Genomic DNA, 68,620 nt, shown 5'->3' with positions numbered 1-68,620 from the left:
TGGTGCCGTTCAGATCACTGGTAAGTTCTGAAGCTCACCCTCTGGCAGAGGATCTTTGTAGGGAAGCTGGGGTCTGACATGGTTTGGTTCCTACCATTGGTATGTACCTTGGACTGATGGGAGCGAAGGGAGCACTGGGGCGCCTGTGCCTTCAGCTGCTCACCTGCAGCCCAGTCCTGCCATGACAGCTCACAGCTGCTCTGCTGTGTGCTGTGGTTTCCACCTACCTGGAATGGTTGGGCTCAGCTAGTAAAGACAGAGGTGTTTTTTCACAAATGGGAGCTATGGAGAGCCTGTGTGGCTTACTGAAAAGTTTTCCTGTGCTTCATTCTTTTGGCTTTGACTAAAATTATTATTACTTTTTTTTTTCTCTACAAAAAAATCACTTACAGAGCTTTCTTTTTGTTTGTTTGTTTCTCTGCCTCTTCTTGTCCTGAAAGTGTACTCAGTGAAACCTACTAGATTGACAATGGCAGAGAACAAAGTTCTGAGCAGGGATTGTGTGTCTGAACATCTCAGGAGACAGGCAAGGAGGTTCAGGTGAATAGGCTTAGTCTGAGGGCAGTACAGGACAGCCGCGAGTACATCCTGCTGTACGGATGAATTGGCCCAGGTCTGTGCCATCTTGGTGATACGCTTCACAAAGCAGACCTGTCCAAAATGTGGTTTTGTTGTTACTTGAGAACTCTGTTACAAAGCAGACTTGAATTTTCAGACTGGAATCTCCCTTGTTCTCAGCTGATGTTTCTGTTGACCATTTCTGAATCACCCAACTCACCACTAATAAATCAATGGACGCTGCACTAAAAGGTGTTGATTTTGGCAATCAAGATGTTTTAAAAACAAAAGGGATGTTCGTAAAAGGTGCCCCATCATGTCTTGTCAAGAATGACTTGGAAGCATTGGTGGGAGTTACCTACAGTTTCTTCAAAGCAGATCCATGTGGTGATCCACACCACACCTTTTAAACATCCTTAGCTTTGCTCAAACATTTGCACCGTGGAGGGAGAATTTTGGGGCTATTTTAAAGTTTACCTAATATTTTCTGTTGGAAAAGTCTACTTACCAAATCACCAAAGCTGGCTGTTTGCTTGCTTCAGGCTGATCAGGCTGATCCAGGCATTACTGTCTTATAAATATATATATTATATAAATTATATATAAAAATATAATGAAGGGATGTTTTGAAGTGTTTTCTGAACTTTGAGTTTTACGTGTTCTCATATAATCCCTTCCGAAAGATCCGAAGTCAATGTAATTTTTGATTTTTGGTGTGTTTCTGCTTTTTTTTTTTTTTTAGAGGTGATGCAGCGTGTAACAGGTGAGGAGAGCCTCCATCTCAGTCCAGCCTCCTGCTGTGGGGCTGCTGAGCAGAGAGAGCTCACAGGGGTCTGAGCACTGCTCGATGTGCTCTCTTTGTTTTCTAAATACACCATATCAAATGTTTACTGCAGTGCTCAGTGCATAAGATGTGGCTAAATGCACTCTGGCCCTCTGTCCATTACCCTTCCATGATATGTTATCACCTCTGGTAAATACATTATATCCCAAGTTAGGGGGAACGTCTTGTCATTTTAATATTAGCAGATGGATGTTGAGAGGCTTTCTAGAACAACGAAGACATTTCTTTATTCTTCAAAATCTTTATTATTTATTTTCAGTGTGTCCTTACTGATACATTGATATATTTTTGTAGCCATATTGTGAAATTTATTATTAAAAATATGGAAAAGAAGCCCTCTGATAAAAGTTAGCTTTGTGATTTGGGCATCTAAAATGTTCTTTAAAATGTATCACAGGTCAGGTTAATTGCATTACTAATGCTTACCCTGGACATGTTGTTTGTCACAGTAGTAACTCGTGCTGCTGGACAGTTAAATCCTTGAAAAAATGGAGTGACCTCTTTTCATTGGGTCATATATATTACCTTTATAAGAAAAAGCATCATTGTTTGTTAAAAGTTGAAGTTAAAAGTGAGAAAATTGCACATGCATCAAAGAAACTTTTCAAGTGGGGGAAGATCTTAGGAGTGTCATAGCACATTTACAGTAAAATCAGTTAAATATGAAGTCTTTTTAACCATACCAAGGCAAAATATGGTATCCAACAAAAAGGCATTTGTCTGAAACCTCCACCGTGCACAACAAGAAGTAAGAGCTGTGGTGTAAGTGTTTATGAAGCAATCTTGGAGAAGAGCTGTGCTGAGCATGTAGAGGGCAAGTTGGTATGGCTGAGCTGGAGCAATTGGTTGGGCTTTCCATCTTCTGCCAAACTCTGTGTTTTTCTGGTTTAAGTATTAAATGTGAAGCTCTTAATTTCAGAGTAGTTCTTCGCTTATTATATGCAAGACCCTTTCTTCTGCCACACTTTGCAGAGCAGTAGCGTAACAGAGAACAAGTTTTCTCTGTGGGGTACAAAACAAAGAAGACATAAAGTCCTAGCTATTTTCTTGTTTTGTTTTGTTTATTTTTACCCATTTTGCTAGGTTGCCCCCAAAGTCTAGTAAGGGTAGGTACCCTATGAAACCCATGCCCCAAGAAAAAATCATTTTATTTGGATGCAGTTCCTCTGTATGCTGGAGCAAACCCTCAGCTCTCTTTTATAAACCACATAAAAAATACAAAACCCAAACCCTCAAACAACCCCCCCCCAAAAAAACAATAAATATATGTTTTCCTTCTCAGAACAGCGTCTGTTATTTAGCAACATCTGAATTTCCATAAATAATCCCAGATTTCCCCTGTGCAAAGATGTAAACGACTGTTGTGCACTCAAGGCTCCCCCAGTTTCGCTGCCTTTCTGTGTGAGGAGAGTGGGAGAGGAGGCGCCGGGGGGTCTGTAATGGGGTCCGCACTGGGGTAGGGGTGGGTTGGGGTACGGGTGGCTGCTGGGCTCCCGACGGGTGGTAAAACTCTTTGGCCTTCTGGACGCCGTCCACCAGATGGGACTTTTGAGATTGCTGGGTGTTTTGAGCAGCTAGACTGCTATGTGTACTGGTGATCCTGCCCGGCTTGGCTCTGGGCTGGGGAAGGTAATGCTGGGGTGGGGACAGGGACGGGGACAGGGATGGAGACTGTAGGATGCCACCCTCCCTCTGACTGGAAACATGAGGCTGATGGCTCTGGTGGGGTCCACCACAAAGCTGCTCAGGACTGGAGGCCTCCCACCAGCCCAATCTCTGGGTTTCTTTAATTTACTATTTCTGCAGGAGGAGGCAGAGGGGAAACTAAAACCTCTTGGGGTAATTATTATTTGTTGCTTAATTACTAGTATTTTTTAATGGCACAAATAGAAATGAGAGGCACCAGCTGCTTCATAAACCCATGAAGTTCACAAAATCCTGCTTTGTGATGCCTGCTGTAATGACACTTTATTCTTAACACATGAACTTACCACGTGAGAAACAATTTTCTTTAAGGTTTGTTTGTTCCTCTTGTCAGAATATATTCAATTTTTTTTTTTTCTGCTGGGCTAAAATTACCAGCAAATTAAACCATGCTTTCAGCCAGCTTAATCCCCCACCCTCCCCATTAACATTTTATTAAACTGTAAAATGTCAAGATGGTTAAATTTCTTCAACAATTCAGTAAACAGGGACACCGCTTTTTCTGTTAGGGTCTTGGAATGGCTATTTAACACATCTTACACATATATGAAAAAATCAGTTTAGCTGGATCAACATGCCATTTCACAGTAAAGTTTTTTCTTCTTTGCATTGACCTTGTCCTATGGTTATTTCTCTTCCATTCTGCCATATGTGATTGGTCCAGACGTTTTTTCTATGCTTTGAAAATCTTGCAAAAATCACCTCCGCTATTAGTCTATTAGTTCCTCCGCTATTAGTTCCAACATAATTCCTTGATTCTTCAGTGGGTCTGTTGCATGCTGACAGCTCTGCTGGGTCTCTCTTTGGAGCTGAAATACCGATCTTACCTCTTACTGCCACTGAGGGTGAGTTATCATGCACTGAATACACAGGGAAAATCTTGTTGTTGGAGCCCCAGCCCTGTGTAGGGGAAATGTGTACAGACAGTGACACTAGCTTTGCATCCTGACGCGGTAGAGCAATGTCATCCTGCTGTCACCTGCTGAAGTTGATTTGATTTGAATTCAACATAATCTCAGAAATGCTTTTACGCTGCTGCTTGGATATTTTTGTACCACATTAAAAGAACTTCGCATACTGACTCCTTATTGTTTCTTTTCCTTTGCAGTTTCATGACAATGAAGTAATTGACTGCGATAAGCAAAAAGAAAGCAAGAATAATTTAAACGCAGAAGTTTATCCCCTTTGAATACTCTCTATCTGCTTTTAAAACTGTGGTATCCATACATAAATTAAATAACAATTATAAATCCATGTAAATTAAAGTTACCCAAACTCAGCAAGGAAGTTTTGACTTTCTGTACTAGCCTTTGTTCTTGCCAATGTGACTGACTGCTCAGGAAAACTAATTATTTTGCACTGCTACCTGGGATGCATCTGTGAATAGGACCCCCTAGTCTCCTGTAAGCCAGAGTAGCTTTTTATCTTCTGGGTCCTGCTGCTTCTCTAAATATTTCTCTTTAATTTGAAGAACTTGTTTTCCTAGAAGAAGAGATTTCTGGGGATGGCACCAGGAGTTACTGGTGTTCAGATGCACTCTGAGCTCCTGCAGTGTGCAAGAGTCCATGACCAGCAGCAGTGGCTGAGAGCTCCCTGATGCTGTGAGTTAGGATGGGAGATAAAGATTATGAATGCCTTCCCTTCTGTAAGGCACTGAGCATCAATACTTCCTATCATGAGTGTGGTGGAAAGCTCACCAAGAAGCAATACACTAAGAAACATATTGTACCTCTGAAAAAAAAAAAGATATATCGTTAAAAATAATATTTTAAAACATCATCTACCTTCATTTTTGCTTGATTCCTGCCTTTTTCCCCTGCCTTCAGCCCAAGAAGTGAATATGATCTTAAATGTGATCACTGTTTATCTTTAAGAAGACCTGCGGGTTCAGGCTGCGCATTTGGATTTTTGCATGACATCACTTGCTGAGATTCTGGTGTGCCTTATCAAATTATGAAATGAAATTCAAGGTTTTGGCTTGGCCATGTGAATAGCTGAATGGCATGAGATCTAACCATCAGGGAGATTACCCTTTTCCCCTCCATGATGGTGCTGCTGTGGGAACTGGCAGAGATGACAAAGCAAGCATCCTCTCCACAGAGGGGAAGTCTTCTAGATGTTTGTGATCTTTCCCCCCCTAGATTTATCACCTTCATGGTGCACTTCAAAGTTTTTTCTTTCTCAGGGCCCTGCAGAGGAGGGTGGCTTGCTGTTGGCCTTCAGACTGGGAACTGTACCCTACCCAGGGCTTTCTTCTTGAGTGTCTTGGTCGTCCATGGTGGTGAAAGGCATGACACTTTTTTGTGATGCAAAAGGTGTATTGGTGCAGTCTGCATCAAACATCCAGTGTCCAGTGTCTAAAGCAGCAGGGTGGTAGAGGCAGCTAACGTGTGCTCCTGAACAACTGATGTGTACACATGTACGTGTGCTGGCATCTTCCTCCGAATGTCCTGCAAATGGGGGATGAATCAGAGTTGTACAAATATACAATTTTGGGGTGATTCTTGGTCGAGAAAGTTCCCTATTAGAGGGAAAGAGAAAAGAGAAGTGGAGAGCAGCCCATGCTCACCCTGGCATTGCTAGTTTTTCCAGATGGCTGAGCTTCGGTGAGCTGTGGTGGCTGACCAGTTTGCTAAAAGGTAAATTCCAGCACATGCACTGGTACAGGATAAATGCTCATATCAGCATATGAGCATATCAGCATGATATCAGCAGCCTGTACATTATAAGAGTTTGAGCACTCATCTACCTCTGCTGCTGGCAGTGGCGGGGCTCTCGTGTAGTGCATCCCATCAGGGCACCAAACGTGCCCCAGTCATGTGCTAGCACTGGTGCTACCTTGGGGCACAAAAGCTGCCCACGAGCTCTCACTGTGCAGCCAGTGCCATCACCTGTGCCTCTTAGGGCACAGGTACGGGAGTAAAAGCCCCTGGAGCTGGAGGGCAGTAAGGGATTGTGTTAAGGAAGGGTCATGGCACGGCTGGCAGGGAGGAGCTGTAATGCAGAAGGAAGGGATGGAGGTGGATTATAGCACTGAACCACACGGAGCTCAAGTCCTCCAGCACAGGCGTGGCTGTAGCGAAGATGTATCTTAATCTTTGTCCAATACTAGAGCCCACCCAGAATAGGCTCCTTCATGAGGTTTGAAAATGTTCTGCCGCTTTGAAGGAAAAAAATGAAAAAGAAAAAAAATGAAGAAAATGTTCCACCCATGAATGAAAAAAGCGCTGTTCCTCTCAAACAGTTCTTCTTCTTACACGGCATATATGCTATTAATTTATGCTTATTGAGGGAAAATATTTGCATATTTTGCTATGTAAACAAATGCCGAGATTGTATGATAGCAGTTCTTCTTGTAGCCATGACTTTCCAATTGAAAACTGAAATTGTGGTAATCTTTCTGGGAGAACCTTTTCTGAAAAGCCTCACATTTATATTTTCTTTTCCATGCCTTCCCCACAACAAAGCCACATGGACTTGATATGCTCAAATTCAGCCCAGATTTTGGTTTTTCTAGCATTTACATGAATTTTGTGCTTGTGAGCTTCATTCACACAGCTGAAGAGCCTTGAGGAGGGATGGAGGGATACACCCATCGACTGTTCAGCTACTGAACACCTGAACAGATAATAATTTATGGCATTTAGGTTGGAAACATTATGATACTCATGCAATCTATTGCGCTTATATAGCTAAACTCCTACTGTTTCTGCACCCTGTATAACAGCCTACTCCTGAGAAGAAAATTAATGCGAGAGGAAAAAGCGATGGGGTAGGAGAGCATCGTGTCAAACCTGATCAGTTTGTGCAGCGGGAGGCCGGGAGACAGCATGGGCTGCAGGTGAGAAGAGGGTCCTGTTCAGTTGGCTTAGCTGCATCTGCAGGTCTTCAGCAGGAGACTGAGGTCATGGGGGGTTTCTGAGAGTCTCAATCTCAGAGCCTGGGGCAATATTTTATATATTTATTTGTCAATACAATGTTTTTTAGATTTTGCTGTCTTGGAAATCATTTGGTCTCATGGTTTCTTTTCTGTAACACTACCACTCTCTTTTGTATTGCCTTTTCAAGATCCTCAGACAAAGGCTTCATTAAGAAGAAGGAGGTTTCAGCAGTTCGGACAGACCCCCAAGTGCTGTGCGCTGAATGCAATACTTGCAAATTGGGATTTTTTTCTCACAGGTAGGGTTTTCTCTGCTCTGCTGACTGGCTGTAGTTGGTGTGCAGTTGCACAGCCTAAGCTGGTGCTGTCTCGTGCCGTGGAGTCAGAAGTATGTAAGACATCTGTGTAAATAAAACACACCAACAGGAATTCTTCCATGGCTGCTGGTGACTGAAGTGACACCAGCAAAAATCACAGCCAGATCAGGACAGATGAGTGGGACTGTGCCAAATGGGGTCTGATCTGCCTCAGCCCTGTTCTTGGTGGATGCAAATACTGCAGTAGCCTCACTGAGTTTGTTAGTGCAAATATTTAGAAATAGAGTTGCTTTAAGCTCCCTGAGGTGCTACTAAATCTCGTATTGCAGATGTTTGCTGTTTACCAGAAACCTGAATGACTTTAAGGCTCCCAGGAGTTCTCTCGCCTCTTCTGCAATGAAGACCTTTCCAGGCAGAGGTGCCCAGAGAATTGCTGCCAAGATCAACTTTCCTACCTCCAGTACGTGCATGGCAGGGAGGAGAGAGCACCTGGAGCGCTGGTGCTCCTGCCTCTGGCTGAGGTACCGGCAGGGTTGTGCTGCTGTATCGCTATGTGGACAGCAGGGAAGGGGAACATCTGAGGCTCCTCTGTGTGAGCCCTAATTGCCCTTAGGTAAATAATACAACCAAGGGGGGATAAATCTTCCTTTCCTCATAGGCAGTGCCCCATTTCCACGTAACCTACCTCCTGCACATCCACTGACCTCCTCCTTCCAGGATGGTGGTGAGACCTTGTGGCCTGGTTCTGGAGCAGAGTTTGCCATTTGAAAGGCCTCGTTCTACCCCCTGGGGCTCTGGGAAGCCCCCCCCCTCAGGTGCCATCCATGCGTGATGTTGAGCCTCATCATCCTGGGCTTTGCTCAGTGGGAAAAAGGCGTGGATAATCACTCACAGGTGCTCGGAGCTGGTGCTGCTGCTGAGACCAGCTCCTTGTGGCAGGTCAGGCAGGTCTGGGCAGCTCGTGCTATGGAACATGACTGAAGTCTCAGAACAAGGCTTTGGCTGTAACACAAGGAGACTCAGCTTGTGCTGGCTCTCGGGTGAGGACGGCTGCATGGGTAGCGTCCTGGGCTTTGTAGAGCTCAAAAGGTCAATTTATTTTTCTTTCTACTTACATGGAGTTCATTTTCCAGAGGAAGTTTCTGATTCTGTCCTGCAGCATTGGTGCAGTTGTTAGGAGCCAGTGTATTCACTGTTCCACTGTTGTCATCCCCAAATCTTCGCAGTCCACAGCAGTGTGAGGGCCTTCAGCAGCAAACACGGAGGCTACAAGTGAAAGGCAGTGAGGGGATGAGCTGCCCTTTGCTAACTCTTGTGGCTACCACAAGTCTGTGTGATAACAGTGCAGTGAACTAGTACAGGAAGATGAAGTTTTGGGCTTTCTCAGACCTCACAAGAACATTTGCTGTCTGCAATGGCCATGTTTTTGAACATATTGCAGCTTGTTGCACTTCCTGTGAAAAAAAGAAAAGTCTGTGCCTAATTATTGCAGTGCCATTCCTAAATGTTAGAGATGCTTCAGTTTGGCAACCACACAACTAGTGATAGTAAGGCTCCTTCAAAATGACGTGCAAGAAAATAAAGAACCATACACAGTTTGCTGTCTTTTTGTACAGAGTTGAGAGAGCTGCTGAGCATCTTCTCCTGCTTCTCCACATAATGCAGCTCAAAGCTGAGACCCATCACTCAACCCAAGGAGAGCTAATGCGTGGGTTACAGCCTTCCTGCCTCAGTCTTCCAGGCATGCTGGTGCTTGATCCCTCACGTAGGAGCTCCTTGGCCAGTCTGATGTCTACCTGCTGCATCCCTGGCTTTTGCAATATAACCCAACAGCCTGTGATACTGGAAGCATTTCGTAGCTATTTTGTACCCTGTACTGTTTGCACCTGTGCAAAATGGATTTATAGAGCTGACAGGCAGATTTGGTGCCATCTGAGCACCCTGTGGATGACTGCACAGAGAGGAAATCCTGGCAGAGAACAGGGCCTGATCTAGGCATCTCTTGCCTTGAATTCCACGAATTGTCACAGCACAAGAGAAGAAATTAAGCCTTGATTTGGCTACATTTAGGCACTGGGTTTGGAGATGGATTAAGACCTTTCAAAACTCATCTAGTCTATCCCATCCCCTCCTACCTCCTTTTCTAAGTAAACGTGGCGATCCCGTATACCGATAACGCTCCCTCAGATCTGGGATATCTTTTGGCTGTATCTTTCGCCCCGCTGGAAATCTCTCCCTTTCTGCCCTCCCTCCGCTCCACCCCACTCAAATTCTTCAGCTGCAGCAGGGCAAGCAGCCAACCTCATTTCTAAGCGCCTCTTGTCTGAGGCTCTATCCAGATGCTTTCGGAGAGAGGCCTGATCAAAGCAGACAGTGCTGCGATTGAATCTGGTTGCAGGGAGCTGTGAAATGATCGTGGGCTCCCAGGAAAACCCCACAGCTCCCTGCCAGGATTGTCTGGTGAGGCTTATCACCAGCAGTGCGGTTGTCCCCAGCATCCAGGATGGCACAAAGGGCAGAAAGAGATGAACATCAGCATTCGGTTGGCAACGTGAGCGGGTGGAAGGATTTTGTTTTCTCTGTGGCAAGGCTGATTTTTGAGTCCTTTCTGTGATGTAATTTACCCTTCCCTCTTTTTTTTTTTTTTTTTCTAACTGTGACAAGCTGACTAGCTTACTCAGAATTTCCTTGCTGAACAATACGTATAATTTGATGATGAGTATGACAGCAATAGTAATTATGATCTCTGTATCTACAGAAGGAGTTGCTTTTACAATGGAAAGTTTTTCCAGCTTGTGTTCAGTAAAGGTTATGTTCACCACATAATGTCATGGTGTATATCACAGCCTATAAACTCTGGAGCATTTTGAACTGTTATCCGCACACAGTGTTGACAGTTTTCTGAAAGACTTAATACAAAGCTGTTCAGCCAGCTGAAGTAAGGTGCACTTGTCCATGCTGTAACCCATGGCACACTGATGACCCAAAGGTGGAGTTATCATAAAACATGAAGTGTTTTCCTCATCAGTTGGAAAAAAAAAAGCTGGAAGAAATCATTTTGAAATTTTTCATCAAAAATGAAAACGAAATTCAAGACCCAGTTGTGGTTATTTTCTTTCCCTTCTAGCATTCTGTTATGAAACACGTTTACTATTTGTGAGCTGCTCTGGTAAGAGGGCAAGTCATGTAATTCCCAGAGAAGGATGATCTCAGGATATGAAAGAATCTAAAGTGAAGCCAGATGAAAAATGGGGATTTGGGGGATTTCCTTTTATATTTCTCCCCAGCTTGCCAGTGTTTGTGGAATATGCCTAGGTGATTTTACGCCTGTGTATTTTTCAAACTGAGGATGCAGCGGAAGCAGCAAATGGACAACATAAACTTATAAACTTTGTCTAAACAGATCGTTGATTACATGACACATTAGAATTTGTAAGGCAAATTCTGAGCCTTCCTTATGTCCAATACTTTCTTCCTCTGTTTTTTTATTTTATTTTATTTTATTTTATTTTATTTTATTTTATTTTATTTTATTTTATTTTATTTTATTTTATTTTATTTTATTTTATTTTATTTTATTTTATTTTATTTATTTTATTTTATTTTATTTTTATTTTTTTTTAAATTTTTATTATTACCACAACCTGATTAAAAATGCCAAGGTGACAAAATGATGGTCTGCGAGTTGCACCACCCACCGCTAGCACTTCAGCTCATTCTGCGTTTTGTTAAGTATTGGGAAATGCACTGCTACTTCCCTGACTGAGGGACTTTGTTCATATCTTTGTGTGCATGTCAGATGGATATATCTGAATACAGCCTGTGAGATGTATCCCATAGTAGGTCTCTTGACTTAAGACTGGTCTCCTGGTAACTTTGAAGAACCTGTGGACCACACTGCTGTCCCTCTTGTTGATGGAAGTGTTAGATCATTGGAAAGTTGAGATGTTCCTACATTCCCAAAATCAACAGTTTTTTTCATTTGTGTGACTTCATAGGGGACCTGTGCTGGAGCAGTTTGCTCCTGGGGGATGGACCCCGTGGTATGGAGCCGTGTGGGAGCAGTTCTTGAAGAGCTGCTGCCTGTGGGCAGCCCCCGCAGGATCAGTTTTTAGTTTGCTTTTAGTTTCTCACTGCTCTAGTCTGTTAACAATGGGCAATAAATTACATTAATCTCCCTATGCTGAGTCTGTTTTGCACATGAAGATAATTGCTGAGTGATCTCCCTGTCCTTATCTCAACCCTTGAGCCTTTTTTTCACTGTATTTCTGCCCTGTTCTTTTGAGGAGAGGGAACAAGAAAGCAGTGTGGTGGGGCTTACCTACCTACTGGTGTGAACCCACCACATCATCTCAGGCCTTTTCACTCTTCCAGCCATGCATCTCATGGCTTTAAAATCACTGAGGGGTTTTGGAGGGAGGTGAGGGGGCAGAGGAGTGAGGGGGCGCCCAGGGGAGGGCTAGGAAGCGCAATGAGCTCCTCTCCAGCTGCGGTGTTGCAGCAGCAGCTCTGCCTCCCTTTGACAGGGGTGATTATTTCTGTTTGCCAGCACTCGGCTGTGGCTTTTAGGGTTTCAGGGCTACCTCACTGGGAGGCAGATGTGTAAAGAGTTGGTGCTGTCCCTCTGAGAGATGCAGTTTGGGCTGAGCATGAAGAGACACTTGTGGGCCGCTGGGGGCTGGGAGCAGAAAGCTGGCACCCATGGTCTGCAAACAAGCAGCATGAGAACTGGTGTCTCCTCTTACTGTATCTTCTGCTTGATGTCTCACCCAGAAGAAGTCCTCCATCCGTGAAATAACTTGCTGTGGGAGAACAGGACCTTGCTGCAGGTGCCTGCTGGGTGCTAGCAAATGGGCACAGGTTACAGGGAGCAGCTCCTGAAAGCTGTTTCTCCCCTCAGCCTGCTGATCCAGACTTGCTCTGATGGCCTGTGAGGGATTGAGAGGAGAATCAAAAGCAAAGAAGGGAGATGCAGGCACCAGAAAAACACGGGAAACCCATTCCAATTTGCTTACTGCTAGTGTGAGGAGTGAGCCGTGTCAGGGAGAGGGGAGCAGGAGGGCACGAACAGCAGCAGTATGGTATTTAGCAGGTGTCAGGGAGAGCAGGATCTAATGAGAATCATAGAAACACTTGAAAGCTTTTTAACTCCATCCAGGATTTGCAGGAGCTGTTGATAGGAAACAGTAGTGACCCAACTGACAGTTGAAGAGATGAAAGGAAGCCCTTCGGATTAAATAAGATTTAGGAAATAAAAGGATTAGCGATACACAAAAGCTAGATTTAGGGGTTTATTTAGCCAGTGCAGTGTGGCATGATGGGATGTGGGGCATCAGAAAGGAGATGAAAGACAAAGTAAAAAGACGAATGCGGGAGGTAGTAGGGAGGCGAGGAATCAGCACAACATCTCCAAAAACCCTTCACAAATCTTCTTATAATTGAAAATGGCACAAAAAACTAGTTTTCATTAGCAATCCTGGCTTCTTTACATAGTAACAAGCAGTGTTACAATGACAAGAAACCTTCTGTGATGTGACTGTCAGCTCAAATCCGTGCCACATGAGAGGAGAGCCCACATTGTCAGCCCATCCACAGTTACAGGTCAGATGTCTGAAGAGGTAAAATCAGATTTATGTAAAAACATACTCTATTAGATTCATAATTAACTGTGCGTTCAAGTAGGGGCTGCTGAAGGACTCTTCTTGTTTAAGAGATCTCCATTTGCAGGTCTCTAGTGAATTTGGTGTTAGGCACAGAAATGAGAGGTGAGCACGTGTCGGTGGAGCCAAGAGGACAGAGCGCCTCCAGCAAGCAGCTGCCATGGGACTACTTCATTCTGTAGCTGAAGAAATGGGACTGATGCAAAACCAGTGCAAAACCGCTGGAATTCCAGCTGAATCGTCAACAGAAGACCATTTGTACTGTTAGAGAAGTATAGAAAAAAGGATGCGGTAAAGTATTTGACTGAACGGTTGTTCACCTAAGGACTACTCCAAAGAGCACTGAAGACAGTGGAGTGGCTACCAGGGGATTTTGGCTCAGACCTTAAGACACTGTAGTCAGGTAACTGACTACAGGTTGGTACTCTTGGTTTCTTTCAAGTGCTATGTGGAGAAAACACCACCTCCTCTGTTTCAAAGATGCTCTTACTCCAAATCTCCAGGATAGTTATGGCTTGCCTAGTCTATGAGAGGCTATCAGGGACAATAACGAATTCCACCCCCCTCCGTGTAAAGATTTTTTTTTACAATCATAGATAGTTATGACTAGATTAGAAAGGTTTATAAAGTCTGTGGGATGTTGAAATTGAAGTAATCCAGATTTTTCCTGCGAGGGTTACTGGAAGTACATTAGTGTAGAAATGTTTCTTCAGACAATATTTACTTTTCATTTGTTCTGTAATCTTACAGGAATGCTAATAGGGTTACAAAAGGATTCAAAAATTAGGGAAAGACATTATTTAGGTTTCCTGGGCATCTTTTGTTTGGCCTTGTTTTGCTATGGTACTTGATGGTTTAATCCCTTGAATGTCCCAGAGTAGTTTTTTCAGTAAACTCTGACCTGAGTAAGAAATCAAGATATAAATAACAGTTTTAAATTTTATTTACGATTGCTTTGCATCTTTTGTACTGCTCTCTGTAAAGAGATCTGCATTCCAGTTGGTTGGCTCTGGATTGAAGTGGAAGCTTGACTGAAAATTCATACAGAGTGCATAAGAGGCATTCTATTTGTTCAGTAAAATGCCCTTTGTAAAAAAATCTTTGTAAAATATTTTTTTTTGCACCTAAATGAGTCCTAATTTTATGACTGTTTCAATCCAGTTGAACTTTCTTTTCCTAATAAGCTACTCATCACATTATTAATACATAAGCAATATGGTCCCCATGCAGATACAATTTTCAAATGTGCTTAGATGTCTGCTTGGATTTTCCAAAAATCCTAACTGGATGAAGTGTCTAGTTGTCTCTGACTCATGATGCCACAGAGCATGTCAGCATCTGCAAGTGCTCAGGTGCCCCTGAAATTGGGTTTTTCAAAGTTTGCCTCAGAAAACTTTCCTGGGACTCGTGGGGAACCTCCGGGGCACAGGCAATGGCAAAATCTGCCTCTCCGGAGCTGACTCACTTTTTGTCTTCCTCGCAGTCCCAGGCTCCTTGAGCACGTATTCCCACTCCCATGCAGGTGCAGCCAAGTCCAACCAGGAGGACTGTCACTCCTTGGACCACTCCAAGGGGGCACAAGCCCCTCCAGGCCTCTGAGCTCTTCAGCCTTCATTGTGCCCTTGCTTGTGAGGGCTTGAATTTACAGCCTGCACAAATGTCCTATAACAGTAAGGCTTTGTTCATACACCCGAGGAGGAGGTTAGATCTGGTTGATTTTTTCCTTCTTTTTAAAATCACAATGAATAATCAATCACCAAATGCTGTTGCAGGTGCTCAGTGATGCTTTCAGACTCTTACCCCCAGCCCCTCCTTTCCCAGAGTGGATAACCTGGCTAAGTTTAAGTACATGGGTGATTGCTTTAACCTTTATTGCAGAACATCCTGGGACACTAATTTTTACATAAGCGCATGGTTATGATTATCATTAATTCCAAACTTACTTATACTTTCTTTTTTTGTATATCATTACTGAATTGTGCATCATTACTGTATTGTGCATCATTACTGAATTTTAAAATTATATTTAATTTGATTATGCTTCTGCACTGCTGTCTTCTGTCTACGTTGCCTCTCTTCCAATTAGAGTGGATGACATGCTGAAATACTGTTGTGGTAGACTTGAAATTCCTAAAGCAGAACATACCAGAGATTTCAGAAGAACAACCCCCCTCTTTTGTTCTACAGCAGATTTTTCTGTTGTCCAAATGCGTCCCTGGTGACAGCCTTCACAAGTAAACAATTTTTTGGTCACCAGCAGCAGTGGCTTACCCAGCAGTTCCTGCTTTGTGTCATACCAGTTCTCCTGCCCCAACTGCTGCTGCTGATCTAAGTGCACTGAATTGAAGAGCAAGGAGCTAACACCCCTCTCAGACACTATCCAGGATCTTTCTTTCAGCCCCCAAAATGAAACTGGCAGAGCAAGCAACAGACATTTCCATGCTAATCCCATATTATAAATAGCCACAAAGTAAGACGGCTAAGGAAATTGCATATGTTTTTTTCTTATCTCTGGCTTATTCATTCTCTAAACACACTTTTTCTCCAGGTGATACATGTGGTTTAAGCTTAGAAAACCTTACTTCACTTCTGCTGACTGGTTTTGTTAGTAGATATTATATTTGTTTTTTTTTCCCCTTCCCTTCCCTTCCCTTCCCTTCCCTTCCCTTCCCTTCCCTTCCCTTCCCTTCCCTTCCCTTCCCTTCCCTTCCCTTCCCTTCCCTTCCCTTCCCTTCCCTTCCCTTCCCTTCCCTTCCCTTCCCTTCCCTTCCCTTCCCTTCCCTTCCCTTCCCTTCCCTTCCCTTCCCTTCCCTTCCCTTCCCTTCCCTTCCCTTCCCTTCCCTTCCCTTCCCTTCCCTTCCCTTCCCTTCCCTTCCCTTCCCTTCCCTTCCCTTCCCTTCCCTTCCCTTCCCTTCCCTTCCCTTCCCTTCCCTTCCCTTCCCTTCCCTTCCCTTCCCTTCCCTTCCCTTCCCTTCCCTTCCCTTCCCTTCCCTTCCCTTCCCTTCCCTTCCCTTCCCTTCCCTTCCCTTCCCTTCCCTTCCCTTCCCTTCCCTTCCCTTCCCTTCCCTTCCCTTCCCTTCCCTTCCCTTCCCTCTTTTCCTTTTTTTTTTCTTTTTTTTTTTTTTTTTTCCCCACTATGGTGAGCAGCAGTGAGGTGGGATGCTGAAATCACAGCTCAGATCAGCTGGTTCCCCGTGTAAAGGCATCAAGATGAAGCGTGTTGAACTCAGACTCTCTCTTACATGAGGTCATTGTGTTGGTCGTCTCAGCCCTGTGTTCAGCTCTGATGTGAGCTGCAATATTTCTATGACCTCAGCCTGGGGATAAGCTAGTGGCCCCGGACTCAGCAGTGGTTCAACATGAATATAAACAAAGTGGAGATTTGCTTTATGCCAGACGAGGTTACTTTCAAGCATACCCACAAACTCGTAGAAAATTGATATATTTGGTTTATTGAAAATAAGTAATGGTACCAAAAGAAACAGTATTTCAGGCAAAATAATATTTAATGCTTACCAGCTCATGTACCTTGACCCTGTGATTTCAGGCTGTGGAAGAGATCAGCCTGTATCTCGGTAAATATGTATTGCCAGTTTCATTTTTTACAGATTAAAGGGTTTCTGTACTACCTATTACTGCCATTCATTTTCAACTTTTTTCCTTAAGTCACAGAGCCAGCTTTATGGGGAATTAGATCATGTGTCAAATGCATGTATAAAACTTTGGATAGATGTATTGTTATTTTTTTTTGTCCTTGAGGGTATTTATTTTGAAGTAAGTTATATATAAACTGTCAACTGTTCTTAAATGACTAAAGCATTTAACTGCTGCATTTTGGAGAATAGATGGTTTGTCTGCAACTACTGAAGGATGGTATCCTATATTTTATATTTTCAAGCCAAAGGCAAGAGAAAATGTAAGCTTACTTAAAAGATGGTGGCATGGAAGGGACTGTTTAAATGTTCCCAACTACTATTACTAGTAGATTATGCCAAACTGGGCACATCAAAGGGAGCATAGGAAGCTTCTGTGGTGGTGCAGAGGCAAGAGGAAGGATTTTTGTGTAGACAGAGATACACATGACCTGCTTTAGTAGTCAGCTCAACTCCTAGGTCTAAGTCTAAGCTGAACGTAAAGCCATAATCTTTGGAGGAAGCTCTGGCTTACTTCTCTGTGTGTCTGCATGCTGGGGGAAGCTGAGCAACATGTTCTAGAACTGCTTTGATGCTTAGCAATTGGGTTTAATTTTAGCATTTTGGTTAAGCTTCACAAAGTTATGAAGACATCCTTTGGGACTGCAGTTGTTGAAGAGTAAACTTAAAAGGCAGCTATGGAGTAGTATTAGCCTGAAAACTTCTCAATGTTCCCTATGCATCCACTGTAAGACAAAAGACCTTTTTGGGAACAATTCTTTCAAATAATAATGAAAAGCTATGAAGCTGTCAGTGCAACCCTTAAAATCAAGGTTGTTTTGAAATGGTAATGTGTTCATTGTAACAGGTAATGGGAACATTACATCTGGCCTTCTTCAGGATGAGTCACACGCTTTTCCTCTTCTCAGAGACTTGGCACCTCTGTGTGATGAAATCCAAATACTGGCTGTGCTTACAGGGCTGAGCAAAACACAGAGCAGATGAAGAGATACAGGTCAATATGTACATCTATAGCTGTTTGCCAAGATGACACGGATCCAGAGGAATGTTTGAATATCATCCAGAAATTGTCATTCCTGAATATACATCCTCTGAGATGACCCTAGAGAATACACACCTGGTTTTCACGTAACCAATTGCAGAAGAGATACCAGCTGAAGAGCACGGGAACACTGGAAGGTTTTCAAACAGATCAATGCTGTTGCTAAAATAACCTGGAATTGGGGTACACTGGTCCGTATTGTTTCTTTTGCTAAAAAAAAAAAAGACACTGCCCTAAGAAATAGGACAGTACAAAATGACTTCATCTTTGCCATTTCAATGAACAGGTCTGTTCTTATTTTTTTTCCGCTTGCTTGCTTTTGTTTTTATCTTACATAAGCAATAGATAATTTTTAGCAGTGAATTCTGCAATGAATGATATTTCCTGCAACCAGCAGTCCCTTATCTGGAAGATGATGCTTATGCATAGAAACTCTGGCAGTTTCTGAGGTTAACAGTGCAAGATTCTGTCTTCCATATGGACTGACTTTAAATCGGGAGGATAAAACAATGTTTACTAAGCAAAGGTATTTCTGTTCAGGTCCTTGGGAATATTCCACTGCCTAGGACCTGCTATGGTAAAAAGTATTTGATGTTTAGTCTAAGTTTTGCTTTTCTCAGAGTTGTCATTATTTCTAGTTGTTGCTCTTTTACTATCCTAACTTGTTATTCTTCTGCTAGCTGTTTATTTCTAACAGCTGCTTATAGCCAGTTAACATATGTGCCCTCAGCCATTGCTTAGCTAAGCCGTACACACAGCAACTACTCCTTTCATTTTTCCCCCCATTTGAACCCCCTCCTTAACATTTTCTTCGGTTTCTCATGGCTTCTAATATGTCTACAGAGCTGACTGAAGTATCCTGGGACTGGCAATTTGGTTTTGAAAATATAAATAAATAAATACAAATACAATCTTTTTTTAATTAAAGCTATTTATTATTTGCAGGGCTGTAGCTCGCGGGGCCTCATTGTTTGGGAATGCTGCGTAACAAAGAGAAAGGCTGTGCACTGAGGAGCTTCTGCGAGAAATCTCTTCAAAACCGAACCGAACTGAACCGAACCGAACCAAACCAAACCAAACCAAACCAAACCAAACCAAACCAAACCACACCAAACCAAACCACACCAAACCAAACCAAACCAATCCAAACCAACAACTTACTCTGCAGCCAGGAATAGCCACTGCCAAAAATTGACTTGGTACCTGGCATCATTCAACAGGTGCGATACTTCTCTCTCTGCTTGCCTGTTTTCCTATCCCCTCTGCTGTCGTTGCCGAGTGTGATTTGTATGACTTAATTCAGCAGCTGTAGGTAGACTTGGGCTTGCCTGAGTGTGGCTGTGGCTTTATTTTGTGTTGGGAGCCTCTGCTTCTTTTCAAGCTGGCGGTAGCTGGCAGCTTGTGGTTAAAAGCAGCTGACAATGAATGCTGCTGTGCTTGAGGCGCTGCATGTGCAGAGGCAGATGAGCCCCGGATTTCTAGGCCAGCAAGCTCTGGTCTCATGCCTGGAAGGCTTCCTTTGTTGCTCCAAGGAAGACGGGGTGTCACCATACAAAGAGCAGTGGGCACCTTGTTCCAGTGAGACTTGGAGCCTGGGGATGGCTCCTCTTCTTGTGGATGGGGATGAGAATGGTGGCTGCTGTTTTGGGATGGCAGCAGTCCCTGCAGGAGATGCCTCCCTAAGTGGCTGGTGTCCATCCTGTGAGTTGAGGAAAAACAGACTGCAGATGAAAGCAAGAGTATGGTTTAAAGGGCCTTTGAAAAGAAGTATGAATAAACATCCAGAGTAGTGGAAAACACTAACCAAGGTGAGATGCTTTCCACGAACAAATTAGGGATGATTTATTCTGTCACTGACATCAGTTACATGTATGTACAGATGGATCATAGTCAGCAACAGCTCAAAGGCTTACTGTGATCCACAGGGCCACTGGAGAGACCAAGCTCTTAGGTTACATTTCCAAGCAGTCAGCTCTTGTTCTCCAAACACACCTAGGCTAAGGATCTGTGATCCTACAAATGCAGGAACCGGGCAGTCTGCATGTATAACATTTTTCCAAGAGTTTAAATGTTGCCATTGAGCAGCTCGTGTTACCTGTAATTGTTTCCTCCAATGGGAAGAACAAGGTGGGCATTCGCACCCAAGTAACACCGCTTTTCCAGCACTAAGTTGGGAAAGGAACAGGAGAATATTGAGAAGCAAAGCCGCAATTTTCTCCAGCATTTTGCTGTCTCCCTTCATTGCATGTCTGGGAGAAGCAAACAAGGTATGATGAGTTTCTGTTGGTAACAGTTTGGCAAAATTGGGATCCTTCAGCTGCAAGTGCTGGATGTAGACATGATTCTCCACATTTTGGGTCTACTGCATACACAGGGCTCTCTCTGCCTTCAGTTCCAGCACTGCTTCAGCCCTCAGTTCATTAGGTTCACTTTGTTCAGCCTGCAGCAATGTGGCTCCCAGATGTGTTTTCCGGTATTTCGTTTATAACTGTGAGGAATCTACAGCATCCAGTCACCCCTGTGTCTGCCTTTTTTTTCCTGGCATTGAAGTTCTTTGAACAGGACATTCCTATTAACATCAACAGTCAAAAATGAAATAAAACTAAAAAAACCCTGTCAGGTTTTCATTCTCACCAGTAAGATCTTTAAGGTAGAACTTCAACAAGCACTCCGGTAGAAATATTTGCTTGTATGGCTTTGAATTTTCCTCACCACTATGCTAAAACAGTTTTCAGCTAACAAGTTATATGCATTGTGTCTTTAAACTCTTCAGCTTTGTGAGTATCAGTTTCAGTGTTGGGACGTAAATGGTTTATTTATTATACCAACTTATGTAGCTGGGGAAAAAAAAAAAAAAGAGCTGGAGGAAGGCTTGTATGCCTGGAAACTTGTCTGTTTCTTCCAGCTATATGGACTTGAAAGATGTTATCTCTCTTACAAATCTTGCCTTCCTTTGTAAGCATGTGGTTGGATAATTATCTTCCACTATTGCTTGGATAAATGGTTTCTAAAGAATTTGGGCACACAAAGTCATTTTTGCCAAACTGTCTAAAGATGATTTCTTAAAAGAAGTGATTTTCTCTCTAAGTTTATTTCACAGGCACACAAAAATGCTTTTTGCCATATGTATTTCTAGGCCTGTTTTTAAAGCATCCCGAATGATTTGTTATAAATTTTCACAGACATAGCAAAAAAATGCAGGCAATTGTTTTTGTCTAAGTCATTTTGAGAAGGTGTCACTATGTCTGACTTCAAAGCGCCTGGTAAATTTAGATCAGAGAGGCAATCAATTTGAAATATTAAATCATGCATAGCACAGAGCATTGGGCAAAATTAAAAAGGGAGGCTGATTAAAAGATCAGAAAAACATAGCTCAAGCAGGACTGTGGGAGTTTGATTTACTTTCTTTTTTAAACTGATTTTGCTTCACAGGATCTTCCTGTGCCTCCTGCCACCATGAGAAAAGAGCTTCAACACACTTTGCTTTTGCACTTTGCACTTGCAGACTCTCCAGCTGGCTCCTGAAGGAGATTCATGAACTCTGCATCATGCAGCTAGTCTGATCTTGCCTACACATAACTTTAATTGCAGTATCTAACAATTGGTTTATACTCTTAATGCAAAGAATAACATCTCTGCCAAAAGCATCAAAAATGACGAGTATTTTTCATAACCTTATCCCAGTATTTGAATCTTGACCATGCCTCAGCCTCCCCAGTTCTTGGGAAAGTGTGTTCCTCATTTTAATTCTCTGCTTTACAGACAAGCACTGTTTAATTTCTGTGGATATTAGTTGTGTTTTATCACAGTGACAATAGGGTTCAGGACAGGATGAAGAAAGGCCCCCATCCTGTCTTTTCAGAATATGCAATATTTTATATATTTCCATCAAATCCCAGACTACCTGCCACTTTTCTAATGTTAGTTATTCCAGTCTTTATTAAACTTGCTTGACAGGAGAATCCACTTCTTGGCTACACCTACCTCTTCCCTGCAATACCCTCACTGAGATGGTTACTCCTCCCCATCCTTATGAAGCGTAACATTCACTTTGCTCTTGGCTGCCCCTGAACACAGAGTTATTCTCCAAGCTATCTGCAGTGCCTCACAATCTCTTTCCTCCAACTGAAATGGTTGTCAGGACTTTGTCAGGTATAAGATTAGATTACATTTTGCCTGTCAAAGAGGTGTTTATTATGTTTTACATTTGGTTTTACCATTGTGTTCTGGTTTGCCTGACCTCGTCGTCCACCCTGGCCTGGATGAAGACCTAAATAACTACCATAGAATCATAGAATCATACAATATCCTGAGTTGGAAGGGACCCTTAAGGATCATCAAGTCCAACTCTTGATACCGCACAGGTCTACCCAAAAGTTCAGACCATGTGACTAAGTGCACAGTCCAATCTCTTCTTAAATTCAGACAGGCTCGGTGCAGTGACCACTTCCCTGGGGAGCCTGTTCCAGTGTGCAACCACCCTCTCTGTGAAGAACCCCCTCCTGATGTCGAGCCTAAATTTCCCCTGCCTCAGCTTAACCCCGTTCCCGCGGGTCCTGTCACTGGTGTTAATGGAGAAAAGGTCTCCTGCCTCTCGACACCCCCTTACGAGGAAGTTGTAGACTGTGATGAGGTCTCCCCTCAGCCTCCTCTTCTCCAGGCTGAACAGGCCCAGTGACCTCAGCCGTTCTTCCCCTCCAGGCCTTTCACCATCTTTGTAGCCCTCCTCTGGACACTCTCCAACAGTTTCATGTCCTTTTTATACTGTGGTGCCCAGAACTGCACACAGTACTCGAAGTGAGGCCGCACCAGTGCAGAGTAGAGCGGGACAATCACCTCCCTTGACCTACTAGCGATGCCGTGCTTGATGCACCCCAGGACACGGTTGGCCCTCCTGGCTGCCAGGGCACACTGCTGGCTCATATTCAACTTGCTGTCAACCACGACCCCCAGATCCCTCTCTTCTAGGCTGCTCTCTAGCGTCACATCGCCCAGTCTGTACGTGCAGCCAGGGTTTCCCCGTCCCAGGTGCAGGACCCGGCACTTGCTCTTATTGAACTTCATGCGGTTGGTGATCGCCCAGCTCTCTAACCTATCCAGATCCCTCTGCAAGGCCTTTCCACCCTCATTCGAGTCAACAACTCCTCCAAGTTTGGTGTCATCAGCAAACTTGCTCAAAATACCTTCTATTCCTACATCCAGATCGTTTATAGAAATATTGAAAAGTACCGGCCCTAAAATGGAGCCTTGAGGGACCCCACTGGTGACCGCCCGCCAGCCTGACGCAGCCCCATTTACCATAACCCTTTGGGCCCTGCCCGTTAGCCAATTGCTCACCCATCGTATGATGTTTTTATTTAGCTGTATGGTGGACATTTTGTCCAGTAGGATCCTATGGGAAACCGTGTCAAAAGCCTTGCTGAAGTCCAAAAAAATCACATCAGCTGGTTTCCCTTGGTCCATCATACGGGTGATCTTATCATAAAAGGAAATCAGGTTAGTTAGGCAGGACCTGCCCTTCACAAACCCATGCTGGCTGGGACCAATGACTGCTTTGTCCCCCAGGTGAGCCTCAATAAGTTCGAGAACCATCTTCTCCATGATTTTACCAGGCACTGACGTGAGACTGACAGGCCTGTAATTGCTAGGGTCTTCTTTCTGACCCTTCTTGTAAATCGGCACAACATTTGCCAGCTTCCAGTCTACCGGGACCTCTCCAAATTCCCAGGATCGTTGAAAAATAATTGAGAGAGGTTCCGCGATGACGTCCGCCAGCTCTTTCAGCACCCGGGGATGAATCCCATCCGGACCCATGGACTTGTAGGGATCCAGGTGGAGTAGCAAATCCCGCACACGTTCAGGGTCGGTTGGGAGTTTGTCATCCCCACCGTCCCAGTCTTCTAGCTCAGGGCACCCTGGGTCCCGAAGCCCATCATCGGCATTGAAGACAGAGGCGAAGAAGGCGTTAAGCGTTAACTATATCACCTGGCAGTTCCTTTCCCCATTTTTACAGATACTACAATATATTTGTTAAGCAATGCACCATTTCAAGGTTCTTGCTGATGACTGCTACACAGAGAATTCATCATTCAACGCTCTCTCTTGTTTTCTAGCCTCTTTCTGATCTTGTTGTAATTCTTTGCCTTTCTCTCCATAAGTATGTAATGTTTGTATGGCTCCTTGAAGAGACATCTCAGGTTGTGTCACCACTTCAGAAGGAAGCTCATTCCAGTCCCACCAATACCACTACCAATTAGAAGTGTTGTCTTCAAAAGGGCTGGAAATCCAACAGTTGTAGTTTCAGACTCACACAGATGTCAGCTGAAAAACATGTACAAAAGCTCTCTAAAAATATCTGACAAAAATTCAGTTCCAGGCTAAATAACAGCACTGTGTGGGATATACAGAACCCCAGTTTTGAAGCCTATTGGAAACCTCTTTGGGCTGAAGCTGGCATCAAGGATTCGAGGGTTTACCTGACATTTACCACCTATATCCCATCCACTTGTTATTGCTGCTCCACCACTGCTACCACAGCCTAGTGTCCCTCCCTTTGTATTTCTTTTCTCTGTGTAATTCTCTCTTCATTCTAATACAGGCAAATTTCAAAGTGAGATTTCACTCTTTTCCACTATTATTTCTATTATGAATATTTGTGAATTTTGGGGCATTTTAAAGTTTGGGATATGTCATGGCACAGTTTGATGAGATTTCTAATTCTGTAGCCTCAAACCACTATTCTGCCTTATGGGTAACATTAACCAGGCTGACTTGATCTTCTTTGAGACAACATTACAACCATTCTCAATCTAAATATTTTCTTTCTTTCTTTCTTTTTTTTTATTTTTTTTCTTCACATTTTTATTTGTGTGCAAAAAAAGACCAGCTCCTGTTTTTTCCTTTTTTTTTTTTTTTTTTTGACCAGCTCCTAGTTAAGCTTTCAAGTGCTGTTAAAATCCAATGTACTCTCCAAGGTCTTGTTCTGTGTATTATAATCTCTAATCATCTATGCTTCAGTATTCACAGAAGTGCTAAAACCATTTTACCACCCCTTTGCTGGCAAGAGCACTCAGAGAGTCTTTCAAAGAATGAAACTTTTCATGAACTACAAATCCAAGACATTTGCGAGGCTTTCACAAAAACTTGGCATTTAAATGACTGTGTTAAATCCAAGAGTAATTTTCAGATCTACAGTATATAAAATTGGTCCTCTAGCTCCTTGTAAATATCAGCACAAAAGTACGACTGTGAAAAGTGTGTATCATAATTAGTAGGAGAAAATAAACTGATATTAAGTGTCACAAAACAGGTTTGCAGAGGTGAAAATGCCTCCACACTCTTGTCTTTCTTCCAGAATTGTATACCAAATTGAAAACTGGCCTCTCTTACTAAGAATTCATACATTTATGAAAATTATTATTGTAATAAAGATATCCACTCTAGAATAAAAAACCTTAACTCAGGACAAATGTTACTCCATGGAGAACAAAGCATGTCATTTTACTGTTTTTCTATACCAAATTTTCAATTTCAAATTTTGCAGAAGAAAAAAGTGGAGGAAAGCAAAGCTTTCCAAACTGAAATTGTGTAAAATGGAAATTTCACAGATTTTGTTCTCCATTTCCTCACAAGGAATACCAGTACAGTCAGACTTTACAGAAGAAATAGGGAGGTAGAGATGTAAAGGTTTTATTTATTTGTTTATTTATTTATTTATTTATTTATTCTTTTTAAAACTGGCTTTAATTTTCAGAGTGGATCCTGGTCTGGAATTTTTATTGTTTTCTAACTCACCCCATTTTCCTCCGCCCTTATTTAAAATATAAAAAATAGAGATGGAATACATTTCTGCTCTCACTTAACTGTGACGGAAGTCTTGAATAGTGTAACTCTACCCAGTGAAAACAAGCGTATATGAGATCGGACTTAAAACCTGTTTTTATTGGACATGTACATGGCATGGGAAGAATGCATGCAAACCAGCACATTGCTGTCACTCCAGCTTTGGGTGGAGCAAACACACTGTCGCCTTCATGATCTTACATAATTGTCAACAGGGCCTTCCTTTTTCAAATCCCATGAATCTCTCTCAATCTATGAGACTGTGTAAATGCCACAGAAATCTCATTCCTGACTTTTGATCAATACCAGGTAAGAGATTTGAGCCTGTTCTTTTTTTTTTTTTTTTTTTGGTGAGAATCAGATGGGTTTCTCTCAATCATAATCACAGATGCAGTGTACTCAATGCTAAAATTACAGTAAATCTCAGGGGGGATGAGAGAAGTTACTGAATGCTTATGAATTAGTTATGGTGTCTGGACGCAGCAGGTGTGAAGAGTTTGCCAGCTAATGGCTAGAGGAATTCATTCTGATGTTGTTTCTAAATCTTGCGCTGCATTCACAGGCTGTGAGAATAAATCATTACATAAATATCTAACACCTCACATGTGCACATGATTGTTTTTATTCCTAATGCTTCAGGCATGGGGAACACTCGTGTGATTATATGCTGTGCTTCACTGAGGGGAGAAGAGGAGCTCAGTGAATTTGCCCTTGCACAGGAGTCCTTGGCAGAACAAGAGGCTGAGCCCAGTTTCCTGCACCCGGTCTGGTGTTGCAATCTCATGACCAGTGTGCTTCTCTGCAGATACTTCCCTTGCATCACTCCTACAGTGGGAATTATTCTGAAGATTTGAATGTAGCTCCCCAGTTCTGGGACTGTCATATAGGTGTCAATATACAGCTTGACATGCATTACCGTAGAGACCTGCACACCTACTTGCTTGACAGACACCTCAGAGATTCAGTCAGTCCTGGAAATTTAACCTTGCCATTCTTCCATGGATGAGAGGTGTGAGAGAAGCAATTGTACAGGTGTGACAGAAAAGAATGAAGCAGGCTCTCTCCTCAGGTAGTGTAATGTGAGCAGTTGTGGTAATTTACAGACATTTTAATCCCTTGCTGTTAATATGGTTTTGGACTGAAAGGATGAAAGATCTCCTGTTTCCTAGAGGTTGTAAGCCTAATCTCCAAAGAAGAAATTTATCCACAGCAGACAATAAGAGTAATTTAGATATTGATACCAACTTTTATCTCCCTTGTGCTTTGCAAGCTTTTATCTTAAAAAGCTTCTGAAATTTAGCAAGACGTCAAAAGAGCAGTAGCAATTTAAATTATGGTGTAGGAGCATGACAGCTCTGAAGACAGCCACAGTAAGCTCTTACTCCTATAAAAAGCATGGCAGAATATTAATCATTCTTGCAAACTGGAGTTGAGTACTTCAGACCAGTGGTATTAACCTCCAAAAGGTGAATGTTGACAGGTGTTTTCTCAGGTCCTGTTCCTCATCTCCACTGCATCAGTCTCTCCCTTAGAACACTGTATTAGAGCTGTGAGCTGTAAACATGTCATGAGCATAACATAACACCATATTACATGTAACATTTTGGAGCGTGAGCATGTCTTAACATACCACGTGAAGTTCTCATGGGGCAGCACTAGCAGGTTTAGCACATTTTCTTCATCCTCATTTCTCTTGTTTCCACAGATTTTTTTCAAAAATCTGAAATAGTAGATCACTTAAGTGAAATATGTGTCCCAGGTCTTTTGGATTTTTCTTAACCCTGTGTCTTTGGATAGCTGCAGCACTTGTGGTTTTTCTTTTTTAAACTAGGTTGCATTTCTATGGGGTGAAACACCTGTTTATTCAAGTGGGTGAACCAAGAGCGAGCATAACCCGCGGATGAGGCAGAGTTGTTTGCAAGAGCAAAGGAACTTTTAACTACCGTACATCTACAAGCCTGAAGACTCAGAGCGCCAATATAATGTTTTCGTATTTACCTAAAATAATGGCTACGTGATCTTTTGCAAGCAGATGTGAGCTTACTCTGTCTTTGCTCTGAGCTGACTAGAAGCCATAGAGCAAACTAGTATGGCACTAGGCCTAAACTAATATACCCTGCTCCTCAGCTGAACTTTATTAGCTTGGGCTTGGTGCCCTACTAACCACAGCTGTGGGATTCTTGTCAGCTAGATTATAGGCAGAACAAGCTCATGTCTCTTTATAGGTAGCACTATAGGGTTTTAGTTCTTGTGAATAATGCTAGCCTTAAAAGACTGAATGTTTCTTCTTTTGCTTCCTAGAACAAGCTATGAAGTGAGTTGCCTGCTCTTCTACCTCCATCCCATCTATCAGCAAGCCTAAGGTGTTTTTCAGTCTTTGTGCTCTTTGTTTTGCCATCAGAAAGTCATTCTTTATGCTATTAAATAGTTTTTTTCCCTTTCCTTTGTGCTCCTTTTGTATTTAAAGAGACAGTGATTTTTCTAGCTCCAGCTTTTTCTTTTTTTAATTTCTTTTTCATTCCTGCAACAAAACAAAACAACTGTAGAAGATTATCAAAGAGCAGCTGAGGAAAGACTTGGGAATTCATGTGGAAGAAACTGATGTTCCTTTGAAACTTCTTCAAATTACTTAATCTAGATCTCTAATCTAGAAGTTGGCTTGATTGTAAGTAGAGCTTCTTAGGAATTTTCCTTTTGAAAACACACTACTGGAAACGGCCTGCTTGTTAAAAGCTGGGTTTGATTTTAACAGAAAAGAAGATTAAACGTTAGTTTTGTTGAATGTAGCGGAGTAGAGAGAGGAGAGACAAAATCTAACCTGCTTAGCTATTGGTAGCTTGTGGTCTTGGGGAAAATAGTCCTTCTTCAGGATCTGGTTCAATACAGTTCAAATGAAGTTGGATGGAAAACTTCAGTGAAGGTGAGAACCGATCTGCCTCTGAAAATCATAAGCACTTTTTTTTTTTATCCTTTGTGGTGTTTGATTTTGTGAGTCGTTACAGGGTCCATGGTTCATAGATTCATAGTGCTTAAGAGTAAGGGGATATACTGCTTACTGAACTGTTGGGCTTAAGTGGATTCTCCTCTCCCCTTTTTTCAGTTTCCACTTCTTCACACCCAAACACCCGCTACTGTTGAAATGGGTGCTTACCTCCTACTGCTAATCTTGAGTTTGATGAACTGGATTTTTCATAGCAAAACTTGCAATGAGTTCTTGACAGTTCTTTCTTCCTGTTTAGAGTTGCTCAAACATTTCTCTAAGCTTTCTAACTTCGAGCAAGGTGAAGGTATGAAAAGAATAATCTGTACTTTTTTTTTTCTTCCAGACTTTAACGAAAACTAGATAGAACAGGAACATGCAGAAATAAAAATTGGTTAAAAAAAAGTTCGGTTTAAAATGCTCTATTCTCTTTTTTTTTTCCAGAAGTTTGATTTGTGTGTGACCAATATTTGTAAACTTATCATTTTACATAAACTACTATCAGTTTACAGACACCTCTGCAACAGCAAAAAACTGTCTCCAAAATTCACTGATCATCTTATCACTGAGAAAATACTCTTTTTTTTTTCTTGCTCACAAATAAAAAATGGCAAAAGCTTGTCTTCCACCTTTCCACTTTTCTGTAAAGTCATGGGATCTCCTGTTCTTTCTTGGGGCAGAATCCAGTCCTCAATGTGGAGATACGGTATAAGTTGCAGTTATGAGCTGTATGACTGTTGGATGCTATTGTGCACCAGATCAGTGAGAAAGAGGAACTGAGAATTTTGGATGCTGTCTGATACCTTGCTATTGATACTCTTTATACTGTTGTGAAGGAAATATTCCTATGGTGTATTGGAGAGTGGTGCAGTCAGAATACCTTCTCCTTTGCTGTAGAGTGGTAGCTCAGGATGAGATTGCCTTGAAACAAACAGATGTTGTTTACCATTGTAAGTGTTATTTTACTTGACTTGTATATTCATTTTTTTGTGCTAGTAGAAAGGATTTCATGACACTGGAATAGGATGGTATTTAGAAGACCACGTTTTCTGCTCACATAGATGGTATAATGATTTGCAGTGAACAACTCTGGAATTTCTAACACCTGTTTTTTATAATCCCATAGAGAAAAAGATGGATGTATTTTTATTGCTTATCCTTTGGGGGTGGGGGAGATGGAGGCCCACATAGCAGTGAGGAAAAAGCATATTCAAGGAGTTGGGAAAGCGGCTCCTTTATCTATGAAGGGCTGAAAACGTGTCTTGTAACAATGCAAGATTATACTTCCCAGGCAAATGAATATATACACTTTTCTGTTTCTTCTGGACAGATATTTTATATTTTGAATGTGCTTCATTAAAGTGGGAAAGAGGTGTTGAAATCCTATTATTATTTATTTATTTATTTAGTGGGATTTTTTTTTGAAATTCTCTATTTTCTACATGATTTTAATGTTACTCAGCTATGGGAAATAATTAGATGCGTCTAGATATACCATTTTCTTTCTCCCTTTAAGGAGCTCATTAAGTTTCTGTCACTTGCTGCTTTCATGTTCTGCTCCACTGTAGTCACCTCCATAGCAATGGAAAATAAAATCACAAACAATTTATAATTTCAAATGGAGGAAGGTTCTGATTCAATAGAATGTTAAGGGGAGCGTGACTTGGGTATCTGACAGGGGACAGAAGTAGCAACATATACCAGAGATAAACTGAGAACCAGGTTCTTCACAATCTGCTCAGAGGTGATTCCTACTTCTGCACCATTTTTTCTTCTTCCCATGCTCCCTGGGTGAGATAGAAGACCAAACCAAAGATTGGTTTGAGAATATATTAAATTTAAAAGGAACATTAAGTGTAAGGCTAGCAGTCTTGGGCCTATTTGAAGTGCTGGGCTGGGATTGAGGCTCTTAGCTTGGTTCCATAAGTGCTACAGTCCCATCCTGTGTCAGTGTTCTCATGATGTAGTTGAAATTAATGAAAACTGACTGGGTGAGAGAAATTCCATCTCTGTGGAAAAACTGCAGTACTAAAAGTTTAGTTTCATTTGTTCTCTACTAGAATAAAACAGGCACTTAAAGGTACTCCTGGGGAAAAACCCTGAATTACTTTAATCTGAGTCTTGAAAACTCTCAGCGAGCCTTGAATCTGTGATTTCTTTACTCTGAAATGTGTCTTGATAGGTCAGTTGGTTTGAGTAGCAGGAGATGGTCTTGTTCCATCTTGAAGAATGATGATTTCTGGCTCTTGCCTCTGTGAATACACTCTTTTAAACAGGAGATGGCTTTTAATTTTTTTCTATTATTAAAAATATTTGACCTCTCTCAAGTCATTTCATGGGACAGTTTAAATTAATAAAGAACCAAGCACATGCCAAACTTGCTCAATAGCTTCTTTGTTCTGAAAATAACTGTAAAATGTCTAATAATTGACCAAACTTATATGAAGCGCTGTGTTACAGGGTCAGGATAATACACACATATACATGAACCAGAGAGATGTTTTTTCCATCTACCTTGCCTTTGATCACAGGTGTGTTCTGTCATTCCACTTCAGTAACCAAACAGATTAGCCCCTAAAATGAAAAATAGCTTGAAAGTTGATATAAAAGACCTAGTGTCCAGGCCAAAATTAAAGGAGAAGGGAGACAAGTAGTTATAAATTACTCTGGCTTAATATTGTGACACTGGCGGCACAATTTTCTACAAAGGAGATAATCTTTCCTCATTATTCAACTGCCCAATGAGGTGCACATTTTTTGCCAGAAGTAGGACAAGTCACTATAAAGAACATGTCAAGTTATAGTCTGCCAAATTAAACAAAAGCAAAAAGAAAAATATCTACTAACTGGATATCTGCAGTATGGTGACAGCTGGGTCACCTCTGTAGGCAAAGAATCTAGATTTGTGAATATTACTCAATTTTTCTTTAAGAAAAGTTAAGACAACACCCTGTCTCACCCTGAGATCACTGACCTCTGTTCTGCTGGCGGTTTCAGGGAATAGTAATCACCCAGACATTGTGTGGGTTTGCTTTCCTTCTTCTCCTGGAGGAATGGAGGGTGTTGTTGACAGCCAGCCTAGAGCCCTCCAGTCTGCCTTCTGCACCTCTCCCATGCACTGTGAGTATTGGAACTGAGTTTTTCACTTATGGTGGGATGAACATATGAGGCAAGAAGATCCTGAACTTACCACACTTTTTCCCCCTCCTTTTTCATACAGCCACTTATGAAATGGCTGTTTTAACATTTATTCATCTTAGACGAGAGCTGTAAAAAAGCGGTGAGTGGGTTGGCAGACTGACCCTGAGTATATGTATTGTTCTGAAACACCTGTTAAAGAGTTCTAGCTGATGGCAGGATTGTGTCTTATCGGCATAAAAAATAAATATGACAGTATTTGTATCAAATGCACAGCAGCAGTATGTACAGAGAATAGCAATTGAACAACTAATGTGACTTTTGATATTCTCCACTGGGGTCTTTTCTACTGGTCTCAGAATACTTATGGTTTGTTTGTGTATTCTGGGCTTTAGAAATTTTCCTAAGCTAATGCTCACTGATGTGGCTATTTTAATTGAGACTGTATGCAGTGACTTGTGTTACAATACGCAAGCATTGCTAGAAATCTAAAAGGAACTTCTTGAAGCCTAGGGGTTGCTTGAAGAGCTAAAATGTACTGGCTGAGACTATTGTCAAATTGAGTTTGAAACCATTTCTAGATGCTATTGTTTGTGCTTTTCAAATTGGGTTTTGTTAAAAAATGTGCTAAAATTTTGATAAATTAAAGTAGTTCTATAATATATGAAAAGATGACAAAACACTTTCCTGTTTGTCTGTATTTTGTGGGTCAGCATTGGTGCCTAAATTATAGTGTGCACTGTAAATCTCAAGGCAAACACTGGGATCAGTGTGATTTACTTAGTTGCAAACTGTCAAACTCTCCCACCTTTATATACAGTACAGGCTTTGCATATTCAGAGAAACCAGCTAGCTGCAATTCACTGTTTGCAGAAAGCAATGGTAAATCAACTTTTCAGCAAGACTAGTCCATAAATCAATGAACAGTATATTCCTTTGAGATGCTCAAACCTGCACAGGAAAGCCACTCTAAAGCCAGATTAACGGGAATCCTGATTTATGGTTGAATCAAACAGCCAAAGTCTATTTTCAGAAATCTGAAATACTAGACTTATAGAACTTATCTAGGTGACAATCTTATGGCTTGCCACTGCTGCTGTTTATTCATTTCTTGTAGATATGTAGGGGCTGAAAATATGCATTGCCATGTATATGTATATATATATTCTACGCTTGTAGGGGGCTGCTGCCATTAAACTGTAAGATACAACACCATACCTGGTACTGTAAAGGTATGCATCATTGCTCTTTTCCTTCGCTTCATCCTTTTGCTGTCATTTTTATCCCTATTATCTACTGTAGTCAATTGCTGAGCATCAAGCCTGGGACCCTTTACAAAGAAGCAGGTGATGCAGCCCTTCAGCTGGACTAAGGAACCAGTACCACTGTAGTCAGCAAATCTTATTTCCCCTTGTTGATGTGGCTGAAAGTACAAGGTATATTGTTATTGCTACGTGACCTGGCTGTCACGACTGACCATTTCACCATCCTGTGCTTCCTGCTAATCAGCTAGTGGAGAGCTGCACCGGGACTGATAACAATGTAAACAGTGTGGAGGCAAATTAAGAAGTGCTTTGAACAGACCGCATGAATGAAAATATACTGCGTTTAATTGGCAGACTCTAGTCATAGATGTGGAGGTGATGGTCAAGTTTCAGTTGGGATAAAAATACTTTTACAACAATAATACAGCTCTGAATGACATTTAAAAAAAAAAGTACCTCCCCTTAGCTGGACAGCAGTGGTAAGTTCCCTTGCATTCCAGAGGCTAACTCACGGGGAAGATAACTTCATTTTCAGAATGCCATATGTTATATATTCCTAAGATAAATATTCCTACTCCCATTTTTTTCAGCACTTAGCTTCTCTCTGTAAAACTACCGAATTTAAGCTTCAGAGGCTGGGGGTGAGCACAGGTTGTATGATTAGCTACAACCTAGGAGGGCAGCAGGTGCCTGTCTCCACTCTGTGACAGAGGTTGTGTTGAAGTGCACTGCAGCACCCTGGTCCGAAGCATCTGGTCTGCTGATGATTTCTATAGCAGTGGCCTTACTGGTAGCATTTTTTCAAGACAGGAGCACCAAAGGTGATGCTTGTTGTGACTCACAGAACAGGAACCAGGTATGTACAACTGAAAGCATCCCTGATATAAAAACAAATAAACAAAAAAATCTAAAAGTCAAAAGCAAAACTTTGCTAATGCTACAGGAAATTATCAATAACAAATACAAAGACTGATGTAAAGGGACATTATAATGGTTTGTCCTTGATTAAAAATAATTCAGCTGTTTGAATTGTGCATAAACTGAACCAACAACACAAGGAATTACTAAAAGTAGTGTATCTCCAAGACTTAAGATACCTTTTGCCAATTTTGTGATAAGATTAGCCGTATGTTTCAGTATTAGAAGACTATATCATATTAAAGACAAAGTTGTTAACTTTTATAAGACTTTTTTTTCCCTTCTAAAGCAGAAAAATCAAAAGAGTGCAAACCTTTTCAAAGCAAATAAAAATGACTTATGTTTTTTTTTCTCTGCATATTTTTACCAACTTGGAGGTAGCTTGTCTTTTAATTTATTTTAGTACCTTCTTGCTACTATTGAGCAAAAATGTTTGTTTCTTTTTGATGTGAAGCTGGTGTGTAGCCCTGCTTTTTTACTAGCTAGAAATTCTGATTTGGGACTTTGCCACCTTCATATTTACTTAAACAGCCCTAGGCTGCAGGATGAGTTCCTCTGTCTAGACTTATAGCCTTAACCTCCCAGGGACTGACTTTAGAGGAAGCCTCTATACCTGGCATGTACATTCCTTTAGTCTTTAGAAACCTAAAATTATCTTATTTTTCTGTTCTGTTGTCATTTCTCATTTTTCCAGGTATTTGTTTATCTCTATTTATTTTTAGCTGCCAAGGTTTCACTTTTCCTCAGGGAGGGAAGAGGAAAGCTTTCTGGGCCTGCCTGTTAATAGATATAGCCACTATTTTTTTTTTTTCTCAGAAGCGTGCAAGCTGGTAAATCCGCTTACTAAGGCGTCTCACTTCAAGGCATACAGTACAGACTGTCTCCTTTCATCATGGTCTGACCTTTTCAGGAGGAGGGAAGAGCTGCCTTGTCCAGGTGAAGCACTTGTAATCAGTGGGCTGAATCTTTTATTGGCATTTTAAATGTAAATGCTATCTGACTTAGAGTTGTCTAAGTGAGGTGTCCATGCGGTTGAATGTATTGTCCTTTGCTGTCAGTTCTCAGTTTTAAGGGGATGTCCTGCTGAGGTACTTCTCACGATGCTGGATACAGGGTTTAATCCTTCTCATTGCTTTATAAAAAGTCTCCCTGAGTTCAGTTGGACTGTGTCTTAAGTGGAGGGAGGGCTGGAGTAAAGACCCTACAGGATATGACCCTTTCCTTCTGTTCATGCCGTTCCTTTTTTCCTTTCCTCTTTAGTAAGTGCCCATCAGTGCTAGGAGGCAGCGCAACTGACATATCCACAAAGCTGATTCACTTTTTCTGATGGTTCAGTAAACCATGAAGTTTGCTGCTCAGACTGTTTCTTGTAAAAGCACAGTGATGTGGCACAAATCTATTTGCCTGGCTGAAGGCAGGTGGAAGGAAAGTGGTGGGAAAAGCCTGTAGCTAGGCAGTTTTTTTTTTTTAAGGGGATGGGGGTTTCACTTCTCAAGATTTTAATGTTTTCAGACAGTATAAATATCTTGTGAAAATTAAGAGTATATTTTGTAAATTTATCTCCTGGTTGTCATGTGCACATTTTATTAGAAGCATCCTTTGACATCTTCAGGTTAATTTTTATAATTGTTTTTCTGTATAGCTTTTCTTTCTCTGCCATATTCTCTGTTACTCTTGCCAGCTTGAAAATCCCTTCTCTTTTTATTTAGATCTTGCAGAGTGGTGGGCTATCTTTGTTGTGAAGCCAAAATGCAAATGTCTTGCTGCCACTTCAATTTCTTGGCTTGAAGTGGACCATGATTTGATACAAACCAGACATACGTGGGGAAATACGAGTACAGAGGGTATTAATTAAGCTCTTGAGTGCTGCTCCTGATGATATACAGTAAATAACTGCACCTGACACCTATTGAGCACCTAAAACTGCACTAATTCTTGCACACGTAAATCCTATGCCTTGTGTGCAAAATGCATGTTGGTGGGTGAACTGGCTGCAACGCAGTGGCTGTATTGCTGTCCTACCTGATCAACACCAGCATTACATACATCTGTCAGAACCACTGTCCACTCAGACGTGTTATGGAAGAAATATATGTGCTTAAGCAAGTCTGTGCTTTCCAAAATGTTGAGTTGGTGGTTGTCTAACAGCATTAGGAAGCTCATCGAGTAGCTTGTAATAATGTTTGAAAACCTGGGCCAATCTTTGATGCTGGCAACTGCGCCTAGGTTATTTACAGTGCTTGGTGTTTAACTTTTTCTGATAGAAAAAGGAAGGAAGCAGTCTGAATAAATGTGACACTCCCTTATTACTGTAACTTGGAAATTAATTTATGGTTCACTGTAAAGTCTTTCATAGTCACTGCTATTGAATGCCAAAATCTTCAAAGGATAGGCTAGTAAGGTCATGATGTTTTTAAGGAGCCTTAGTTATACAACATCCAGTTAAATTCCCAGCAGGATTTCCAAAAAGCTTAGGTACCAAATTCCCTCTGGAGTGTAATGGGATTTCGATAAGCATTAGAAGAGTTTATTCTTCGATTATTTGATTCTGCAGTATTTGTAAGTGGAGGGCTGGGTAGCAGGGCCTTGTAATACTGGACTGTGCAAACACAAAGGGACGGAGTCCTTCTTTGCTGTCACAGTAATTGAGCTACTCGGAGAATGGGTGAAGAAAGGCACAGAAAAGGAAACAAGTTGCCTGGAGTGTGGCTGATCCTCTAGCAGAGCCTGGTTCACTTCTCCATGGCCTTGACAGTGGCTTCTGGCAGGTCTAAAGGCTCTGCAGATATTTTGCTGCTTCAGCCTAGCCCATGGGGACTGAGAAGAGCAGTGCCTTTTGACGTTGTTTACCTTGGCTATTAAAGGTATAACCTGGGCCATAATTAGATTAAAATTGTTTTTTCCCTCTTTGGTGCTTAGTGTTTCAGCCAGGCTCATAAGACAGACAGGCCGCTTTGTTCTGTTGCTCTGTACTAGGTGACCAGACAGCACGGTGATCTGAAGCCAGCATGCCTGTTTTCTTGGTGACCATGAGGCAGTGGAGGAGCTGCCATCAGAGGAGGCTAGCAGGAGGCCTCAGCCATCCTCCTGAGTGCTCCACTGCGGAGGAGCTGTGGCTGGTGCATTGTCTCGGGCACTACAGGCCTGTGCCATGCAGGTCACTCCAGCTGTTGCATCTCAGCTTCTAATTTCAAAGCCTTTAGCTCTCCTGGAAAGGGCGGTCGCTGTTTTGCTTTTGGAGGCTAACAACCGCTACGCTTCCCCAGGAGCTTTGGAGGTCAGGCTTTCATCCGGATGCCTCCCCCACCTCTCTGTTCTGTCCTTCTTTTCCTGGAGATTGTAGAAGGCCATAAAATGCTTTGATAATTAAGCAGGGAAAATTTCCACAACCCATAAAACTTAAAAGGTAATACTAAGCTCAATTTAGCTTTTGAATGCCTTTCAAATAACTTGTATTTAACACATGGTAAAGGTGCTCAGCCAGTGCTCTTGAACAAACAAATCTCTGAGTTTGATTTTAGTGTTTTGTGTCCAGACTGGTTGTAGCTGCTCTAAGAGCATTCCTTGGTTCAGGTTTCCGTCATAAACTGCAATATGGGAACTGGCGGAGGCAAAATAAAGATCTGACCTGAAACTTTGTCCAAACCACGGACTGGACATAAATTATTCTTTTGAAACTTGAAATCATTTTTGCTGGTTTGTATAATCTTTCTCAGCCAGCACTGTGACAAACTTGGTAAAGGCTGGCACTTGCAGCAGACTTGAAGAGAGATTTGCAAGCCTGGAAATATTTGGAGAATGACCTGAAGTGTGTTTTGAGATGACAGGAGGATTTTGGTAGAAACACTGTCAGAATAGTTTGTGCAAAACTTGCAAGAAAACATTAAAAGAAGTCAGTGGTATCTTCTTCAAAATTTTGAATGCAGGACAAACTCCTGCAGAGGGTGGACTCTTTCAGATTTAAACCACTATGTTTCACATACCCCTGTCAAGGGAGGAAATGACCATCCTTAAAAATGATTTTATGTCTAGACTGTAGCTGAATGGCAAGTTGATCTTAACTTCTTTCTGTCCCATCATATTTTATGGGTAAGGTAAGGCATTTGATACATTCCACATTACGTGGGCCCATGACCATGACTCCATGTGTTGGAGTACCTGCACAGGATGAAACCAGCGTGAGCGGTTGCTGCCCCAGGGCCAATGGGGCCTAGCAGAGCTGGCTGAGGAAGCCCTAGAGAGGTAGAAGGAGCTTCAGACATTTGTCTTTCTCCTTCTGTATGCTGAACAGTAGTGAGAACAGCATCGGAGGAACAGAGGTCTGAGATGGGGGGACAGCTTTGGAGGATTAGTGGAAAAAAGATGTGAGGCTAGGAATTCTAGATATTGAAACAGGGGAAAGACCTTGATGTTAACAAGCTTATAAGTCTTTAACAGTTGATGTCTAATGCAGCTGCAGGCCTCTGTATTTTTGTTTCACTGACCAGGTAAAATCAGGAAATGCTGGAAATTTGCAGCTGTCCAAATAAGAATTTTTTGTCCATGATAAACTTAACCAGAAAGCCCTTCCTTCCAGTAGTTCTTGTGATAACCTGTTCTGGTGATGTCCACTTAGATGTTTGCAAGGCCAAATTAAGGTGTAGCTGTTAATCTTTTAAGACTTACATTGTTTGAGACCAGGTATTCTTGGAGTCTCTTTAATATACTTCCAGTTCTAACTTGCTCCTATGGATTTTCTCATTGCAGAGCTGCCATCACATGTTCTCAGTAGAGGCCAATGTTTTTTGCAAGGTATTTGCGTACCCCTTGGTTTAGTCTTTGACTAACCTGCCTACAATAATCATTTATGCTGGAACATCCTGGCCTGATAATTCAAAGGCAAAATACAATTGCCTCTGCCTCTAAAGCTCAGTCTGCTGTTTTAGGAAAGGTTATAGCACTGTCAGGATCAGTCCTTGCAAGCTTACTGAGTTAGTAGTGTATAAATTCCAGAAAGAGTGCTCTTAACGGAAAGCGTCAATAACTCAGCATTTCATTAGATGATAATGACTTGACAAAATTGATCTGCAAGTCTGTTGTTCATTTCCTGAAGCATTTCTAAAATTCATATTCTGAGTAACCAACTTATACTAGTTCCCTAAAATCAAACACAATGCTCTGACTAGCGCTAAACAATCAGTATGATAGTTGCACACATTTATTTATGTTTTGAAGAGGCAGGCACCGTGTTTTTGTGAACTGGCAACTGCCAACCAAATCTAGCTGTGCTTCCAGAAACTGTCAGACATTTTTAGCAGTGAATTTCAAGCAAGATGGAGATCTGGAAAGACTTTACACTGTGGGGAAAGTGTGTGTGTCTGTGTGTCCCCTATTTTATTTTTATTTTATTTCTAGTGAAAAATTAACAGAAATAAAGATTGTGCTTTAGAACATTCTGAAAGGCTGCAACACAAAGGAAATTTAATGCCCAGAACAACCAGCAAAGCCAGCTAGCCAAGCTGAAAGATGCCTTCTATATATGTATACACACTTATGCACAGTCATTTAGCCAGGGAGACACTTTTTCTTTAAAGACTGTTAAGTGACTTTGGGGGAAAAATGCATTGCAGATGGTATTTTTTTCTTTTTAATTAAAAAAGGGGAACTTTTTGCTGCAGTATGTTGAAGGACTGGAGGTTAAGACCTTTTACATCCTCTAATATAAGTTATTGCTCCATCTTAAAATGAACTTCATATGCTTCCAATGATCCTAGGTCATTTCCTCTAGGCAGAAATCAGCATGGTGTCTTAGAATATAAGTGTGGGTAATTAAATGTAGGGCCAGGCATAACACTGAAAATTCAGTCCTAGTTAATTTTAAGGAGCAAGATGGTAAAGAATTTAATTGAACATAATATATTTCAAAAGGTTTGGAAGTGAGTGTTGGGTAAAAAAGGAAATTGCAGTAAAACTGCATAAATTTTCTTTAAAGTCTTTTTTAATAATATCCCATAGATAGAGTAACTAAAATAAATGTACACAGGTACTTGGTTTACTTTGAGGTTTCACTTTCATATGGGAAATAACCTAAGTAACGTTGTTACTCTGATATAGGTCCCTTTTACCTTGCACTGAATACAGTGCCAAGATTCCCCTGGATTTATATGATACTAAAATAAGATTATCTTCACTTAAGTAGTTAGAAAATGTTAAGGTATTGTAGCACTAAGTTCAATAGAAAAGTTAATACCAGACTCTGTTCTGTTGGACTATCGTCTATATAATTATCTTGATAGATATTTACAGAAAAACTAGCTTCAGCCCAGGGAGGGTGACTTGTGTTTTCTTCAGTCATTGGTGGAAAATGAGATTCCCCAAGAGGTTGATTCAAAATGTCTAAACCAGGCCTTTGTTGTCAATCTCACATTCTGGAGAAAGGTATCTCCATTAGGTAAAGAGGCTTAATTTTCATTGCCCCCCCAGCTCTGCATCTACTCCTGTATCCTTGAGCAAAATGAAGAGCGGTGGTGGAACTTACCTGCCTTTCCTAAGATATTATTGTTAGTATAATTGTCAATATATACGTCTTCTAATGTTATGAATTTTCTTGAAGTGCCACAAATGTGTTTATTGTGTTCATTGGTTATAAACATTACATATCTCCACTGATATTCAGACAAAAAAAAGCCAACAGAACAACAAAAAAGAAATGCAGCTCAGATGTCGCTTTACACTTTTCAGCTGAGTGTTTTCATCTGCTGAAAGCATAAACAGAGGGGGTCATTGAACAGAATTTCAGTACCACTCATCTTTAATTAAAATCTTTGCTTAATTTTTTTAAAGTTTTCTTAATCTATGAAAGATTTTGTGGAACTTTAAAATTTAAATACAAAAGTACCATATTCCAAGGTACTGAAGGGTCACTATCTCTCTAATTATCATGCAATCAGACATCTTTGCCTAATTCACTAGTAGAACCATACAAGTGAATATATTCTTTAACATATAAATTAAATTAGAAGGAATTTAACAAAAGACTAGAGAAGGATGTTGTTAATTAAGCTTCCTTGCAATACTTACAAATATATTCTGTAAAAGAAGCCTCATTAATGTCTGCAGTGTAACAAACTTTTCATTTAATAAGCTGTTGAATTAGAAATTTTCCAGAATGAAAATGTCGAGTATTAGATAATTGGAGCATAAAATATTGTCTGCTGCTGTGGCTCTGATCTCGTCTTGGCTCTGCTCCACAGTTTGAGAGAGATTCCACGTTTATGGCATGCTTGAGACACGGTAACGTTACAAGCTGTGCTCTGAGCAACAGAAACATTAAGAAATCCTTCTTCTGTCTGAGACTAAAATGTGTTTGATTTGTCAGGGAGACTGAAATCAAGATGCATGTGATAATGGAGGAGAACAGACGAAATGATATGCCAATAAGGATAAACAGTTACAGGTTTGAAGCTGCACTGCTGTTGCTCCAGGAGCGCTCAGAGCTGAGATTATTGTGTTGCAGAAGCATAATACTGCAACAGTGTAGAAGAAAAACATATCGCTATCAGTTCAAATAAATCATCTGGGTGGAGGAATAATTTTAGTCATTTTTCAAGTGATGTTATCTTCCCAGCCTCTCTCATCTCTTATAGAAAAGCAGGATGGAGTGTTGAGATATGTAGCTCCCAGGCTGCATGCCTCAGACCACAGATCTGAAAAATTGACAGCTGTGCTGCCTATCTGTTCAGCACAGAGAAACTGCTGGGTGGGTGGAATTTGCAGGTCCCTCTTCAGTCTTTTTTTGAACAAAACTCCTTTTAAGATTGCATGTTTTGGACAAGCAAGAACAGCAGGAACTTTTGAGTTTGGTCCAGTGACATGCAAGTGCTTTGGAAATGCTATGTGTTTTATAGGATCCTGTGAAATTATGGGAAAGGCATAAAAGGACACCAAACGCTTAGATGGAATATGTAGAGAACAAGAAGATTCAAGTTTCTGAGACATTTGGAGACTAACTTTAAATTTGGAATTAGGTTTTGAAAACCTAACAATATCTGGGGGTATTTTAGTTCACTATAATATTTTTTTTCTTTTTCTTCTCTTCTTGTTTCTTTTGCTTTTCAACAGCCCAGGTTTGGTGGCAGACACCTAGAAATAGTACACACTCGTAACAAAACCCCAGAGTTCTATAACTGATGAACATTTGTTTTATGACGTGCTCCTTGAGATTCACCTGTGCAAGACAGATTTGTGTGCATCTCATTGTTTTCTTTTGTATGCATACAAATAATTATAAATACTACAGATGGGTTAGGCAGGTTGGAACAGCTAGAAATCCTCTGGCAAAGTGTTCTGGTCAGTCTACAATTACAAGAGAAAATACCTGAGTCATCAGCTTAATTAAAGTACTAGTAGATCTTTCATTTGTCTCATCTTTTCTGTTTTGCTGGCTGAACTGAAGCAATGAGACCTTGGAGTGCATGCTCAACCTGAGTCCTTATTTTGCTAAAGCCAAAATCTAGACTCTTACAAGGATCACTGTAGTCATTGATCCTCCTATCTGGTCTCCAATGGAAAAAAAATTTGTGTATGAGTCTGGGAACTAAGCTTATTTTGATAAAGATTTTGAGAAAATGACTGATGATGCTTGGCACGTTTTGCATGCTTCATGCATAGCAAAGTCCTTTTGTACTGAGGCTTTACTTTGTTTCTCTGGTATCTTTTTCAATGATGCCAATGCAAACTTTAGAATGCTGGGAAACTAAAACTGGTATCATCCACTCATGCTTGCTTGGTTTGATAGCCCTACACTTTGGATGACTAGTAATGCTAAGGCATCTTCTCCTGAATAAAGAGTTACATGAAACAATGTGGTCAACAGCGAATGATCAATCAGTCTTGTGCAGGTAGAACCTACAAGTCTGTAAGAACTTACAAATTTGGAGTTTTTACCTATGTGTATATATGTACATATACATATGTGTTTATATGAAGTATTTTATATACATATAAGTATATATAGCATATATATATAACTTGGTTCATACTCTGGAAAGCTTGGTGTTTAGATCAAATGTTCTAACATAAGCTTTGAATTTACTCTCTGGTTATTTAAGTGCGATTTTATCATTTCTGGGTTTAGTGAGATTCATTAAAAACAAAAGCAACAACAAAATGTTTTTAGTGTCAGGAAGCGTTTAGTGTAATTTGAACATACCTATTTAATTTTATTAGCACTAGCTATATTCCTCTTGATTCTATTGAAAGGCTATACAGTTCTGATTGGGAATTTGTAGAAGCACCTGGCTTGTTATTTATGCTGCACCGCCCCCCCCCCCCCCCCCCCCCCCTTTTTATAACTCTATCCCTTTTGTTTCAGTTCCAGTAATCCCAGATGTTCTGATTGTTTTGTAAACAAGGATTGCAAAATCCAGTGCTCATAAATAGAGATCACGCAAGTAACAAAACTGATCTTAACCTTTTCTAAAGTTTTGGACCAAACTGAATCTGAATTTTGATTCAGACTCCTAAGAATCAAGAGAGGGAGAATATACATGGATATGGAATAACTGGGGTTCTCACCAGCTCTGTTCAGAAAGTATTCTAAGTGACTGTGGGTTTTGGTTCTATCTAATTTCATTCTGAAATTAAGAGTTCTGCATTCTGAGAGTTGAATTGAAAAAACATAATAGAAAGCTTATGAGAAATTTGGTATGTAAAACAAATTCTTCACTAATTTTTCTTTGCTGGGAGGTGGGGAAGGGGAAGAAGAAATTAAAACCTACAAAATGATCATGCAGTGCTTCAGAAGACCATTGAAACTCTGGCTTTAATAAAACCCTTATTAAAATTGTTAAAATTTGTTAAACAAAACAATTTATTTTTCAATTTAATAATTTAAATTTATTTTTGTTTGGTTTAACTTAATTTTTTTAAAGTTACAATAGCTAATAAACCCTTAAATAAAAATTTTGCCTTGGTGTGTGTGTGTGTAGGAATCTAGAACATTAATAACACCTTTAATTCATCCTGGTAATATTCCCCTGGAGAAGTCTGGATAATGCTATGCAAATTTCTCCATTATAATAACACTTGTTGAGATCGTGAATGTGTGCTACTTTAATGCTGGCCACGTATCTGGGATGCTGGTATTCTGGATAGCTAACTGTCCAGACAAGTATCAAAAATAAAATGGTCTCAGGTTGTGCCAGGGGAGGTTTAGGTTGGAAATTAGGAGGCGTTTCTTCTCAGAAAGAGCAGTCAGGCATTGGAGTGGGTTGCCCAGGGAGGTGGTGGAGTCACCGTCCCTGGGGGTGTTCAAGGAGAGGTTGGATGTGGTGCTTAGGGACATGGTCTAGTGGGTGACATTGGTGGTAGGGTGATGGTTGGACCAGATGATCTTGAAGGTCTCTTCCAACCTTAACAATTCTATCATTCTATCAATTATTCAGTTTTCAGGTTTTAAGTTACAATAGTTACCTCCAAAATGAGGTGAACAGTGCTGAATTGCCAGCCTCGTTCTGCAGAATCTCCTTCATTAACAAATCTGAAAGTAGCATGACAGAACTGCCTGCAGTTAATTGTAATGCCAGAGGATAATTCAGGTTGGTTTCAACCCCCGCTTGCTGCCTAAAGCCAGGTCAGATCTGAGGTCAGTTCTGGTTTCTCAGGCATATGGTCTTGAAAACGTCTAGGTATGGAGACTGCACATGATGGTTTTGGGGGGAGCAGCGTTTTCACGTGTTGAGCAGACACCGCCTTTGATTGCGTTCCTCTCAGCAGTTCCCTTAGGGACATAGACAACTGGAAACACGACAGATATGAGGAGACTGGTCCCGATTCCCAGCTCCTGAGGTGGAGGGTAAAGTGAGGGAGCTGACTGTAGGTTTTGAGTCTTATAAGCTATGCAACTGCAACCCTGGGGCCATCCACAAACCTGGGTCATCATCATGAGAGACACAACTCTAAATCAGTGGAGTGGCTCACAGTGGTATTTTTGTTTTATTATTATTATTATTCTTTATTTTCCTCTGTTAAGGCCTGTATTGTACATAGTGCACTTGAGAGACAACTATTTAGGGAATGAATGGAAATATCCTCTTCAAATGCTGTGTTAAGAATGGGGTAAGAAGGGTGTTGGTGAATGCAGATGTGCATGAGCCATCTGCTGCTGCTGCCCAGGAAGGGATGCTGCAGGTCTGGGGTAGCCAGAGGGCAAGCAGGGAAAGGGCCCGGTCCCAAGAACTGCCCTGTCTCACCATGGCCCTTCTGACTTTCCCTTCATTGTGTGTTGAACGTGTCCTTGTACTGCTCCTGTAAGTGTTTGCAGCTCTTCACTGTTTCCCCAAATGTAAGAAATGTTAAAAGTGATTAGCTGGGGTATAATAATGAACTGTTTGAAATCTTCCCTATGATGTGTTTGATTTCTTCTTTAATCAAAGCTGGATTCATAAGTTGATAATTGCTGTGAAGCCTGGATCATACAATTGCATCAGCTCTAGCTTTTTCTTAAAAATAAAAGTGTTTCTTGAAAACCGTGATAAAATATTCCCAGTGTGATTTAATCTATCCCAGTTCTGTTCAGGACTGAAGTTTTAGCACTTTTGGATTCAAATGCCAACATGTATGCCTTATCTCTTACACCAAGCCACATTTTTCTTCCCTTTTTTTTTTTAATTTATTTTTGAATAGCCTAACTGAAGTTACTTCTGTTCAGCCCACCCCTCTTTGTGGAGCAAAGGGTATATGCGACCTATGGAGCTGAGCAAATGCAAAAGTGACAGCTAGCATTTTAGGCAAATATTTGAACAGGGCACTGAATAATCTGGAAATATGAATTTCTTATACATTCTGCTTTTAGTATAATTTGAAAATTTGTGATCTTTTTATTATCAGCTTGAACTGAAACATTTGAAATGTGTCTGATACTTTCTGGCAAACACGCATCTAAAATTTTGTTGTCTTGATTTTTCTCTTGTTGCTTTTGGATTCTCAAAGATGAGGAATCATGTTCCTTAACAAGGTAGGATACCATTCAGTTTGAGAGTGACATGATGGTGCTCTTAGGCTATGTCTACTGCATCCCTATTGAGCACTCTCCACTCTGTACAGTTTTATGAATGGGTCAGAACGCGATAAGCTCCAGGTTGATCCACATCTTTACACAAAATGCTTTATAGGAAAGCTGGGGACAGACCAGCTGATGTGTTTAACCATATATTATGCTGCCAAAGAGTCTATTAGCAGCATTCTGGCTCTCTAGATGTCCTCAAGCACGTGGTCTTTCCATGGTTCCAGGAAAAATCTTCAGATCACGCATTTGACTTTTGCTCCCATATTTGTTGTCTGTATGGAAAGTAAGCTTGTCACCAGGAACAGCCCTTGGAGACCACTCAAAAAGTGATAAAGACATTTCTATATAGTGCCCAGATAGTTATTGAAAAAGCTTACAGGGAATTCATTCATGCAATGAATAAATGCATCAGACAACACTGTAGTTTCTGCCCAATAATGGACACAGCTGTGGCTTTCATTCAGCAGTTTCTGGCAGACACTGCAGTGTACCATAAATTGTTATTCAATAGAGAAGAATTTGGCATATGAAGTAAGGTGAGCAATTTTATAGCATTATCCAGAATGGATTTCCTAGTGTATGACATACTCCCTTAAGAATGTTCCCCAAAAGGCTGCTGCAATTTTTCCCTTAGTAAATTTTCTGTGGTAGGGTCTGTTCATTTTCAGAGATATTTATCTTCACAAGCAACTTCAAAACCCTATAAAAATCTAGTTGTTTACATAGATAATGCTCTGGAGTGGTCCAAATTATACTGAGAGATTAATTTGCATTTAGATTGTGCCTTTCCAATAGCTCAGAAACACTTTACAAATGCAAGTTAGGGTTCACATTATGGCAGTAGAAACCTCTATTGCAATTTTTTGGTGTAGACAAAATTAGCAATGCTGTGACCTGAGAGGCCCTACTTCCAACTGCCTTCAAGCTGCGCAGTAGAAATTCTGTCCATTCTAAAACAAAAGTCATTGATGCTGATCAAAATGATTGTTTTTGCAGTATGTTGATCTGGTGGCCATTTTGTTGAAAAGATGACATTGTGGTGCCAGCAAGTATAAAGCTATTATAACTGACTGAGCCTTTCTTGCATTTGTAATTTAATGTGAAGAGATGCTGTTTAAGTGATAACTTACGGCTAATATTTTCCACACTGGTATTCATTTTATCATGGAGACCGTGTCAACAGTGTCAAGCACTGCCTGTAGTAATATTCTGAGACTTTTTTTAAAGCGCTTTTTCTTTGGAATATAGTGTGTGCAATGTAACACATTGCAATGAGGAACCGTTGATACTGTGGTCTCACTTGGGGAACTCCACTTATTAGGCCGTAAAAAGGAGATACGGAACAAGTTATCTGATAATTAATGGAACAGCTGAGAAAAACAAAGAAATGCTTTGTATTTTCCTGGTTTTAGCAAGATGAAAAATAGAATCACTGAAGAAAACTGGTTCTTGTCACACTCTTACCTTTCCTGAAAGAAGAAATATGCAATATTTTTAAAGCTTTGGAGAGTCTTTATATAATTCTTAAGAGCTTTTGTAATTTCACGTACGTATTGGGCCTAAGTCAGGTTTGGTGTGTTCCCAGTGCCAGTTCAACATGGCCCAAATCATATGATATGCTCTCAGGCTAGTGTGAGATCTGGATAAACAGTGGATGAAAAATACGCTTGGAAGAGCTTGGTTGCTGTTTGATTGTATGCTATTTTAATTTCTTTTTACCCTTTCTCCTCCCCTTATTTCAGTAGCTCCTCCAGGGATATCTTGTGGTCACGTTTAATTTATGTTTATGTCTGGAAAGGGACTTGTACTTGTACCTGACCAGAATCACCAAGTAGAGAGCTGAAAATGTGCCGTGACCCTGCACTGACCAGCTATGCAGTATACCTGGACTATGTCAATGGAAAAAACGTGCCACGCACATGCTGGTGAAAATCTGCTCTTCAGCATAAATACCTTTACAGTGGGCTAGTGGAAAGAGAATATTGTCCTCTCCCTGATGATGGCCAGTACCAGGTGCCAGTGGAAAAATGTACTAGTAGGGCAGTTAAGCAGCAATATTTTCCCATATTTTATTTTCATGGCTTCTGGAAAACTGTCATTAAAGTCCTTCTTGAGCTGGAGGCTCCTTTACTGTTGTGTTTAAACATCTTTGATAGACTTCTCTGCATATTTGTCTGCTTTTGGGCCCCTTTTGCTTTTAGCCGCTGTAATAGTATGTTGTAAACAGTTCTGTGATTTTGTCATCTACTGTGTGAAAAAGGACTTTCAGCAGCTTGTGTTAAATCTGTTGTCTGGTGGCATCGTGTGAAGTTTAACATTTCGCTGTTCACATTCTCCATGCCCTTCAGAAATTGCAGATCTCTATCATGTCTGTCACTTATTGCCTCTTTTTCGGCCTGAGGAGATCTGGCTAATTTCATTTTTTTTCCCCTCATGGAATGACTCTATAACTCTCCCTATCCTATCGCTTTTTTCTTTACCTTCTCTGTTCTAATATATCTTCTTTCAGTGACCAGGTCTGCCCATGCCATTCAAGGGGCAGACCCATCACAGATTTATGATACTAAAAACATGATAATATTTTATTTTTTAATTTCTCTATTCTTTTCCTATAAGATTGGTAGCTTCTAATATGTTATTTTTTTTAAAGGTCTGCTTTTGTTATATATTCCCAGTTTCCCTGATCTATCTTGAATGATAATTGACATAAACCTTACCATTCTCCTTATATAGTTAAGGTTATTCTAACTGGTATGTGTTAGTCTACATTTAATGGTGTGAATTACTACCTGACATCTTATTGTCCAGTCATTCAGAGATGTTTTTGTAACTTTCTGCAGTACATTTTAATTTATATGAATCAGAAATTTTGTGTTACGAACAATCTCTGTTCACTATTCAGCCTCTGTTACAGATCTGTTATGGCTAGGTTGAGAAATGAAGTTAATGGAGCAGATACTTCTTTGAGAGCTGGTTGTTTCTTTCCTTTTTTAAAGTTACTATTTAATAGTTAAATATATCTTTCTCCTCTTTCCATGACAGCCTAGCTTCCTTATAGCTTCTTTATGTCTCCCAATCTGCTAAAGCCTATTGGGAATCCAAATATATTAGCAAGTGAATCATCCCATTCACATGTTTATTGGTGTATTCAGAGAAGTGCAATGCATCTAGGAGGTATGACAGCCCTCTATAAAGTCTACTTGTTTCTTCTCTGTTATGAGATATTTATGGGTATACCTACTATGAATGTTCCAAGCAATCTACCTGACACAGAAGCTTGACTAATGATCTTGAGTATGTCCTTGCTCCTGAGACCTGTTCAGTAAGTTTTGTCACTTGTGCAGCCTTCCATTTTTCTAGGCTGGAAGCTCTTAGAAGTCATTGAAGTGATAAAAGGCATAGTTAGGATTTTGTACATTGGTTCCTCTAGGACTGCTGGGTGAGTGGCATCTGATCTTGGAGATTTGCTGCTGTTTTATTTACCTAATATAATCCCCCCCACACCCCCAAACAACAAGAGAACAAAACAAAAAACAGATATTTCAATCTTGTTTCACACAAAAAATGTTCTCTGAGCTTTTTCATTATAAACACCAGCACAAATCAATAATTTCACTTTTCTGATACAGTCTTATCTTCCTTGAACTCTCCTTTTATATCTCTGTCATGTGTTAGTAACACAGATTCTGACAAAGCTCTTGCTGCTTTTGTGTTTGCAAGACTTTTGTGATTAATTGGGATGCCTGTGGCAAGATGTTCTTCAAAATGTTTTCTGATTTATAATGTTTTTGCATTTCACATACAAACTTTTGTACACTATATGTTCTTCACTTGGACATGACCTCTGCTTCTCATTTATGTCTTTCTACTTGTAAGAGCCTTCTTTAGCCTGGCATTTATCAATGCTAGATTTTTTTTTCTGTCCCCATATGAAACTTTTAAAGAGGTGGTACGCATTTACTTTGAAACACTAGTAAAATATTTTTAGATGGTCTCCTAGCTGACTTCAGCTGCTTTAACCTTTTGGCAACTTATCTTATTTTCCTTTAACTAACATCTCTTACTTTTATGTAGTTTCTTAGATGATACTACAGTGGATTTTTCCCCTTATTCCTACATGGATCTTGAATTTGAGTATGTTGTGATAAATTTTGAGCCAATGGATTTCTTAGAACTAGGTCAAGAAATGAAATTTTTTCTTCTTTCAGGTCTTTGACTGGTTGCTTCATGAGGCAGCCATTTATACTATGTAAAAATAAAAACAGTTGATTAACTTTTAGTCCCACAACCCATTGTGTCACTCTTCTGGTTTGCAAGGAAGTAACTGAAATCTCTTGTGATTATTACCTTGGGTTTCCCCTCACAACTTTTGTAACGGGCCTTAGAATTTCCCAGGCACCTTTTAATCCAGAGGGATTCTGTAGCTGAGGCATCCATTTTTTATTTGCCTCTTGCATGATTCCAAGTTTACATCTTTCTTCCATCAGTACAACAACATTGGTCTCGTTTGGGTGATTTGTGTCCTGATTCCACTTATTTATCATCCTTCAGTTAAGATTTGGAGATGATTTGGAAGGGATTTTAGTCTAGGTCTGATTGCCTAATTTCATACATTGAACTCAGATGAATCTTCGTTTACTAATATTGTTTTTCATAGTTTCTTCCCTGGGTTGCATTGCCTTTATCCCATACCTTCTTTCAGTGTCTTTTGGCAGAGGGTGTTATAGTAGTCCACAATTATTATGTGAATCACATACCTTAAGGAGATCTAGTTAATCAGACAAGGAGCTGCAGCGAGCTTGAGAAGGGAAGACAAAGAGAGAGATACTACATGGAAGGAAGAAAAGGGAAAGAAGTTTAGCAGCTCCTCTTCCACCTTCCAATCATCCTCTGGTGATGAGCTGAATTCCCAGGACTCAGAGCAGAAGAGGCCTGCACAAATCACGAGAAGACAGACCATGCCAGTCCCATCTTGAAGGGCTGCTTACTTAATGGTTTGATGTGGTTTTAATCCCATGCCATAAAAGCATTAGGGCCTCCATGGACTGTTGTCTATGTTTTTGTCTATGTTTGTGTATGTTTTTAGGGAGAGAGACCATCTGAATGTCTCAGCAGGGGAGAACAATCATGAAAGGGCATAGCAGCCTGGAAAAACCACTAATTACAATATATTCCTAAAAACATGTTAGAGCTTTCTTTCATTCTTTCTTTTTTTTTGTTTTCTTTTTTTCTTCCTCCTCCTCCTCCTCGATTCCTCTTTCCCAGGGGTGGCTTCAGCATTTCATTTTCTTGTTCTGTTGTCAAGCCAAGATTTTGAGAAAGTTTTCCTAATTTTCTATTGATTAGAAATTTTGGGTCCAGCACCCCTCATAGCCAGCTCTGGTGAACATTGAAGAGAGAAACTTACTGGTCGGCATAGTTAAGGTTTGGAAGGCTTTGAGGATGTAAAGAGAAGTATTGCATCTGAAATCAGTGTAATATAGGTAATGGTAAGACTATTAATATGTACATTTACTGTTGCTACAGATCATTATGTTAGGACAGTGACACAACCAAAACTGGGGAAGGATGAGGGTTTTGTCTTTATTGTTCATTTCCCAATTTTCATCCACATTGATGACCTACAGCAGCGAAAATCTGCCCATCTGAGGGGAATATATTATACACAAAGAAAAAGAAACAAAAAAAATGAGATACTTAATTACTTTCTCATTCAGATTAAAAGGTATTGCCATCTGCCTTGAGCAACCACCCCTTTCCCAGCACAACACATGACACAGGCCTGCACAAAAGCTACAGAATTGGAGCAGTCAGAGCAAGCATGTTTTATTCCATGATCCCACAAAGTTATCTTATGATTACAAAGCCTCATAATTTTGTTTCAAAGTTTGTTATAAACTGGACTTTGAAATGAATGAGGGTTTTCATTAAGTCTCTAGACTAGCTTACACTGTCATTAGAAGTCAGTGCTAATATCTGTTCATCACAGCAGATGCAGTAATAATCTTTCCTCTTTTGGCTACTTTTTAGCTGAAATGTGTTGATTACTTAATTACTTAAGTAATTGATTACCAATTATTTAAGTCCATAATTTCCCATGATAATGATAAACTCACAGAAGGAGTTACATTGTGGGTAAAATAACACCTCCTGCTATTTCAGAATTCGAGCTATTTCTATGAGAAATATTAATATATATTAAAATCAAGGTGTGTGGGATGGTTTTACAATGTCTTGGATCTGATCCCCACTTGATATTAGCTGAGCTATGAGAGGGTTAACAGAAACTTAAAACAATGAAGTGGTGACTCTTCTGCAGGTCACTGTGGTCACAGGCACCCAGGCTCATGGAGTCAGTAGTGTAATCACTGGTAAGCTAGCATTCACTCTGTTGTGAACTGAATGGAAATCTTCCAGTGTTCAGTAATAATATTTACATATTCATTATTATTATTATTATTATTGTTTTTTCTCTTACGAGGGTTAATCTGGGCAAAATAGTATGCAGGAATTATTTTTAATGGGTTTTACCCCTTCTGCTCCCCACCTTTTCTTTGGCCTCAATGCTGTCAACACATTTTAGTTCTGTTCTTTAAAAATATGTTTGCTGTTATAAGTTAATTGTGGAAAAATGTACGTTCTTAGCAGAATATGTAAAATATGAAGACCAAGATGTTTTTATTCTGTTGTGAATTAAAGGTACACTTCCATTCTGTGATCATCCTCATTTCGCTCATGAAATCAACTGTTGATATGAGCTATCACAAATCTGCATTTAATTTTCTGGGTGCACACCATTTTCCTCCTGTTTCGCTCAAAATATGTGTATAAAATGAGCTCAGAAAGTATAGGAATGCTATTGAGGAGAACAAATTGGGTTAATATTTGAATCTGTTGTTGAAAACTTTAGGTCACTTCAAGTCATGAGTGATGGTGTGTGGGGTAAGATGACTAATGACATCTTTCTCCAGTAACTCTCTCTTCCTGCCCCTGATTTGCTTTTCTGGTTGAGAAGAAAAACAGTATATTTCAGAGGGGAGACCAGTCTGACTGGATCTAAGAGACCACTGTAACTCTGAAGAATGGCAGTACCAGACGGGACAAAGGTCTGTCTCCCCCAATGCTGTCTCTATCACTGACAATAAACAGGAAAACCAGGATGAGTACGCACAGGCCAAATATTTTTAATATTACTTCCCCACCACCAAATCTGATCCCAGCCTCTATTTCCAGCTCAAGGACCTACTGATCCTGTCACGATTTGTCTGTTTAGTAGCTCTGCATGGATCTTTTTGGCCCCTTCTTCCCATGAACTTGTGCAAGCTTGCATTCACAACATCCTTCAACAATGACGGCCTTACCACTGGCTGCATGAAAAGCCATCACCTGACTGTTTGAACTTGGTTCCTACTAGCTTCATCTGAGCACATGTTGCTTGTGCCTGGGACAGAGTGGACTGTAGATCTGCCTCCAGCCTTTCCACACCCTTTGTGATTTCGTAGTCCTTGGCTAGAGATGCTCTAAGTCCTCCCTCTTCCAGAACAAAGAGGCTCAGACTCCTGGCTTGTTCATCATATGGAAGCCCTTCCACACCCCTTGTCAGCTTCCCTGCACCTCTTTGAACAGTTTCCAGTTTAAACTGTGTTCTCCTCCTCTCCAAAAGGATGGCATGCAATCTGAAAGGTATATGAGAACCATGGCTTGATACAACTGCACCAAAATAATTTTGCTTTGTTCTCTTTTCTTTTTCTGATTACTCTTGACATTTTCACTACGCTTTTATGGAACCATCTATCATAACACCAAGGTCTTGCTCCAGTGGTAACTGTTAGCTCAGAAACCATCGCTGTCTATGCAGAGCTAGGATTGTTTTTCCCCACATGCATCACTTTATGTTTATGCACAATGAATTTCAGCTGCTGTTTTATTGCCCAGCCATTCAGTCTCATCGGGCCCTTCTGTAATAATTCACAGTCTGATCACGTTCTTAGTCTTCTGCATAACTTGGTGTCATCAGCAGTCTTTACCTCATGCCTTATCCATTTTTCTAATAATGCCTGAATATATTAAATAGCTCATTTCTCAGCACCAGTGCCAGTAAAACTGAACTGGTGACCTCCCTCCCTCTGTTGTGAAAACTGACTACTCATACCCTGTTTCCTATTTTCAGTTAATTTATTCATGCAAGGACTCTCCTTATCCTATAGTCAGTTTCCTCTGCCACCCTTAGCTAACAGACTGTAGAAATCTCAGTCTGTAGATTCCCTTTGGTGAACGTGAACGTTACCTCCAGGGTGTCCATCTGTTGCCTGTGCCACTGATATTCCAGCAGATCATCACCACATGTCTTTTCCCATGCTTCCTCAGACCCTGTTCAGGTTTCCGGTGAAATCCACCACCTTTCTGCTTGTAATGCAAGCTCCCCTGTGGCCCTCTCCAGGGTCATGCACCCTGTTGTTTATTTGCCTGATGATTGAGTCTTCCATTGCTACAACCTGCTTCTTCCTATCTGGTCTTTGATCTTCCCCTCACTTCAACTTCCTCTGAAGAAATCTGTCCTTGGACATAAGAATGTAGCTTCCAGGAATTTTCTGCTTGGTGAAGCTTTGTTTTGAAGTGGGAGAGGAAGGCCTCTTCTGTCGCTTCCTCTTGAGGCCCTTCCTAAGGGCCAGGTGCTGCTTGTGAGCACGCATCGAGCTGTCACTGCGAGGGCTGGCAGCGTGCAAACTGAGGTACACTGCTCTGCAGGCATACGTAGATGAGAGAGAGAAAAAACTATGGATAATTTTTTATAAAACTGTAAATAATAGGATAAAAACTAATCTACAGACTTGGGTATTTTGTGCTTCCACTTATTTCTTCTTCTGGACATAGCTTCTCTGTCTAGAAGAAAACTCCTCCTATATTTTGTACAGGAGACTTTTAAAGTCTCCTATACAGACGTGGTTCTCCATTTGTACCCATAACCTGCTAACTTTCAGCTAGCTGTAGCAGCACTTCCATTCTGTATACTCCAGGGTGAGTGACTTTTGAAACACAAAGGACTCTGATATACTTTGTCATTCAGAAGAAACCCGCATGCTTCCAGGTGCAAAAAAGACAAGCAATGTATGAATGGTAGCCTTTTCTTTCCTTCCTTTTTTGCACTAAATTTTCAAGGAGAACCTGATGGCATTGCTTCATCAGGGTTGGCTGGAATATATGCTGTAAATAATCTCATTGATTCTCAGCATAGTATATAGATTTTTTTAGAGCAGTTAAGAACAAATTGATTATTAAAATAATACCTGGGAAATCTTTTTTTTTTTTTTTTTTTTGATTCAAATTCATCATTTTAATGCTTGTATGTTGGATCAATATATATTACTGAGCAAATTTATGAAAGCCTAAGCTATGCTGGCTAATAGCTGGCGGCTGTACATTCTCTGGCCCAAACTTCTGCTGGTATGCAGCAGTGGTGATTTACAGCGTAGCTTGGATCTCTGGCATAATCACTCTAGGAAATAAAAACTAGAAATCAAGTAAGAAGATCGAGGAAATGATTTTTAATAAAATGAATTAATTATTCAGCAGGTGAGTGTATGATTTGCAGTGAAATAGCTTTGAAGTGATAAATCTCTGGATGTTCTCTGATGCCCTATGTGGGAGGTGGGGAGGAAGGAGGAGGGCAGCCAGACAGTTTGAAAAGAAGCACACATGCATGCTTCACTGTCAGCAAAGATACTCCAAGAGTTAAATATCTGAGATGAAGTTCAACTGTTCTTGACTTAACAGGAAGTGACTGTTTCTTATGAAGGCTGGAATAAAATCTAAATCATACCCAGACACAGCTCTGAGCACTGGGAGGACAGCCTCCAAGCCCTTTTTTCCTAACATGCTGCCTCATGCTGATGAGTGGCTGTGATTGTCAATGCCCTTCATGGTTTGGAGAGCAACTCTCGGTGGCTGCTTACCCTTCTTTGAGTGCACTCTAGGCTTTTGGAGCCTTGGTGTTCTGAGACCTGGCAAACATAGGGTTTTCTGTGTTGTTTTTTATTATTGTTATTATTATTAATTATTTTTATTTTATTTTATTTAGAGAGAAGGGGGGACGGGGGTCAGAGTAGCAGTCCAGCAAGCTTTGCAAGAAAGTCTCTTTGTACAAGGCCCGGTTTAAGACCCTAGCCTACTCAACTGTGCTCTGGGTTTTACAGGTGGGAAGGAGCAGGGAATGAAGCAGCTGGCTGGGTGCCACCCTGACTGGCCTTGTTCTCCAGCTCTCTGGACCTAATTAAGCAACTCCATTTCTACAGGCGATGGCAGAGTCTAATGGCAGCAAACAGAAGATAGTTAACACATGGGACATGCCTGTGATGTGGCTTTCTGGAATGAGAGATTGCAATCGCGGGAGGAGGAGAGAAAGGATGAGAAAGAGTAAGGGGAGTGGAGGGAAGGAGGTCCCTCCACAGAGACAAAAGTGGCAGACACAGGAAGGAGTTTTGTTTCCTCCCAGGAACGTTGGGAAGAGCTGGAGAGAGTTCGATTTCAAAGTCCAACAATGAAGCTATGGCATTTGTTTCCAATTCAGCAGGAATGAGTATATGGTTTGAACAATTCTTTCGAGGTTCCTGGCAAGGGGAATATAACTCTTCTCAGCTGGCTGTTTTAGGAGATCAAATGACACGAAAAAAAATCACTCAAAGCCTAGGGTATCCTTCTGGCAGCCAGAGACCATGCACATCTTCACAGATTCATTATTTGCTCTAATGTGGACCAAGAGCTGCGTGCTGTGTAGAAAACTGCTTGCTTACAAAACAATCTTATTACTGCCAGATGTTGGCTCCCTGCCTGCTTTTACATAATTCAGGCTTTTCTTTGCTCAAGATGTTACAATTTAAAGGTGCTTTAGAAGTTTTATTTTAAAAGCCTTGATAATACTTTTATCCTTATTCTTTTTGTCTCCTTGCTCAGAGTGGCTCTTCCGCCACCACATGCTGCAGTCTGGTGTATGTGGTATATGTTAACGTATATAACCAGGAACAGCAAAACTCTGTCTTAGCTCTACCTCTGGGCTGATTGAAACAAGAATAAAAACATCCCTAAGGCTGTGCTGTCTGCATCCTGGTGACTCACATATACCAAATACAATGCGCACCATTCTCCCAAATGCTGTCCTGTATAGCGTGTGTGTATATATATTTATTTATGTATGTGTATTTTTAATTAGAAATTTAGGTGAGGGATTATTGTAAGTGTCCAAGAACTGAGAATAGAGGCTTAAAACAGGCAAGAGATGCCTCTCTAAGCATATTTCTCCATGCAGCTTTGCTCTCACAGGCTTCATCCTTCATCCATGGGTCAAATAACTACCAAAAAAACATCATTATAATCCCATGGTATGTTCCTTATTGGCTTTGCAGTGGTTATCCAAAGCCCCAGTGAGTAATAATTATGGGATTATTTTAGCAGGTTACTGGCAGAGTTGGAAATGGGGTGCTTCAGTTCTGACTCTGAGCTTTTTGCTTTACTTGCTTCAAGGATGGGAGTTGCAGCCACAGGTGGCTGCATGGCTTGGCTAATGCAGTCTGGCCATCTAAAACATGTGGGTCTAAGGGAGGATGATTCTCAAGGCTCCCTTTATTGCCAGTGAGGAGAACATCTTCAGATGCTTCGACACAATTGTTCGCACCTACCTAATAACTTCAGGTACCTATTTGCCTGGAAAACAGAGTATAGTCAGTCATTTCTTTTACTGTGTCATATATTTTTTACTTCCTACTCTGTCACCAGGAAGTTCAACATAGTGCAGAAAATTGTAGTAATTTGAAGGAAATAATGCAAAAATCAATAGTCTGTCTGAGATTCTCCTCCAGTTCTAGATGAGCATCAGAGTAATAAAAGTTTGAAAAGTTTAAGCCAATTATTTCACTCTGTCTTTGGAAAAACAACACTGAAAGTCACAGGATAATCCTACCAGAAGTGCAGTCATGTGAGTTGGTGATGAAATGTTCTTCTCCCCTCCCAACCCATAACCCCTTCATACTTAGGCTTTTGAATGAACCATTTTCCATGGGAAATCAGTTCCAGTGTATTTTACCATGCAAGTTCACAATTTTCCAGCACCATTAATACACTTCAAAACAATACAGAACTCTCATGCTTAGAATGAACACCATTGTAGTAACAGAATAAACAAATGATGGCAATAGTTGTAGGAAAAACAAAATGATAATAAAAAGTTATTGTCATTTGGGGACAAAGACCTAGTTAATATTTTACCTATTTAATTTTTTCCTAGATTTTATTCAGTGAAGAGGATTTATTTCACAAGACACTGGTCTAAAAACATTGTGCTGATTACAGCAATAATAGCATTTTGGATAAATAAAATAAAACTTATTGTAGTGCCTATTATCAAAGTCTCTCAAGGCCACTTTGCAGACTAGATTACCAGTAAGGACTACACACACAATTAATTTCTCAGCATCTCTCTCTCCTATATATGAAAGCATAATTTTTCATCTCTGTTGGAGTCTCATGTGTAACATAAAAGTTTAAAATGTTTCTCCCACTTCAGAGTCTGAATTCATAGGCCAATATTAATTATGTGCTGTGCTGGGACTGGTATGATCAGATGTTGCCCTTTATTTGCCAGTTGGGGTAAAGACTCACTGTGTTATTCTTCCTGGAGGAGCTGGTTGGTAATAAGATCTGGTTGACATTATGCATTTTTATCTTGTTAAATACATCAATATTTGGAAATGCATTTTAGTCTGAGAATGAAAACATTGTTTTAAGACTTCATGCAAAACAAACTGCTACAGAAAATGAGGATGTATAAATAAGTGAACATTTGTTTTCAAATGCAAACATTTCAAAACATTAAATTTACAGTGTTTTAGAGTTTTTTATTTTTTTCTGTAATAAATGGAAAATTTGTCTAAGAAGTCACGAAATAGTATGCAAATAATATGAAAACAAAATTATCTTAAAATTAGATTTTTTTTTCTGAAATAAAGTTATGATGTTTCCCTTTTGAAAGTATTCTCACTGAAATCAATGTATAAAATTACCTCAAAATACCTCACTTCAAAGGAAAGCATTTTGAAAACATTTGGGTGAATGCAGCTGGCAAGAGCTTGTTTTCTGAGAGAGATATTGCTTAGGAATACAAGAGGCAAACACAGCCTTGTTGACTAACTGCTCTCTACTACTGAGGAACTACTGAAAGAAGTATTTTTTTTTCTTTCCGTAAACTTTCTATTTTTTCAACAGAGAAGAAAAGACATGTTGCGGCAGGCACTAGTTTGGCTGTTGCACTGCAAACACAGGAACAGAAAAATGAAGTCTGCCAGTCTTTTTTCATTGTCTCTCTCTCTTTTTTTTTTTTTTTTCCCTCCCCTCTGGGCTCACTTTTCCCTAAATCTAACTCTGCATACCAAGTGCATGTGTGTGTGCATGCACCCACATGCACAGAAAGGGAATTGCAACTCCATCATGTTATCTGGAGTGTGCATTTCCCACCAGGTGGTGCTAATGGAAGAATCTCAGCCACATTGCTAAAATTATATTTACATATATAGTTGAGACACATAATACCATTTAAGCTGGGCTGAGTACTGTCTAGCTTTGAGATTTAAACATGTTGCTTTGAGCCTGTGATATTAACATTCAGACCATGTGTTGTTACAGAAGGATGTATATGCAATGTTCTCCCATAAATGATAGTTAATCTGGCTATTCTCTGATGGAGAAACTGTGCAGAAAAAGCAGCCCTGATTTTCATAATCTCTACTTTTTTATTATTTTTTTATCTGCTTCCAAGACTGTTAAATAGTTCGTGACACTGCTTTCCAGAAGTATAGAGTAGCAGATTGAAGAAGGATGGAGGGAGACAAAGATTTCTGGGGTTTATTATTGAGTACTCATTTGACTCAAATAGATCCTTTAGTTTTACTTCATCCCCAGTCATAACATAGATATAATAATAATTAGCCATTTATAGTGTATTTGTAAGATTATGCTGTTACCGTTAGGATTATTTGATGGAAGGATCTCTGGAAATGCAAAGTGTTCTCATACAGAAAAACAATCATGCTAAAACTGCAAAAGCTTGCTTTATTTTGCCATTGGAGTAAAACAATACACTGAAATATAAGCTCCTGTTCACAGGATCATTTTAAACAACATATCTGAAAAAGCCTTTAGGTTTGGAATTTTCCAGAATGATCAGCATTTTCCTGCTGTTGGAGCCAAAGGTGAATCTCCCATGAGTCAGGCAAATGCTGAGTGATTTTCAACATCCCACTCCAAATACTTGCTCAATCACTTCCCAAACCACAATAGAGCCGAAAAAAAATCACAGAATTTGTTGAGCAGAAAGACTCGATCAGCTTTCATACTCTAAAATTTACTAATTAGTGTATTTGGTTCCCAGAGATGAAAACAGAAGATACGAATAATGACACTGTGAGCTATTTTTGGTTCGTTTTGGTCCCTATGATACAGGCCAGAAACATTGCAAACACTGTTGACAATGCCTTTTCAAAAGGGAGATGTGGATTTTTTTCACTGGTGCCCCTAAGTAGCAAGCAGCCTGTGTGACGTGCAGCTTGATGGATTTGAAAGCAAAGCCTGTAATTACACTAGGTATGTCTGGGCCAGCTCCTTCCCAGTCAGGAAACTGTGGCTGGGTGCTGGATGGAGAGTCCCTGGGTAACACCAGTGCTCTCAGAGCACTCTTCACAGATGTCTGTTTCTTTACTATTTATGGGTTAATAAAGAAGGAAGAGCACCTCAAATGATAGGTAAAATGAGCAAGGATGAATATTAACAGTAGCAATTCTCTCATGCCTTATCTCTTTTTGGTGTCTTTGGAGATGGTACTGCCTTTTACGAGTCCAATTTTCTCCTAAAATACAGATCCCTGTTGAAAGCTGAAGAAATGATTGTGGATTACGGTGCAAGGTATAAGGATGTATTGCAGGTCCAAAGATTATGAATGAGAAACTGGTTATGTGATTGGTCTTCCCCAAAGAAGATGTTTACATTTTGGACATTACAGCAAAAACTAGATATCCGCTCTCCTTTAGAGTCACTTCAGGAAATGCACGTTTTCTAGAGCACAGCCCATGTTTTCTTTAGATGACTGTCTTAGGGTGAGATGAATCATAAGTCAACAGCCTACACTGGGGCTGACAAATCCCACCCTTTCCACTGCTGGCTCCAAGACATATTCCAAACATGCAGATAAAAGTCACGCGTGCTGCCTCCCTCTTGGCAATGTGCAAACTCTCCCTTGAAGAGCTGCTCATAGGGGGACATCAGGGATGGTGAATGCTCCTGGTTTTTTTTTCAGCTACTTGATGCTGGATGTCCCTATCACTCTTCCATACCCTGATATGTCAGGGATTTCCAGGCCACCTCAAAAAGGGTAGAATTGATAGAAAACATGTCAGTTGATGAAGACAGTTCAACGTGAGTTTAAGGAAAGGTAGCCTGAGGCTGAGAGATCCTGTCCACCAAATTATGTCCTAGCTGCTGATGCTATTTAAAACTGACACAATTTGATGTAGCATGGGGGAACCCTGGCAGGGCTGTTTGCCCCATTCACATTCTCATGTAATAAGGGCTCCTGAAGGATTTGTCTTCCCCAGTGGAAGGCATAAACATGTAAGCAGAAGCTATCAGCGCCTGTGTGGGAGGTCCCAAAGTAATGAGGAGTCCTGCTGGTCCAGATGGTGTAGCCCTGAATCTGACAACTGCAGTGGGAATATATTCACTTTCTTTTGCTAAGATTGGAATATTTTGCTCATTAAAATTTATGATATGGTGGTTTATTCCTTTTGTTTTCTCACTAAGCAGGTTTCATTTATTTATTTAGTCATTTTTCCTGAATAGGTGTGTGTGAGAGATGCTATGCTTATTCAACGTTTAAAGAGAAAACTGACTCGAGTCAGATATATAGACAACCTTGTGGACCCCTGTCTTCAATACCATAATAAGGCTCTGGCATTGGTAATAGATGTAACAAACGGACTGAAGCTGAGAGAGAGTAGAAGAAACAGAAATCACAACTCCAAACTTTTAAAGTAACACCCAGCCTGGTGATATGTGATCTATTGCTCTCAGTAGGATCTGGCTCTTAAAGATGTATTGCACTGAAGAGCTAGCATTTCCTGCTGCTGAGGAGAAAACAAATTAATCAGGGAAGCTGCTGGTGAACTGTGATGGAAATGATGCAAAAATATCTTAAATTTAAGCTCTGGAGGAATCTTTTTAATCATGTAGCAAGATACTCTCCTTCAGAGAATAAGTAAGTAAAATCTTGCATCAAGATAAACAATTTCATTTCGATCTTTTCTTCACCTTTCTAGGAGACTTCCAGTAATCTGTGACTTTCTGGGACAGCATGCCCAGACCTCTTCCAGTCAGGACCCAGCAAGGGTGAACACTAGGATCTCAGAGTCGGAAGTACTCTTGGATCCCACAGTTTAGACATAGCTTCAGGGACGCTTTCCTCCCTCCCTCCCTCCCTCCCTCTCTCCCTCCCTCCCTCCCTCCCTCCCTCCCTTCCTTCCTTCCCTTCCTTCCTTCCTTCCTTCCTTCCTTCCTTCCTTCCTTCCTTCCGTCCTTCCTTCCGTCCTTCCTTCCGTCCTTCTGTCCTTCCGTCCTTCCGTCCTTCCGTCCTTCCGTCCTTTTCCCTCCTCCTCCCTCTCTCACCCTCTTTTAGCATCTCATGAAATCCAAGTTTAATTACTGCAACTTACATGGGGGTTTCTATTTGGTATGAGTGACCAGTGAAAGGAACAGGAGGATGAGCTGATGTCAAAACAATTTTCGAAGGAGAAAACACATATTAGACACCACTCTAATCTCACACTATTTGCATACAGCTGTAAATTTGACATAGTCAACGGAGCTGCAAGAACAGGCTTCCTCTTGCCAGTGAAAACTCTTAATAATAAGGTAGAGTTAGACTGGGATGTTTTCTGGCTAGGGTGACATGGAGAAAACTCACAGAATCTAACAGCTGACCAAGTAGATTGATGAGTTTCTGAGCTGCTCTGCAATGGGGTGCAGGAGAACTGTTGTTAGAGAACAAGACTTATTTTGAATGAATTGCAGGAGAGTTAACTGCACTTACAATGTAGAAGTGCAACAGCTTTCTAGGAAACACAGTTGGGGCTGGCTAGCTCCTAGATTTGGGTCAAGCCATGAGGTCTGGCAGTGTTTTTCCTGTAGCTGTGTCTGGGAGAGGGTTGCTGGTGTCAGGAATCCATTCCTTGACTGTCTTTGAAACCACCATCTTCTCATTCGTTTAACTGCACCAGTCTTGAACTGGAAACTCTTGCAATTTGCTATTGCCCAAGTTCCTAAAAACACTGACAGCATTTTTCCCAGTGCATGTTTAGTGTGGGCTGATAAAGCCAAGCCACGGCAAGCAGCAAAACTGGTCAGGAATCTTCATTTGCATTTTATTTCCTTGCTAACTACAAACTGAAGAAAGAGGAAGCAGAGCAAAGACCTGGATGGCAGCTGAAGTTTTGAATAGCCCTTTAAAAACAAAACAAGAGCAACCCCACAACCAAGTTTTTGCTGGCTACCATCCACAGCCCTCTGATCAGCCTTATATGTTGTGGGCTAAGCATCATACATGGTAAAAATATCTAGCTGTGCTTTCCTCACTTGTGTTCCCAGACAGCTGGAGGCTAGATAATGGTATGCTATTAAATACAATAATAACTCCCAGCAATGCCAACATACAGCCATGTGTTCTGAAGAAGAAAAATTAGAGTGCTTAAATGTTTTAAAACATTTATCTCCTGGTGGGAAAAAATGATCCCTTTTAAGTAACACTGACTGTCATGTTCTCCAGCTAGAATAAACAGACAGGATCTTCTGGCACAGGAGACTGAAAGTAAATTTGATCTTTGGTGTAATAAAATTAACAAGTTAAAAGCTTATTCTGCTATTATTTCTAATAGATTAACAGCATCTTGAGCTATAGCCAGCAAAGTGTGATTAAACAAAAAAAAGCTGCAGTTGATACAAAGGCATGCATAGAGCTCCTATATCTAAGGTAGATTTTCATCAAAATCTGATCTTCCACTTTTTACTTATTATTGTCTAATTGAAACATATTTACACTGTGTAAGCAAGAGCAAATTTATCTGTTATGTGTGCAGTTGCTGAGGAGAGTCAGCCAGTGCCATTTCAGAACGCTTTGCTAAAACATCTCGCAGCTATGTCAGAGCTTATTTAACAGCCAAAACAACCATGTGATTAAGAAAAGCACATTAGAAAACTGCATTCTTCCTCACAGATTTTTGTTCTGTCAAAAAGTCAGTCAGGCTGAATTATAACCACTTAGATGTTGACTAACTCTGGTAAAACTGAAATTGGTGTAAGAACCCTTTGAGGGAAAAAAAAAAAAAAAAGATGACTTGAGCATAACTATTTTTGACTTTGACTTCTAATCCTAGATAAAAGCAAAAGCTGTCAGAACTGTATGGTGTCTTGACAACAAAAGCATTTAATATAATTAAAAGACTGCTATATGCAAAGTAACTTTTCATATTTTTTTTTTGTAACAACAAAACCAAAACAGAACCACCACCACCACCACCACCAAAACAAAACAAAACAAAAAAATAAAGTTAATCCTGTTTGAAAATCTAAGAAATGACTTCTTTCTTTGTTGACACTCCTTCCCCCAATTAATCTCTTTGACCTGCTTTCATTGAACTATGTAAAGCATAAGTCAACAGCGGGGAAAATATCCCTTTTAGCAGTTTTGTGTGGGGAAAAGGGGAAAATAATTTTATGACAAACTCTTGGGCTTGGATAATAAGCATTTCCTGTCTGCTACTGCACAGAGGTGCTAGAAGGGGGAAAGGTGACTGAAAGGGCGTGCTGCACAAGAATATACTTTTCCAGTCCCTTGATCCATGCCTAGCTGCAGAGCTGTAGGGGTTACAGACCTGGCCAAAACAGTAGAAGAAAGAGTGGTCTTCACCACAGTAACCATTATGGAGCAGTCTGTTTCCCCAGAGATGCAGCCTGAGTCAGCAGTGAGGCCCTGCAGCGGCATGGTTGCCAGCTGGGACATAACGCTGGCCTCCATACATCCTGCCTGAATTTCCTTCCTGGGAAACCTGGGCAAGCCAGACAGGTTGGAGCTGCTCTGACGCAGCTGATTCCCAGCCTGGACAACTGGTGAACTAGTACACAGGATGTGGATGTGCCCCGAAAGAGAAATTCTGGTTCAGCCAAAAAAGATAAAAGAATCTATAGATACTTGCTGCTTGCAGTCTGGTTTTGATGGGAACAGCAATATGGCCTGTGGGTATACGCTGGGGGAAGTACCTTGACCACCACAGGGATGGCTCAGTGCTAATATTACTTTGCTCTCTTCCCAAATTCATGGTTATGCAGTTCCTCTGTGGGCTCCTTTGGAGAGCCCTGTTCATAGGGTACGTGCCTGTGTGTTTACTGAGGAGCACTTGGGTTTCATAGGGAATGAGGGGAATTACCCATCTGGTTTCTCAGCCTTTGGAGCTACCAGTCTTTCACTTGGAACTGGGTGTACTTGCTTGCCAAGTAGAAAAAAATATGCTGCAACCTAGAAAGATCTCTTCATGTGCCCACAGCCTTAAGTTTGTCTTCAGCAGTTGAAGACAAAAGTTTCTATATAGTCTAGAGTATCAAGAGATGCAGGATTTGTGATCCCATTTGTGGGCATTAAGAGTACTGTATTTGTTATTTATGAGTTAATAACTCTATCCTTATAACTCTTGTATGGACGTCTTGTTGCTTAGCAGAAACATGGTCCAAAAACCAAACCTACAAATGAGATGAAGTTACAAAGAGTGGTTCTATTTCTGTGGCTTAAAGTAATGTGCTTTTCAGTGAACTCAGTTGTATAATACCTTTACACACAGTATATTTCTGCATTTGTGAAATATTAAAATTCCCTGGTGGTCCCAGTTTCTCTATGCATGGAACAAACACACTCATTGTGTGGTCTACACACTGAAATTTACCTGAGTATAAATCAAAATCAACTTTTTTGTTTGTTTGTTTGTTTTTGTTTTCAACTAGTATTCTCCAGCAGGTTACCTTAGGCAATATATTTCAGTTTCATTTTCTATGTAAGAACTTCATGTCGTTGTGTTGGCTTTACCCTACTACACAGCTGAAATACACCACAATGTCTCTCTCACTTCCTCTCCTCAAAGAAAAGGGAAGAACTTTCTTAAAAGTTGTCTTGGTCTGTTCATGCCTTTGTTATGCTTTTCAAAAGTCTTTTAGTACAAGTAAACCAACAAATGTATAAGCATCTTTTTCTTTCACTTTTTCAGATAGTTTCTTAGAAGCACTTTCCAGCCCAATATATTTTATAGAAAATATGCAGGATCTGAATCTGAATCATACATACACTTGAGACAAAAAGGTGCTCATAGGCAAATGTTATAATATGCATATATGGTATAAACTTTGATTACTGCTTTGATTACCCAGGTAAAATCAGTAAGATGATTGTGGTTGGCAATAAACTGATGTTCGCTCTCTTGAATTTTTGTGTATTAGCATTTTCAGTAGTAGATGGCTTTATTTAAATAGCATTTTAATTGATTAAATTTCAATAATGAAGATTCATTATTATGGGCATGATTTAGAAACTTGCAGCCACACTTAGACAAATCACCCAAAAGTTGCATGGGAATTTTACTGTTATTTCAAGTGCCAGGTTTAAATCTAGACATTATTTATAACAGTGCAATTTTTTTCTTGATGAAAGAAAATGTGATTTTTCAGCTGTGACTGAACGTGTTTGCTAAGAGTTGCATGCCTTCTGGTGACACAGGCCCAGTTCCAGTACTATTTCTGTAGACAATAGTCCTATTGCATCTGCCTGTAGGGGCTAAACCTTTCACAAACAAAAATGACATTTAAACAAACTTTTTTTTTAATTTATGGAAATTCAGTCACTTGTGTGCAGAATTGTTAGTTCTGGCCATGTATGTGGAGAGGAAGACTTAGTACATAAAAAAAGGCCACTGTGTGAAAATTAAACACAAGGTTTTTATCTACAGCTACAGATAAAAGTTCACTCTTATATTGCAAGGAAATAAGACACATTTGGAGTGGTGTGTGCACACAAGGTGCTCTTCCCTCTCTTTATGCAACGTTTGATCCATGGGCCAATTTCAAAACAGTTATAAAATGGATAAAATGATTAACTGTCAATTCCATGAGTATAGGTGACTGGCTAAAGAGATAACATTATGATCCTCAGGAATTAAAGAGGCCTCAACATAACATATTCTCCCTTTTGAGGTAGATCAGCTCAGGAAAGAGAAAGCTCAATCTGAGGAAAAACTTTGACCTTAGCTTGCAGATGTGAGAGAAACCTCTTGGAGATCCCAAACCACAGGGAAAAACAGATTTTTGTTTGTGATATTGCTCATTACTGTATCGCTCAGCTTGTTGGGCTATTTAGGAATAAAGAAACCCTGGGAGGGAATGATGCACAGAGAAGCAGCTATCCTTTAGACAATGTGGGAGCCCTGGTCAGAGCAGAGACATGGGTGGTGCTTTCCTACCAGGAGACCACAGTCCTCTAAGTAGTCAACATGTAAAAATAGAGAGCTGTGATTCCCCTTATCAAACAATGGATCACAAATCTACATATAATTTTTGCTGGAAGTTGTTGTGCTGTAAACAAATGTAATAATTAATTTTTAATAGACTAAAAATAATTTTGTTGTAAGAACTTCTTGTCAGAACTGAACCATCAGACATTAAGGACCATATCTCCAGCTGGAACCTGATTTCTTTGCAGTTTAGCTCTCCAGTTCTTTCTGTCTTTGCTTTCCTTCAGTGTAGCCACCAAGCAGAACCTTCCAGAAGTGTCTGAACTACAACAGCCATTTACATATTCACGTTAACATTGCTTGTTTCTGCATGCACTGATTCTGTTGCATTTCCTTTAAGGGACGCCTGTAAGAGCCCATTTCTTTGTCATGGGAATATTAAAGCAGTTATGCCTCAGTCCTGTTTTCTACAGAGCTACCTCTGAGCCGCCATTGGAAATGATGTGACCATGGATAAAGGCACAGACACTGCCATGCCTTTGTACAGCTAGTACCCATTTTGCTCTCTCTGTCCCTCTGAACCCGTCAGATGGCTGGTTGAGTCATACAATGGTTTGGGAGTGCTGCACCCAGCTAAGCCTGCTTTGTGTGACAGTTTCTCCTGCAAAGCTCACTAAAATTACAGGTGTGTAGACAGTCACCCGGGCCCCAGGGAGAGGAAAACCTAAGCTTTTCAACATGGGATATTGTTGCTGAAGTCTAAAACTTCTTTACTGTGTGGGTGAGGGGACACTGACACGGGTTGCCCGGAGAAGTTGTGGAGTCTCCCTCCTTGGAGATCTTCAAAATCCATCTGAGCATTGTCCTGGGCAACCTGCTCTGTGTCCTTGCTTGAGCAGGGTGTTGGTCCAGATGACCTCCAGAGGCCCCTTCCAACCTCAGCCGCTCTGTGATTCTGTGAGTTTAAGCCAAGTACTTCTTTTAAATTCCATAGGAAGTGGTGGTGTGGCTATGGCTGCGGAGTATAATCTCTACCCTCTTCACAAGGCCTCCAAAGCTGCCGTGTCCCACATCTAATCCCTCCAAGATGCTTCCAGCTCCATTCCTCACTGCAGGGGCACTCGCTGCTGTAGCAATAGGGACTAATGAGAAGTGCACATCAAACTTTTACTGTTTCTTTGCTGTCATTTTTGAA

The 68,620-nt window shown here is 40.6% G+C and overlaps 2 long non-coding RNA genes across 9 annotated transcripts; one reads left to right on the top strand and one right to left on the bottom strand.

The window, feature by feature from the left end:
* Nucleotides 1–26,198: 26,198 nt before the first annotated feature.
* LOC308188892 lies at nucleotides 26,199–27,227 on the bottom strand. The gene is made up of 2 exons (XR_013945848.1): nucleotides 27,131–27,227; nucleotides 26,199–27,054 (listed from the first exon to the last, which is right to left on the bottom strand). It is a non-coding gene; the product is annotated as an uncharacterized lncRNA (long non-coding RNA).
* Nucleotides 27,228–27,671: 444 nt separating this feature from the next.
* Nucleotides 27,672–37,090, top strand: LOC308188891. 8 transcript variants are annotated; one of them, XR_013945842.1, is made up of 8 exons: nucleotides 27,694–27,863; nucleotides 28,047–28,165; nucleotides 28,288–28,420; nucleotides 31,478–31,600; nucleotides 32,798–32,850; nucleotides 33,690–33,739; nucleotides 34,618–34,737; nucleotides 36,778–37,090. It is a non-coding gene; the product is annotated as an uncharacterized lncRNA (long non-coding RNA). The 8 variants fall into 8 exon arrangements; XR_013945840.1 differs by lacking the exon at nucleotides 28,288–28,420 and having other exon boundaries at nucleotides 27,672–27,814; XR_013945843.1 differs by lacking the exon at nucleotides 28,288–28,420 and having other exon boundaries at nucleotides 27,707–27,863; nucleotides 33,594–33,739.
* The last annotated feature ends 31,530 nt before the right edge of the window (nucleotides 37,091–68,620 follow it).

This window comes from Anser brachyrhynchus (genome assembly GCF_964034855.1).
Source record: "Anser brachyrhynchus genome assembly, chromosome: 2".
Lineage (NCBI taxonomy): Eukaryota > Metazoa > Chordata > Aves > Anseriformes > Anatidae > Anser > Anser brachyrhynchus.
Note: the sequence above shows the minus strand (reverse complement) of the source record. Positions and strands in the feature narration are given on the sequence as shown.